Source organism: Ailuropoda melanoleuca, chromosome 4 (assembly GCF_002007445.2).
Source record: "Ailuropoda melanoleuca isolate Jingjing chromosome 4, ASM200744v2, whole genome shotgun sequence".
In the NCBI taxonomy this organism is placed as follows: domain Eukaryota; kingdom Metazoa; phylum Chordata; class Mammalia; order Carnivora; family Ursidae; genus Ailuropoda; species Ailuropoda melanoleuca.
The window spans coordinates 33,672,235-33,744,323 of record NC_048221.1 but is presented as its reverse complement, the minus strand read 5'-3'; the positions used below and the strand labels follow the sequence as shown (position 1 = coordinate 33,744,323).

Below are 72,089 nucleotides of genomic sequence, written 5' to 3'. Positions count from 1 at the left end.
AGCACCAACTACATGGGAAGCAGTGAAGGTCTTTGATGAAAAGGGTTGGGCCTGATTAGCAATCCAACATCGCTTTATTTACAGAAAATAGCTGGTAGTCAACCATATGTCTCTGCATCTTGATTTAGAAATTGAAGAAGTCAGGGCACCTGGGTGGCACAGCGGTTAACCGTCTGCCTTCAGCTCAGGGCGTGATCCCAGCGTTGTGGGATCGAGCCCCACGTCAGACTCTTCCACTATGAGCCTGCTTCTTCCTCTCCCACTCCCCTGCTTGTGTTCCCTCTCTCGCTGGCTGTCTCTATCTCTGTCAAATATAAATAAAATCTTTAAAAAAAAAAAAAGAAATTGAAGAAGTGAAGTTTAAAAGAAAGGAATAATATTAAATCATAGCAATTGATTTTAACTCTTTACAGAGTACTGTACATTATGTGGCAATTTCGCAATGCTACTTTTGAGTTACTCTTGAGGAGTAAGAGGCTTACATGAACTTTAAAATGAAAGGTGAGATTTTTTAAATGCACTTTTTTGTTAGAGTGATGGCTCCAGTCAAGACTATTTCTATGATTTCAGATGGTTGCCCAAGTGACAGATTTTAATCACTTATCAGGATCTTGAATCCATGCATCCGTCACTTCAAGGAAACATTATCATTATTTTCTATTGTTAAAGATATGACATCAGAATTTCTTAAGAACAACAAATAGTGGAGCAAACATCTCAGTCTTTGCAAATTCAGTAATTTTCAAATGCTTGGTGTGTCCCCCTCCCCCCTTATCAGTAAAGCAAATCAGTGACATATTACTGGACATGCTTGAAAACCCATCCAAACACTACAAGAAAGGACAAATATTTTCTAGGGTGTATTGGGATTCCATTTGCTATGATCCTTCAAGTTAAACGTTGAACATTTGAGTGGGATATGTGATATGGTTACTATCTCCAGTACCAGACTGAGCTGTCATGGTCTCCAATGAGAAATTTCCCTGTAATGGGTCTACAGTTGGTCCAGATATCATTTCTAGAAATGATTATATATCGATTTCTAGAAATAAAAGATTTAAAAATAGATGGAGTGGGTGAGGCACCTCTCCTACAGATAATGTTACTTATTACAGAAGTGGATATGCTTACCTTAGTTTAGCTTATGATACTCATTTAGGTTGTTATTATTATTACAAAATATCTCTCTCATTGATGTTTAACTTTTAATTATCATTAAATAGTAAATTCTATTGCAGTCTTAGATATTTTAAGTTACTAAATATGGTAATGTTCTTGTCTCAGTGTCCATTCATCTCTGAATGCCATAATTTGAGGAACACTGGTCTAAGTCTTAAGGGATAGACAGAGTCTGTTTGTCCAGTGAAAAGCAGACAAAAATAAAAGTGAAGCATAAATCTATGAGAAATCCAGGGAAACACCTAACGTATCAAGTGAGCCAAACTAATATTTTAAAGAATCAGGTTCCCAAATGGTCATTCTATGAAGTGATTTTTCAATGTTTTGACCGTCCACCTCAATAAGAAATACATTTTATCTCACCAGTCCTATACACATTTGCATCTTTATTGGTCATCTTTGGTCAAATTATGCTATGGTAAGAAACAGCTCAAAATCTCTATGGCTTCAAAACAAAGGTTTTTTCCTTCGTCATTATGTTACATGAAGACTGTCGCATTCTCAGTGGCTCTGCTCTGGATGTGGCTGTCCATTCCAGGCTCTAGGGAGGCTGTGACTCTGCTCCAAGTAACTTGTTATTCCAGGGTTCAGGTGAAAGGAGCGGCCTCATCGTGATATGTGCTAATGGCAGAGGGAAACAGTAAAACCTTGAGCCAAACTGCATAATTGCTCTGAAAGCCATTGCTCGGGTTTGGCGTACAACACATGCTTACATTCCATTGACTAGCAGGTTTCACCTTCCCAAACATCAATGCAGTGTGGAGCATTCCCCTCCCCGCAAAGCCCTGCATGTCCACAGGTAAGTGGCCAGAATGAATAGTCCCTCAAAAGGGAGGTGGGAGAGGGAAGTAATACAGTCCACTACACGTGTACACGTATATGAGAACATGTGTGAGTCAACCAAAATTTCGCTAATAATTACCCTTACTATGTTTGATGTATTCTGATATTTTCTATTCTATTGTGTCTTTTTAAATTTTGTTTGAAACTCACTAAACGAAGTGTTGGCCCACTAATGGGTGACTGGTAGCATTTTGAAAAGCACTGTTCTAATAAATAGCCTAAACAATTTCTTGCAGTTTGTAGAATGTCATAGAAAGTGAACAGGTCCTTGGTAATTGCTTTCCTTAGAGTTGAGCAAGTCATTTTTCTTGATTCTAAATTTAAGGATGCATTATAGAAAGGGTAGAAAATTAGAATAAGGAGTTAGAGAGTTTAGTTCTAGTTCAGCCACTGACTGGCTGTGTGACCCACTCACTCTTTCTAAGCCACATTTCCCCTATCTGTGCCCTGGGGATGATGACCCCCGCCTCGCCTACCTTAAGTAAATGACGCTTATATAGTGCCTGGTGCTGTTCTAACCACTTTACATTTACTATCTCCTTTAACCCACACAACAACCCTCTAGATAAGTATTATTAATATTTTCATTTTATGGAAGAAGAAACTGAGGCACAGAGAGGTTTTATGATTTGTAAGTGGTGGATCCAGACTGCAAACCCATTTTGTCTGGCTTCCCAACCATTATGCTAGTTGGCCTCTAGCATGGTAAATAACATTTTTCACCGTGTGAAACTACCACCTTTAAAATTGCGCTGTATTAATCTTGTTCATTCTCTGGGAAACTAGTGGTCTGTTTTTGACTTTTCAAAGTGTCCACGGCGAAAATTGCACATCCGCTCACAGTGCAATTGGCAACCATTCTGATGAGCAGATGTCTTGGTCCCAAGTCAGAGACATGAAGCCAAATATGCAGCTTCCTGTTTAGTTCTGGCATATCCACTGGTCTGTCGGGTGTCTCTTGAGGCAGAGCAAGAACCAGGAAGTTAGGCTCAGAGAGCATGACTGTACATTTGCCTGGTAACGATAACTGCCATGGCTGCACATGGACCCCAAATGTTAGGTTATTAAAATTCCATCCCATTCAGCTTTGGTATATTAATTTTGCTGGAGCCTACACGTAAATGAGGGGCGTCATTTGTCCCGTGGGTTTATATTCCTGATCTCTGCAATGTAATCACTTTCTGGATTGTTTTATAAGAGGCTTGTTTACCGTGACATCCAATCTTGCTACAGTGAGGTCATTTCTCCAGGAAAAATGAAAGAACATGAAATATGTGTGAAATATCTTCCTCTTCTTTTTTTTTTTTAAAGAACCAATTTTGTGAGGTTCAAATGAGAGCCTTTGAGAAAGCACCCTATAATGAGAGAACATATAAAGACCCGAATAAAGGGAACTCCCTGTTTCTGGGAACTATTCTAGGAAATGAAACCCTTTGTATCCAGATATAATTTCCGCTGTATAGCTGTCACAGCTAACTAAGGGTCTTTAGCCAAAAAATGGAATATATATATTATATATATATAATATATATATTTTTTAGGATCAATTTATGACCAAATGTGTCAGTGTCTGTTTGCCTGCCTGATGGAGGAATACTTTGCAATGATACGTAAAATCTGCTTTTTTAAATTTCATTTTAATCGCAGTATAGTTAACAGTGTTTTATTAGTTTCAGGTGTGCAATACAGTGATTCAACAATTCTATACATTACTCAGTGCTCATCAAGTGAAGTGTACTCTTAATTCCCATCACCTATAACCCCCGTCCTCCCACCTACCTCCCCTCTGGTAACCATCAGTTTGTTCTGTAGTTGAAAGAGTCTGTTTTTTGGTTTGTCTCTTCTTTCTTTGTTCATTTGTTTTGTTTGTTAAATCCTACATATGAGTGAGATCATATGGTATTTGTCTTTCTCTGACTTATTTCACTTAGCATTACACCCTCTAGATTCTTCCCTGTTGTTGCAAATAGCAAGATTTTGTTCTTTTATAAAATCTGTTCTTTAAAAGAAACAGATATTTAGTGTTTAGCAAGGCGATCAAAATGTTTGTGCCATCACTTTGCATTGATATTTTATGTAGGAGAATTAGGGCCTAGAAAAAAACTTAAATTGCTTGGTGTTTCTTTTTTTAACATATCTTTTGAAAGTCAGCTTTGCAGTATAATTTACATACGTTAAAAGTCTTCCATTTTTAAAAGTACAAATGATAAGTTTTAACAAATGTATGCAATAACGTACCACCACACAACCATGATATCGAACATTTCCATCACCTCAGACATTCCTCTTGGGCCCCTTTGCAACCTCTCTCCCCACTCCTGGTCTTTTATGGTAACTGAACCTGTTGTTATTACAATTTTGCCTTTTCCAGAATTTCGTATAAATGGAAATACACACTTTAAAAGATTCTGACAGCTTCATTGAGCTATAATTTACATACCATAGAATTCACTCATATAAAGTATACGGGGTTGTTGCATGGGGGTTTTTTTAGTATGTTCAATACGTGCAGCAATCACCATCGTCAACTTTAGCAACTTTTCATCACTTCAGAAAGAAAGCCCATGCCCGTTAGATACCATTCTTCTACCTCTGTTTCCTGAGAGGAAAATGCCAACCAAGTGGTAATCTACTTTCTGCCTGCATAGGTTTCCCCGTTCTGGACATGTCACAGGAACGGAATCATGTAAGATGTGATCCTTTGTGACTGGTTTCTTTCTCATAGCATGTTTGCAAGGATCAGACATGCTGTAGAAGGTATCAGTACTCCATTCCATAGCAGTCTCTGGATGATGTCCCATTGTATTAATGTACCACATTTTGTTCATCCATTTGCCTGTTAGTTGATGGATATTTGGGTTATGTCCTCCTTTTGGCTATTATGAATATACAAGTTTTTGTGTGAACACATTTTCATTTCTCCTGGGTGGAGTGGAATTGCTGGGTCATATGGTAACCCGTGTTTAACCATTTAAGAAAAAAAAAAAAACAGACTGGTTTCCAGCACACGTGTAGCATTTTACATTCCAGCCTGCAGTATATGAGGATTCTAATGTCTTCACATTCTTCCCAACACCTGTTACTATCTGAATTTTTTATTTTAGCTGTTCGAATAGATGTGAAGTGGCATCTCATTGTGGTTTTGATTTGCATTTTTCTGATAACTAATGATATTAAGCAACTGTCCATGTGCTTATTGGTTATTTGTGTATTTTCCTTGGAGAAATGTATTTTTAGATCTTTCACCCATCTTTAACTTGGGTTGTCTTCATTATTGAGCAGTAAGTGTTCTTTATGAACACTGGATTTGGTCGTGGTATATTCTTTTAGATGTTGCTGGGTTCAGTTTGTTAGTATTTTGTTCAAGATTTTTACATTCGTATGCATCAAAGATATTGGACTGTAGTTTTCCTGTGATGTCTTTATCTGGTTTCAGTATCAGGGTAATAGCAGCCTCATACAGTGAGTTGAGATGTGTTCCCTGCTCTTCAGTTTTTTGGAAGAGTTTGTGAAGAACTGATCTTCATTAAATGTTTGGCAGAATTCACCAGTGAAATCATCCTGGCCTCCTTCTTTGTGATCAGTCTTTGGTTACTAATTCAACCTTCTCCCTTGTTATATGTAGTCCATTTAAATGGTTATTTCACCTTGAGTCGGTTTCAGTAGTTTGTGTCTTTCTAGGAATGTATCCACCTCACCTCAATTATCTAATTTCTTGTCACGTAATTATTTGTAGCATTCTTTTATATTCATTTTTATTTCTGTAAGGTCAGGGGTGATATCCCTCTTATTCTCTGACTCTAGTAATTTGGGACTTTTTCCTTTTTCTCTTGGTTAATCTAACTGAAGGTTTGTAAATTTTGTTCATCTTTTCATAGAACTGGGTTTCAGTTTTATTTGTTTGCTCTATTACTTTACTGTTCTCTATTTTATCAATTTCTGCTCTACTCTTTATTGTGTCCTTCTCCCTGCTTTAGATGTAGTTTGCTCTTCTTTTTCAAGTGTTTTAAGGTAATAGGTTAGGTTACTGATATGAGATCATTCTTCGTTCTTAATATAGGAATTTTCAGCTAATAATTTTTTCTCTAAGCATTGCTTTAGCAGCGTCACATATGTTTTGGCAAATTGTGCCTTTATTTTCCCTCATCTCAAAATATTTTTTTGTTTCTCTTTTGATTTCTTCTTTGACCCACTGGTTATTTAGGAGTGTGTTGTTTAAGTTCTCCATATTTAGAAAATGTTCCTGTTACTGATTTCTAATTTCATTTTGTTATGGTCAGAGAACATACTAGATATTATTTCTGTCCTTTTGAGTTTGCTGAGGTTTGTTATAGCACCTAGCATAGGATCTGTATTGGAAGGAAGTACTGTTTTTTTCTGGCCTTGTTAGCACCGTGCTTCAGGATTCATTCATGTGTTGCATGGATCAGTAAATCAGTTTTTAATACTAAATAATACTCCATTGCATAGGTATGCCACAATTTGTTTACCTGTTACCTATTTAATGGAGATTTGGTTTACATCTAGTTATTGAATATTATAATAAATGTGGTATGATCATTTGCATACAAGACTTTGTGTGGAAATATATTTTCATTTCTCTTGGGAAAATACCCAAAAGAGGGACTCCTGGATCATAGGATAAGTGTATATTTAACTTTATGAGATACTGTCAAACTTTTTCCGAAGTGTCTGTATCATTTGCATTCCCACTAGTAAATCAATGGGATTCCATCTGCTCAGCATCCTTGCCAACACTTGGTGTTGTTAATCATTTTAATTTAACTTTCTAGTGGATGTAATGGTATCTAATTGTGGTTTTAATTTGCATTTCTCAAATGAATAATGATGTTGATTATTATTTCATGTACTTATTTGCCTTAGTGTTTCTTCTTTGGGTAAGTGTTAAAATATTTCCCCATTTTTTAAAGTCATATTTTTCATAATGTTATTAAAGTTATTATTTTTTTTGTATATCCTAGATAAATTTTTTTTTACCAGATGCACTTCTTGCAAGTATTTTTTTCCAGTCTGTGTTTTTCTTTTCATCTTCATAAACTGTCCTTTAATATTTTAATTTTGATGCTATCCAGTTTATCAAAATTCTCTTTTATGGTTTATGCTTTCTGTGTCCTGGGAAATCTTGACCTAACCTGATTTACAAAGATTTTTCTCATTTTTTTTTTCTAGAAGTTTCTCATTTATTTGTTCTTGTAACATTTTTGTAGATCCTTTAGGATTTTCTATGAAGACAGTCATGTCATCTGCAAATAAAGAGAGTTTACTTTTCCTTTTCCAATCTGTATGCTTTTATCTTTTTTTTCCCTTATAGTGTTAGCTACAATAAAATATGATATAATGTTAGACAAAAACATTGAGGGGACATCCCTGAATTGTTCTCAGTTTCAGTGGAAATAAAATGTATATGAATATTAGCTAAAGACTATTTTTTGATGTCCTTTATCAAGTTTAGGAAAATTCTTCTTTACTCTTCCAGATTTATAGTGTTTTTATCCTGATTGGATGGTGAATTTTGTCAAGTGCTTTCTCTGCGTCTATCGAGGTGACCATATGACATTTTCTTAGTCTATAAATAAGATAAAGTACAGTTTTTTTTAAAAAAAGTTAAACCATTCTTGCCTAACTAAGATGAATTTCACTAGGACACAATGTATTATTATTTTTATAAATAACTAGATTCAGTTCACTGATGTTTTGTTAAGGATTTTTGTGTCTCTGCTCATAAGGGATGTTCATCTGGATTTATCTTTTCTTGTCATGTCTTTGCTTTTAATATCAAGGGTATGAGGGTCTTGTGAAATGAATTCAAATGTGTTTCCTTCTTTTGTATTTCCTCCCTGAGCTTATCTGGATTAATATTGTCATTTCCTTTAAATGTTTGGTAGAATTCACTGGTGAGTACAGTAGTTTTCTTTGTGGGAAGGTTTTTAACTACAAATTAAAATAGTCAATTTTTTTGTTTTGAAATTGAAAATTACTGCTCTTATAATACTGAAGAATAAATGTAGATATGTTTCTCAAAAAATGCTTGCTTTGTTCCTAAATTAAGGTTTAAAAGCTGCATTTGAATATCAGTAGGTTATAGGACATTTTTTCTTTATACCTTTCATTCTCTACAAATATAAAGATTCATGTTTTCTTCTAGGAATGCTTTTTTAAATCACTCTTTGTATATGAGTAATTATTCCTATAACTGTGTGGATTACCTATTACTGAAATGTGAGCTCTAGTTTCCATTTACTTTTAATATAGTTTAATTTTCTATTCAGCTAATTTAGGAAATGTGTTTAGTTTAATTGGAACAGAGTATGTGGTTGAAGACCTCTTTCAGTTTGTATATTGAGTCCTGCTAAATACTTGGTGTGTTATCTTGAGGATTGTTTTATCAATCACATTTTTTTTCTCTCCGGAATAAGTTCTGGGCTTATCATTATGCCTTTCGACTCTATAAAGAGTCTTTCAGTACCGCTGTTTCTAAAGCACAAGCTGATAATGGAATGGTGTCTTCAGCATATGCGCACAGACACACACACACCCACACACACATTTATGTTTATATTCCTCTTTATCTATCTCAAGCAAATACTTGTTTCTTGGAAACTAGTACCCTGACCGTTGTGGCTTAGAGACCTTGGCCAAAGCAGCCTCCCTGAGAACTGTAGGCTGAAGTTGTTGCAGGTGTGTCCATGGGATGCTTACTCATAAGCACATTGATGTTAAGACTAGTCTAAATTTTTCTTAGGCTTCTTTCCCCCAGCTTTATGGAGATATAATCGATATAACATTGTGCATGTTTAAGGTTTACAGTGTGTTGATTTGACACACTTCTGTATGTAATATGTCAGGTCACACCTGTTAGAATTACTGTCACCAAAAAGAAAACAGACCACCTTACACCAGTTAGAATGGCAAAAATTGACAAGGCAAGAAACAACAAATGTTGGAGAGGATGTGGAGAAAGGATCCCTCTTACACTGTTGGTGGGAATGCAAGTTGGTACAGCCACTCTGGAAAACAGTGTGGAGGTCCCTTAAAAAGTTAAAAATGGAGCCACCCTATGATCCACCAATTGCACTACTGGGTATTTACCCCAAAGATACAAATGTAGTGAAGAGAAGGGTCATATGCACCCCAGTGTTCATAGCAGCATTGTCCACAATAGCCAAACTGTGGAAGGAGCTGAGATGCCCTTCAACAGACTAATGGATAAAGAAGATGTAGTCCATATATACAATGGAATACTACTCAGCCATCAAAAAGAATGATTTTTCTCAACGTTTGCTGCAACACGGACGGGACTAGAGGAGATAATGCTAAGCGAAATAAGTCAAGCAGATAAAGACAATTATCATATGGTTTCACTCATTTATGGAACATAAGAAGTAGGAAGATTGGTAGGAGAAGAAAGGGAAGAAGAAAGGGGGGATAAACAGAAGGGGGAATGAACCATGAGAGACTGTGGACTCTGGGAAACAAACTGAGGGTTTCAGAGGGGAGGGGTGTGGGGGAATGGGATAGGCTGGTGATGGGTAGTAAGGAGGGCACATACTGCATGGAGCACTGGGTGTTATATGCGAATAAATGAATCATGGAACTTTACATCAAAAACTAGGGATGTACTGTATGGTGACTAACATAACATAATAAAAAATTATTATTGATAAATAAATACCAAAAAAAAAGACAACAGATACCTGTTGGTAAGGATGTGGAAAAAAGTGAACCTTTGTGCGCTGCTGGGAAGAATAAAAACTGGTACAACCACTGGGGGAAACAGTGTGGAGGTGGTTCTTAGGCCTTAGAAGCTACAGCTAGAAAGGGAGAGAGACATGACATACAATGGTTTTGTCTAAGCAGATAATCAGAAAAACTGAAATTAGAAAGGGTTTCTAGCTTCTGTGTTTCTGCCTATAACTATTGCTAATATTTCTAGATTCTTCATGCTAGACCTTTTAGACCTTTATTCGTTCTAACTTATGCCGTTGCCCCCTTTCTTCATCACTTTTGTATATTGTTCCCATTTTTTTAGTTGACTTCTCCTAACGATACCTAGTCGGCAAGAAAATCAAGGTAATTTGCTATTAACTTTCTCAACTTCGTGTATTCATACTGCATATTCACTTCTTTTCTTCTTTCTATTCAGTGAGAATGATATTTATTGCTCTCCCCTGGGTGTGCTCATTGGTGTAACTGTGAACTGTGTATTAATAATACTAGAAGAAAGTAAACTTCTAAAATATACTTACCTAGAAAGAACTAACTATATCCTTAGAGCTCAGATAAAAGTGAAAAGAGAAGAAACTCTCAAGAATGTTTTTGGTGCTTGCTACCTAACCTCTTTTAAAATGTAATTTATGTAGAATGAAATGGAATCATTTTTATTGTGAAATTCAGTGGGTTTTGACAAACAAATATAGGGCTGCTGTCCTTTTATAATCAAGACATAGAACAGTTATAGCATTCCTCAATTCCTCCTTCCCCACCTCTAGCCACAGAAAATCACTAATCTATTTTCTGTCTCTATTGTTTGCTTTGGTAATAATGTCATATAAGTGGAATCATATGTACATAGCCTTTTGAGTCTGGCTTATTTCGCTTGGCGTAATTCATCTGATAGTCATCTGTGCCGTATCTATCAGCAGTTCATTCTTGCTTTTACTGCTGAATGATATTTAATTGTATGGATGGGCCACAATTTTTTAATTCATTCATCAACTGAAAGATATTTGAGTCAAGTGGATTGTTGGGTTATATGGTAAATGTGTGTTAACCTTTATGAGAAACTGCCAGACTGCTTTCCAAAGCAGCTGTACCATTTTGCATTTCCAGCAGTAACATTACAATTACTGTGCACCCTTGCTAACACTTGGTATTCTCAGAATTCTTTTTATTATTATTTTAGCCATTCTACTAGATGTCTAGTGAAATTCAATAGATTTGAATTTCCCTAATGACTTATGATTTTGAACATGTTTTTATCTGCTTGTTTGCCAACTCAGCAGGGTGCACAGGACTATGCTGAATAATAAATAAAAAAATTAGAACTACTTTCTGAGGAGGCTGGAACTGGTCTCATAGATCTAGGTTTTTGTGGCCATGGTACCTGTTATGTATTTATGTGTTTAATTTTAGCCAGGGATGAGTGGATATGGACGCAGTCTCAGCTAACTTTTGTCTAAATGATACTTAAGTTAGATTTCCCCCCCCCCAAAAAATCAGTGTTTGAGAAGGGCTTGCATATAATCATTAATTTCTGGAAATTATCCCAAGGGAGAGGGTTGTAGGTGGGGGAAGATAAAACAAAGATCCAGCAGTGTTATTGAGCTTATTCTGGAATAGCTGGAGCCCAGTTCTGGATCAAGATTTGGCTTCACTTCAGGAGCTGTAATGAGGTTGATTTGCTTTTCTTCTCTCTCTTCTTCCTTCCTCCCCCCATCCTTTCTAAATTCCTTTCCATTCCCACACTGTAACTGTCATGAGAAATGCGCAATCACGTGTCAAGAAATATCTATTGTCCAGAAAAGAGAAAGAGGACCCACTTCTCTGAACATCATGATTCTCAAGTCTGTGAACACTTTGAGGGCAAAAAAATTATGCCTTATTCTTTTAATTAATTAATCTTCATTAATTTAATTTTAATTATTTTACTATTGAGCCTATGCACAGAACTCAGAATATAGTAGATGCTTGGAGATTGTATTTTTTATGAATTAATGAACGATTGAGGATATGGGCCATTCCTAAATCAGAAAGTTTTGGGTTTTGGGGGTTTTGGGGTTTGGGGGGCTTTTTCAGTCTAGAGGTAGACAAAACTATGGAGTTAACGTATGCTTAAAAATTTTAAACACTCCCTAGGGTTCCTGAAAAATCATCTATGAGATTTTCTCATTCTTGGTATCATATGAAGGGCAGACCTTACAACTTCATGCATTGCCTCCTCAAAGGCTATCAAAAAACATCTCTTTTTAAATCAGAACAGAATCTGTGGAGATTTCTGTGTTGCATTTGCATTTGAAGTCTGCTTAGAAACCAGTGTTCCTCTCCCTATAATTCAGGCTCTAAGACACTGGTTTTTCTCACCCAGGCCTGTGAACAATGATCTACCCACCCAAGTTAGTAACATTAACTTAAATTTATGCAGGCAGGTTTTCAGCATATTTTCCCTTTGGAGCTGCCTCCTTCTTCCATGGCCTGCATGTGAACACCAGCTTTAGTTATAAATGCTTCCCAGCGAACCAGCACTCCAGATGACAGAAATGAAACGTATTGTATTTCTTATAAAACTGACATGAATCCCCCCAATCACCATGGCACACGACTGAGAAATGCACTTGGCTTTGAGACTAGTGTTTTATCACTCGACAGTGAACTGGCAGGGCTTGAAAGTCCTCTGATCAGGTAAATTTTCTTAAGAGAATGGGTGGAATGTTGTCAAGTGAACATATTCTTGACTGACAGGGAGCATGGGGAACAGTTGTATCAAGAGAATGTAGAAATGATGACACTCTACCTTGAGTGATGTAATTATCAATACGGTTTTTAGAAAGGAAAAAGGGGCAGCAGAGAGCACGTTCTGTATTTTATTTTATTTTATTTTATTTTATTTTATTTTATTTTATTTTATTTTATTTTATTTTTAAAAAGTTTTTATTTAAATTTCAGTTCACATAAAGAGTGCTTTATGTGAATCAAAGTTCACATAATAATTAGCTTCAGGTGCACAATTTAGCAGCTCGGCACTTCCATACAACACACCTGGTGCTCATCACAAGTGCCCTCCTTCATCCCCATCACCTATTTCCCCCGTCCCCCCACATAGCTCCCCTCTGGTAGCCCTTAGTGTGTTCTCTATAGTTAAGAGTGTTTCTTGGGGCCACCTGGGTGGCTCAGTTGGTTGAGAGTCTGCTTTCAGCTCGGGTCATGATCCTGGGGTCCCGAGATCAGACCCCATTTCAGGCTCCTTGTTCAGCAGAGAGTCTGTTTCTCCCTCTCCCTCTACTCCTCGTCCCTACTTGGGCACGCTCTCTTTCTCTCTTAAATAAATAAATAAAATCTTAAAAAATAAAAAAAAGAGTCTGTTTCTTGGTTTGTCTCTCTTTTTTTCCCATGCTCATTTGTTTTGTTTCTTACATCCCACATATGGGTGAAATCATATGGTATTTGTCTTTCTCTGACTGACCTATTTTGCTTAGCATAATGTTCTCTAAAATGCGTTTCAACTGTCTTCTTTCTGATGCCCCACTTTTTTCTTCCTAATGGCATATGATCATCTTGTTCATGTCAAATGAATTATTTGAAATAGAAAATGTGAATCCTGTGTCCCTGTTGGTCATGGATAAAATGATGGTGCAGTTTGCTAATCTGTTGAATACCAATTCTCTCTCCCTTTCCCCAACACACACAATCCCTCACTCATTCACACCCACGTAAACCACACTGATCATCATTTGTAATGTTGGCATGACAACTTACCTTGGAAAGCATTTCCCTAAGCTTGTTGTATCTCCTTTAATCCCCACCGCACGTCTGTAGGCAGCCGTCATGCCCATTTTCAGCTGCAGAAGCTGCTGCCCAGGGTGGGTCAGCGACTGGAACCCACAGTGACATACGTTTGGCTCGGTGCTCCTCTACCACACTTGTAGGGATAATGAAATCATCTACCTCGAATGGTTGCTTTAAGAATTACATAGGACAGGGGCGCCTGGGTGGCGCAGTCGTTAGGCGTCTTCCTTCAGCTCAGGGCGTGATTCCAGCGTTCTGGGCTCGAGCCCCACATCAGGCTCCTCTGCTCGAGCCTGCTTCTTCCTCTCCCACTCCCCCTGCTTGTGTTCCCTCTCTCGCTGGCTGTCTCTCTCTCTGTGTCAAATAAATAAATAAAATCTTTAAAAAAAAAAAAAAGAATTACATAGGACAATGCACATGGGGCATTTAGCATGGTGCCTGATATGGAATAAGAGCTGATAAAACAGTGGCTCAACTTACAAATATCCTGGGGAAATACATACCATACCAGACACTTTTGTCTGCCCCTTTCCACAGCCTACTGAGGTAGGTAGAGCTCCATGGAGCACATTTCTCAAGAAGTCATTTAATCAGCCTTAAAATCATACTACTTTCCGAAACCAAATGCATGGTGTTCTTCTAACACAGGATTGGTGTGTCAGTAACCTCCGTATAAAGACAAGCGGCTGCCTCTAGTTCCTGGCATAGAAAGCAATATTAAAACGATCAACATTGTGTGAATGTTTATAAAACTCACTCTATTTTTTTATTATCATACCTCAACTTACAATTTTGATATTTGAAGTTTTGACATCTGTGTTAGAAAATGGTTCATAATACCTGTCTTCAGTCAGCTTGCTCCGCAAGCAGTCTGTGAAAGAGAGGTGAGCGTAGAAAATTTCCTGGGGGAGTGTCCCTGGGATCAGCCCCTGGGCAGAGAGGGTGCTGTGACTGCCATGGAATGCTAGCCTGAAGCGGGGCTGCCCCTTCCAAGTTGACTTCCTTGGACCTTTCTAGGCCATCAGTCAGTCATTGTATGCAGGCTTTCTTTGAGGAAAGGCGTGGCTTGGAGTGCAGCTCCCCTGAGAGCCATCAGCCCAGGACACTGCTGGCAGCTGAGAAGGAGGAAGGAGGCGGAGGCCCGAAGAGGGTTTCTGTGCAACTCACCACAGCACCCGCTACAAAACAACAGCTTCTGCTATAATTCCCTTTCCACATGTCTCCCATGTGCTTATGTGTTCTTGACACTTTCTTGACCTCATTACAGGAGAGAGGGCAGGCAGAATGATGCATCTTAAATGCTTTTCTTTTGGATTTGTCATTGTGATTGTATTATCATTTCTTTTGTCTCTTTACTTTTAAAGATACTAGGATTAGGAGGTTTTTTTCTTTTTTAAGATTTTATTTATTCATTTGACAGCGAGAACAAGCAGGAGGAACTGCAGGGGGAGAGGCAGAAGCAGGATTCCCACTGAGCAGGGAGCCCGATGCAGGGCTCAATTCTAGGACCCTGGGATCATGACCCCAGCCCAGGACGGTGGAGCTTAACCAACTGAACCACCGAGGCGCCCCTTAGGTTTAGGAATTTTAAAAAACACCTAGCTGGACCGGTTTCCAACTAATGCTCATAATTTGGGTTAAGGCCAAGGATCCTGGCAGGAAACAAATGGCACAATCAAATGGGGGTAACCTAGGAGAGTTTAAATGAAGGGACTGAAGAGGTGCCAGGGTAGCTCAATTGGTTAAGCAGTTAAGTGTCTGACTCGGTTTCTGCTGGCCTCGTGATCTCAGGGTTCTGGGATCAAGCCCCATGTTGAGTACATGCTCAGTGGCAGCAAGTCTGCTTGGAATTTTTCTCCTTCTGCCCCTCTCCCTGCACTCGTGCACCACCACCCCCCTTCCTCTAAAATAAATAAAATAAATCTTTATATGAAGGGACTATTTAGAAATGTATGGACAGAAGTTAAGGGAAACTCACAATGAGTGATAGAATTCTTATTTGGGCAACAACGGTGGAAAGCCATCACCACCCCTAAGTTTGAAGGGCAAAGAAAGGGAGAGATTAAGGAAAGCAGAAAGTAGAATCCAACAAGAGCCAGGCCCTTTGGAAGAAGAACACAACCATGAACAATCCAGTAGGGAGGGAGCTGGGTAATCAATGCCCTGACCTCTCTCAGGCTACCCTTTGATCTCATGCTGATAGAACCCGGCTTCTGAATATAATTGGAATGTAGCAGGTGAGGGAGCCTGCGGATGAAGTCCATGTGGGTCAGCCTCCTGGGTGCACAGCAGGGGAAAGCAGTCTGGAGCAGCACATCAGGTCTCTCTCCATGGTCTGGTGCCATTTCCAATGTCGTTCAGGTTTTCAACATTCAGGTCAATTTATAAAGCCTTTTCTATAAGGTCAACTCTGGTGCATATCATCCTCAGTTGCGTCCACACTTGCCCCCTACTAACCCTTTTCCACCCGGTAATCAGAGTGTTATTTTTAAAACAGTGCTCCTGCTACCTACTTGCGGAAAAAATCTTCAGTGTCCACCCACTGCTCTTAAAGACAAAGGCCAAAGATGTTAACATGACCCCCCAAGATTCTTGGTCTGATCCTGTATACACCCACTTCACCCTTCCTGTGCCAAGCAATTCCTTCTTAGGTCCTTGAACAGTCTGCCCTCTCTTCACCTCCCTTCCTCCTGTTCCCTCTCCCTAGAACACACTGGTCCTAGATAACCCCTCCTGGTCTTCCACATCTCAGCTTGGAGATACACTTCTTCAGGAAACCTCTGATCCTTTTTCCTCTACCCCCAGAACCCTTCAGGACCCTCCGGCAAATGGTCATAGCACCCCCTACATTTTAACTCATAGCATTCTTTTAAATTTGTAATTTTATGTAACCCTTTACTATCCATTTCCCCTTTGGCTGTACATTCTAGGAGCACAGGATCTAGCAAAATGTCTTCTGGCACGTGGTAGATCCTCAGAAAATATTTACTGAAAGCATGTGTGAATGAATATTTGAATGAATGGGTGAATTGGGCTGGGTAGGAAACTTTCTGAACTAGATTGCTCACACCTGCTTAAAGGGGTAGTTACGACAAGTCCCTGCAGATCACAGGCTCAGTGTTGCCAAAATGTGACATGAGACTAATATTGCAGGAACTTTCCATGTTTTACCATAAATCAGTGATGGCTTTGATCTAATGTAAAATCTCTTGTTTTTCAAATGTTAGTCACTAATTCCAGTTTGTTTAAAAATGGTATACAGTCCAAAGAAAACACTCAGATAGGCTGAATTCAACCCAGGAGCTACCTCATTTAATTCCTGGTGTACTTGGCTTCAAAGAAGGTAAAACTTCATATCAGAGTTTCTCTGTTTAGCATGTAGACCCAAGACTTTTTTTTTCTACTGTTCTTATTAATATCTGGGTTTACTCAAACTTCTTTGTAATCAATTAATGGTCCACCCTAGCTTTCACTTAATCATAATAAATCAAAATATTAGAAAGGATCAATTAGGCAGCAGACAAGATCTATGGAGTAGTCAAACACCCTTACTAAAAATATGAATTTATAAACACTGGATCATCTGGCCCTTTTAATGATTACCTAGAGAAAATGCGTCAATTAAAATGAGTAGTGTTGTTTTCTTATTGGTATTTTTTTTTCATGGACATAAAGCTTTGCTTCAAGACAAGTCACACCGGGAGAAACCGTGTCTCTGTTTCTGTGGAATTCATCAGTCATTTCAGCTCCTCCTATTAGGACTGGGGCACGTGCAGTTACTACCGAGCCAGTTTGGACAAGTGCTGAAGACGAGGAATGGCAGGGATGTGGGGAGTGATTATGTCATGGGACAAATATGGCTACCATGGTAGCTCTCTGAACAGTGGGTAGCATACTTTCAGAAACATTGCGTAGATTTTTGTTTTGCTTTTGTTTGTTTATTTTTAAGATTTCATTTATTTATTTTGCGAGAGAGGGTGGGGAGGGGCAGAGGGAAAAACAGACTCCCCGCTGAGCAGGGAGCCTGATGTGGGACTCAATCCCGGGACCCTGAGATCATGACCTGAGCCAATGCTAAGGAGACACTTGACTGACTAAGCTACCCAGTCGCCCTGCATAGATTTTTGAATGCCCTCATGCGAAGGGGTAGATCTGATCTCTTTGCCTTTAATCCAGTGAGTGTTTTCTTGGGAAGGAAAATAGCATTACCATTCCAAACCAGTTTTCCAAAGAGAGGTGTATGTCTTAGGCCTCTTTTGCCTTTATATTTTCAAAAGCTATATATTCTGTCCCCCCTCCCCATTCTGCCATTGCCTGGAATGAAAAAAATATATGTATCTATACTACTGATGTCAAATACCATCAACATCAAGTGTCTTTCATCCAGGGTTAGGTTTCCTGGTGGCTTTCACGCTCCTTCCCTTGGAAAGCCTGTGGAGCTTGTCACAAGTGATATTTTCCAGGTGAAGAGGTAAGCAGCATATCAAGGTCCTACATTAGGAGGCATATTTTTCAGTAATCTTTGTGAGGATCTAAACATCTTTGCCAGGCTCCAGACGTGAAGCTGCACAGGAATTAGATCATCACAAAATTCACACCATTCGGACTCTGCTGGTCCCATTAAGGAATCATTTCCAAACCCTCATTGCGTTTTCCCAGATGAGGAGGTTTCACCCTGAAGCTGAAAGTGGATTCTGTCTTTTCAATCTTGGAAGCAGATTTTGAGGGGAAAATTTATTTTTTCCCTACAAACGGAATCTGTGATTGCGAAGAAGACTTTTATAAACAAACTTGATTTCATAGCGTCCTGGCCAAACTTCATACACGTCACCGTTTGTGTATCTTTTTTTGATGTAATAGTCTGTAATGGGGACCAGTGCTTTCTAAGTATTTTCATGTCCAGACATCCAAGACTATGTGTACAAGATGCCAGAGGCACCTCCCAACCCACGGCCCTGAAGTTTGTAGGGATGCATATCCCTGCATACTTTCAGTGCCTCCAGGGCACACAGGTTGGGAAGCTCTCCCTGGAACCACCTACCTCTATTAACATTGTATTTTACGTCACTTTCACATAGCAGAGAGCGATGATGAAAATACTTTAATATTTTTAGTTTATTTCCAATAAGCGTCTTTTCTGTTAGCTCATCAAACATAACCTGTGATATTAAAAGATTATTCTCATTATCATCCCCGACACTGATATTTACTGTGTGGGTAGAAGTTTTTTTAAGTAAATATTTATTTTTCATGTTGAGTGTGGGAATCTCAGAGACCCCTTCAAAATGCAGAGAGAGGTCCCAAACCATTTGGTGTTTGTCACTTCATGTAGATTCCCCTTTGGTAAGTGGATAAGGTTTTCTTTTTTTAGATAAGTAGGTCTGTGACATTTTGGGTAAAGTAAATAACAGATGCTTGTGAGTCAGTATTTTTTAATTTTATTTTAATAATCCATAGAGTATTCACTGACGATGGGTGAGGGCAGCGAAAAGAAAAAGAAGACCCTGCATAAAGCTCTCGTATTGACTCTATTATTCATGTTCCAGTGGTAAGGAAAGCCCCTAATTGGTTTGTTTGATACTTTACCTGAATCTTCTACGGCCACTTATTAGAGGAACTGCACACACATGGGAAACCATAAAACCTTCAAGAATGTCCTTTGCTATGTCTCATTAAAAATACATATTTTTCAAAAAAATATGTATTTTTCACTATAAAAACATGTAGTAGTGTACTTTATCCACCAATAAAAAGACAAATTAGGCTTATACCCGATATCAGAACAATTGAATCTGTGAGTGAACTACCATCTATCTTTTCTTACTTAAGACAGTTTTTCTAATGAGAAGAATTTAACATTAGAAATGAAATAATTTCACCAGGGTTAATTACTGACAAAGTTGATTTGGTATGCTACGGTATGGTCTCACTAAAAATATCAGTAGTTTCTTTATCCTCCTCAGTAAAGTAAAAATTGTCTCACAATCAGTACTTTCTGGTAGCTAACTACATTTTCTCAATAGTTGGCTTAATACTCTTCTGAAAGATCGCTCCGTTTCTCTGCTTCCTCTCCATTGTCACCGTGCTGACAGCTGGTACTGAATGGCATCGTCCCGACACTCTGTTCTCTGGAAGTTCTGTTTCCTCTAATGTCAGTGCCCTGGGTTGTTTTTCTCCCCATTGCCCTCCCGCCTTTCCCCTCTGGAACGCATTATCTCGTGAAGTATGTTGACTTTGGTGTATCCTCTAAGAAGACGGAGGTTCTATAGTCTCTTGCCTTTCTTTGTAATCACAAATCCATCTTTGTTTCCCATTTCCTATTTTCTCAGTGTCCTTCTATTCCATGGGAAGATATTGGCATTAATATCAGTCATGGACCTGGGGTTTGAGATGCTTCCTGTATCTCATAGCTTGTGGTAATTGTGTTAGTATCTGAAAAATTGTATTGAATACTAAAGATGCAGTCATGCTGCTTTTATTTTTTATTTTTTTCTTTTGAGAGAGAGAGAGAGCAAGCATAAATGGTGGGGGGGCAGAGGGGGAGGGAGAGAGAGAATCTTAGGCCAGGCTTCACCCTCAGTGCAGAGCCTGGCGTGGGGCTTGATCTCATGATCCTGAGATCATGACCTGAGCTGAAATCAAGAGTCAGGCATTTTAACCATCTGAGTCACCCCAAAACACCTAGTCATTCTGCTTTTAAAGGAGATTCCATACTTCTAGGAACTCAAGGAAGCTGAAAATAAAAAGTTTCCCAATTGTGCACTCTATTAGGGGATTAAAAATATTATAGTGTTAATGCTGGAGAATGCATATACTCAATTACTCAGCTGAAATTGGTGAGAAAGTAGGAATACAAAAACAGTCACGTGCTACCTCCTTCACCTTTTTTTTCCAGCCTCTTATATATTATGAGTGAGTATGAGATAGGCCTTAGGTGCCCAAAAGCATGGCAGAAGCTGGGGATGAGAAACCGGAAGATAGTAAAAGCTATTCAATAGTTTCTGTCTGACAATTATCATCACCTTCTCAAGTAAATTTATCTGAGAGTAACATGAAACCCTGTGCCTTGGTTACCTCATCATAGGGACGCTAGATAAAAGCTATCATGAGTATTTCATATGCATTAACTTTTGTACAAATTATGATTTTCTAAGTATTTAAATTGGTAATACTGGTCTGAGTATTTTATAGGACTCAAGAATTGATTCTCCAATATTCTCTCAGCATCCTGTCTATCCAATCTGCTCTTATTTCTGCCTAGATACTAACAAACAAACCACCCAGGCTGAATACCTTCCTTTGCCCTTCCAGATCCCTCGTGTACCTTTTTTTTACCTGGCTTTCTGTCCCAACAGACTGACGTCAGCTTCCTTGTCCTCTGGCTTCCTTTTGAGTTCAACCATTGGGAACCCTGAGAGGAGCTTGGAAGGAAAAGAGAGATCTGGATAATTATTCCTCCTCCCTCTGAGGTTGCCTTGGCCTGCATTCTCTAAATTGCTCTCAAAACAGACTTCTCTGCATGACTTTCCCCTCCCAGGTGGTGGTAACTACTCTCTCTGTCCTTGCAGGCCTAAGTATGGTGACAGTTATGTTGCCACTAACACTTTATTCTTGCAATATCATTTTTGTAAGTAGTTTTCTGCAAATAGTTTTTTTTTTCTTGTAAATAGTTTCTATAATTACCCTCTAATTATCTTAATTTGAGTATGCTTTCTTTTTCCTATGATAACCTATGGATATACCAACTCACCAATCATAGACTTGTACTTACTATGGGGTGTTGTATATGGCTTATATTTAATATTAATAAATGAGGTTATTTTAGCAATGTAAGTTTTATATGAGACTAGCATAGTTTTGCTACTCTGAAAATCTTAAATAATAGACCGACTATAAAATACTCAAGATTAAACTGAGAGATAAGCAAAATTTGAAAGAATTTAAGAACAAAAAACCGAAACTTTCAAAAAGTTTGTAATTGGCTCCTAATTTTGGCAAGAATCCCTAGGCAAAGGCTGGTTGGATCTCCACAAAAGAGATGAACATTTCTTACTATGAGACATTATAGTAAAATGACTATAACTATGGCAGAAGACGAATTTAGAGCAAGAGAAGTGACTCTCTAATGAGATCATAGAAAAATCATTAGTACCACTCAAATCTGGCCAGTGTGGATTTGAATAACAGGGCTTAAAAACTTTTCTGTGTGAGAACTCCAGCTTCCAGAGAGATTTTATATATATATAGAGAGAGAGAGAGTTTGTTTCCTATTCTCACCAGTAACCACAGCTAAAAACTCTGGACGTTATAAGTTAAGCAAATATAAGAAAACTCTGAAAATTGGAGAAAAAAGGAAAACCAACTATGGATCTTGGAACTCAGGAATGATGTGATGATTTTCCAGAGTTTTCTTTTGGCCTCATTTTGAAAATGAAGAATCCAGCAACCCAGATATGCCAGCAGGTAAAACAAAACAAGCCCCAACAAAACCTTGCTTTCTCTAGCTGAAGAACCAGGAAAAGGGAAGCCATACAAGATGATACAAGCTTTTAGAAAATAACTGCTCTATTTTAGCCACACACCATAAAGAAAAAACTGTATCTTCACCCTTATTTTATGATAAGGAAATGACTCTTCCTTTCCCCACTGAGATGATGAGGAACCCGCCAGAAGGCTATTCAAGAGCCTGAACTTCTTCCCTTACCAGGTAGCAATGAGGTGGTATCTCATTCCTCTGCCAGAACAGTACCATAGGAGCCCTACCAAAACAGAACAGTTAAGTAAGTTGCAGATCTTACAACGTAATATTCAAAAATGTCAGTTTCAGTTAAAAAAAAAATCACATCATACTAAGAACCAGGAAGATTATAACTTCAATGAGAAAAGATAATAGAAACTGACACCAAGATGACAAAGATTTGAACATTATGACAAAGATTTTCAAGCAGTCATCATAAAAATGCTTCACTGAGCACATATAAATTCACTTGAAATACATAAAAAAATAAAAAGTCTTAGCAAAGAAATAGAACAAAATAGAGATTCTAGAACAGGAATAAAAAAAACTAAATGAATGGGCTCAACAAAAAAATGCAGAGGACAGTGGAAGGAATCAGTGAACTTGAAAATAGAATAATAGAAACACCCAATTTGAACAACACAGATATATAGATTTAGATATAGGTAGATATAGATACAGATATGAAACTCAGGGACCCGAGGAACTATAAAGAAAGATCTAATGCCCATGTCCTTAGAGTCCAGATGGAATGTGAAAGAGGATGATAGCGGGGGTTGAGGAGACAGGTATTTAGAAGAAAAAACACCTGAAGTTTTCCAAAATTTATCAAAAGATATACACCTACAGATCCAAGAAGCTGAACAAATCCCAAACATGATAAACCCCAAGATATCCAAGCCAAAATACATCATCATCAAAACCTTTGAAAAATAAAAACAAAGAAAAAATCTTGAAAGCAGTGAGGAAAAAATGATGTATTAACTATAGAAAAAAAATCAAATGACAGCAGATTTTTTAATCAGAAATCATGGAAGCCAAAAGGAAGTGGCACACACTTTTAAGGTGCTGAAATATCAATCCAGAATCCTATATCCAATGAAAATACACTTCAACAATGAAAAGAAAATCAAAACTTATCAAATAAAGAGAAACTAAGGGAATTTGGTGCTGGCAGACCAGAATGGCTGAACGAAATTTTATAAAGATACAGAGAAGGATAAAAGAAGGAATCCTGAAACACCAGAAAGGAAGAAAGAACAATGGAAAGGGCAAAACATAATAGATTTTCCTTCCCATTTTCCCTTCCCTTATTAAAATTATGCTTGACAATTGAAGCAAAAGCTATGACAACATCATATGTGGATCTCAGTGTATGTAGAGCTCATATATTGAAGACAGTTATATTCTGAATGGGAGAGAGTGATGCAATGTAAAGGGAGGTAAGACTTCTACTCTTCAATCACATTGATAAAATGATGACACCAGTAGACTGTGATAAGATATACAATAATTTACATATAATTCCTAACAATCACTAAAAGAACTGTACATATAAAGAGGTACACTAAAAAACAGGGTAGATAAATCAGAATGGAATTCTAATACAATGTTCAAGTAACCCATAGGATTATTAGGGACAAAACAACATACATACATACACACATACATACATACATAAAACCCAGGAAACAGAACAAGAAATGGCAGGCTTAACCTGTAATATATCAATAATTACATTAAATATAAATGCTCTAAAGTGCACCAATTACAAGAGAGTTTGGCAGAGTGGATTACAAGAATATGACCCAATTGTATTCTTTCTACAAGAAACTCACTTCAATTAGTATGATATGGGTAGGTTGGAAATAAAAGACTGAATAGAGGTTTACCATGCAAACAGTAGTCTTACCATATAAAAATTACCTCAAAATGAATCTTAGCTCTAAATGAAAAAGACAAAACTACAGAACTCTTAGAAGACAACATAGGAGTAAATTTCTGTGACCTAGGTAATGGTTTCTTAAGTATGATACTAAAAGCAAAAGCAGCAAAAGAAAAAAATAGATAAATTAGAAAATAGTTGGGCAGTTTTTCAAAATGTTAAATGTGGAGTTACCAAATGACCCACCAGTTATAAAGCTAGGTATATTCCCAAGAGAAATGAAAACATGTCTACACAAAACTTATACAGTAATAGTCACAGTAGTATTATTCATAATAACCAAAGGGACAAACAATCCAAATGTCCAACAACTGGTGAATGGAAAATATAAGGCAGTATATCCATATAACAGAGTATTCAGCCACAGAAAGGAATGAAGTACTGATGCATGCTACAACACGGAGGAACTTTGAACACATCATGATAAGTGAAAAAAAGTCAGTTACAATAGGCTATATATTATATGATTCCATTTATATGAAATGTCCAGAAGAGGCAAATCCATAGAGCCAGAAAATAAGTTAGTGTTTGCCAGGAGCTGGGGGGAGGAAGGAATGCTTATGGCGCTTCTCTCTGGTGGTAAAAATGTACTAAAATTAGATAGTGGTGATGGTTGTACAACTCTGTCACTGTACTATAAACCACTGAATTGTACACTATTTTTTTTTAAGATTTTATTTTTATTTATTTGTCAGAGAGGGAGAGAAAAAGAACACAAGCAAGGGGAATGGCAGGCAGAGGGAGAAGCAGGCTTCATGCTCAGTAGGGAGCCCGATGCTGGGCTCGATCCCAGAACCCTGGGATCATGACCTGAGCTGAAGGCAGACACTTAACCAACTGAGCCACCCAGGCTTCCCAGAATTGTACACTTTAAAAGCATGAATTTTATGATATCTGAATTATATATCAATAAAGCTATTATTTATAAAATTAAAAGAAGAAAAATGAAAAACAAAATAAAGCATGAGTGCTTATATTAATAGCAGATAGAGTTTGGATTAAGTAAAATGACCAGGGACAGAGAAGGACAGTATATATGATAAAAGTCAACCCACCAAGAATACATAGTTACCCTAAACATGTATGCACCAAATACTACAGTTGTAAAATATGTAAAGCTAAAATTGATAGAACTGAAAGGAGAAATAGGCAAATCACAATTATAGCTGGAGACTTCAATATCTGCTTCTCAACAGTTGATAAAACAGCTGAACAAAAAATTAGCAAGGGTATATCATCGACACCATCCACCAACAGGATCTAGTCAATACACATAAAACACTCCTCCCAGCTACAGCAGAATACACATTCTGTTCAAGCATTCATGGGACAGCACTGACATAGACCATAATCTGGGCCATAAAACAAACCTCAACAAATTTAAAAGAATTAAAACCATTCAAAGTATTTTCTTCATGCTAGAAATGAAAAACAGAAAGATAACAAGGAAATCTTCAAACACTTGGAGACTCAACAACATACTTCTAAATAACCCATGGGATTAGAAAAGATGAAAAGTTTCAAATCAATAGTCTTACACCATAGGAAATCAGAAAAATAAGAGTAAATTCAACCCAAAGTGAGCACAAGGAAAGAAATGACAAATATAAGGAGAGAAATTAATAAAATTGAAAACAAAACAATAGATAAAATTAATGAAACTAAAATATCCTTTAGTAGGTGAATAAACAAAATGTTGAATATCCACATCATGGAACACCACTCAGGAATAAAATGGAATGGACTAGTGATAAATATATCACCTTGGATAGAACTCAAGGACATTATGCTAAGCAATAAAAGCCCATCTCAGTAGGTCACATAGTGTATGATTCCATTTCTGTAAGATTCACAAAATGACAAAATTATAGAGACAGAAAAAAAGATTTGTATTTACTAAGTGTTCAGCTAGGTGGAAAGTGTTTCTTCATTGTGGCAGTGGTTACCTTAATCTACAGATATGATAAAATGAGATAGAACTAGAACATACACATTTTAGCCATTTCCTTATTTTGCTATTATACTGTAATCATGTGAAGTGTAACCATTGGGGAAGAAAGATGGAGGGGACATGTCTCTTTACAACTTCCTGTGAATCCAACATTTCCAAATTTATTAATTTTAAAGAAAATTTACTAGATGAATTTTTCTTTTATGTTTCTAGGACCATGCATGTTTATTATTTATAAATGCCCCCTTAGGCACACTTTGGTTTGAATACTTATTCAAATATAAAGGAAGTATCAGAAAACCTGTTTTTAAGTTCTGACTTATCCACATTTCAACTTTGTGACTTCGGGAAAGCAAATTAACCTCTATGAAGGCTCTCGATTTTTAATGGAATATTTGGTAGACTTTTGTTTCCCCCTTATAACACTCATGATAGTTTATTAAACCATTTACTTTTTTTAATAATAATATTTTTTATTATATTGTTAGTCACCATACAGTATATCCCTATTTTTTGATGTAAACTTCCATGATTCATTACTTGCGTATGACACCCAGTGCACCAGGCAATAATACATGCCCTCCTTAATACCCATCACCAGCCTATACCACTCCCCCACCCCCCTCCCCTCTGAAGCCCTCAGTTTGTTTCCCAGAGTCCACAGTCTCTCATGGTTCATTCCGTCTGTTTACCCCCCCTTTCTTCCTCCCTTTCTTCTCCTACCAATCTTCCTACTTCTTATGTTCCATAAATGAGTGAAACCATATGATAATTGACTTTCTTTGCTTGACTTATTTAGCTTAGCATTATCTCCTCCAGTCCCGTCCATGTTGCAGCAAATGTTGAGAAATCGTTCTTTCTGATGGCTGAGTAATATTCCATTGTATATATGGACCACATCTTCTTAATCCAGTCATCTGTTGAAGGACATCTTAGCTCCTTCCACGATTTAGCTATTGTGAACAGTGCTGCTATGAACATTGGGGTGCATATGGCCCTTCTCTTCACTACGTCTGTATCTTTGGGGTAAATACCCAGTAGTGCAATGGCTGGATCATAGAGTAGCTCAATTTTTAACTTTTTAAGGGACCTCCACACTGTTTTCCAGAGTGGCTGTACCAACTTGCATTCCCACCAACAGTGTAAGAGGGATCCCCTTTCTCCACATCCTCTCCAACAATTGTTGTTTCCTGCCTTGTCAATTTTTGCCATTCTAACTGGCGTAAGGTGGTATCTCAGTGTGGTTTTGATTTGAATTTCCCTGATGGCTAATGATTTTGAACATTTTTTCATGTGTCTGTTAGCCATTTGTATGTCTTCATTGGAAAAGTGTCTGTTCATATCTTCTGCCCATTTTATGATTTGTTTATTTGTTTCTCGTGTATTGAGTTTGAGAAGTTCTTTGTAGATCTTGGATACCAGTCCTTTATCTGTGGTGTCCTTTGCAAATATATTCTCCCATTCCGTGGGCTGTCTCTTAGTTTTTTTGACTGTTTCCTTGGCTGTGCAGAAGCTCTTTATCCTGATAAAGTCCCATAAGTTCATTTTATCTTTTATTTCTCTTGCCTTTGGAGATGTGTCGTGAAAAAGGTTGCTCTGGCCGATGTCATAGAAGTTGTTGCCTATGTTCTCCTCTAGAATTTTGATGGATTCCTGTCTCACATTGAGGTCTTTCATCCATTTGGAGTTTATTTTTGTGTATGGTGTGAGAGAGTGGTCAAGTTTCATTCTTTTGCATGTAGCTGTCCAATTTTCCCAGCACCATTTATTGAAGAGACTTTTTTCCACTGGATGTTTTTCCCTGCTTTATCAAAGATTAGTTGCACAAAGGGCCAAGAGTCCATTTCTGGGTTCTCTATTCTGTTCTATTGGTCTATGTGTCTGTTTTTGTGCCAATACCATGCTGTCTTTGTGATCACAGCTTTGTAATACAGCTCGAAATCTGGCATTGTGATGCCCCCAGCTTTGTTTTTCCTTTTCAACACTTCCTTGGCGATTCGTGGCCTTTTCTGGTTCCACACAAATTTAAGGGCTGTTTGTTCCAGTTCTTTGAAAAATGTCATTGGTATTTTGATTGGGATAGCATTGAAAGTGTAGATTGCTCTGGGTAGCATGGACATTTTACCTATGTTAATTCTTCCGATCCATGAGCATGGAATATTTTTCCATCTTTTTATGTCTTCTTTCAATGTCTTTCAAGAGTGATTTGTAGTTTCTAGAATATAGATCCTTTACGTCTCTGGTTAAGTTAATTCCGAGATAACGGTAGGCTTTGTGTTCTCTAATATGTTATGCATGAAGCTAAGGAGCCCTACCTGCTTATGCCACAGAGTGCTTGAGAAGAAAACCAAGGGTTATGTTGTCATGATTTGCACACAGTAAGTGCTCAGTAACTGCTTGCTGGATATAATTAGACTGGATCACAGAAAAAGGTCATATATGTGCTATAACGAAAGGTATGATGTTAGGTATTACCATTGCTATGTTTGTGATACGTAGTGCATCCAAACAGAGTAGGTCTTGCAAAGGCAGATTTCAGTAACTGATGCTGCCTTTTTAGAACATCAAAGTCATGAGTCAATTTTGAATACGGAAGGATGGTCCATGTAGTCCAGCTGGCTACCTATAACTAGGATATCTGTAGTTGATGTTAATGCCAGGATCCTCTTTACCAGGACGGTCCCCTCATCTCCTGCCTGCTGTGAGTGTTGTTGCTGATGGCCGACATTTACCTTCCTCACCAGAGAATTCTCAGTGAAGCAGCTTAGTCTTAACTGGAAGGTTATTCCCAGCTCTGGGAGCTGCTCACAGTAAATGCCTGTGCAGGTTACAAAAGGCCACACTCCCTTGCTTCAAAGTGGCACCAACCATGTGGTCCAGTTTGTGCTTTGGAGCTTTCCTTGGGATTAGGCTAAAGCTACGGTCCAGCTGAGAATATGGCCTTGCTTAGCTCTCTCCCCTGCCCATTCTGCCCCTCTCCCTCGCTCCCTTTCTCTGTGAGCCTTCTCAATCGATCATGTGCTCCCAAATCCCTGCTTTAGGATCTGCTGAATTTAAATTCCTACAGGGGTCAGCAAAGTGGACTAGAATTCAAAAACAGATTAGATATGGAGGTAGAAATGCCAGAGAAAATATAGGATGTCCAGTTAAATTTAAATTCCAGACAAACAATTGTTTTTGATATTAAGTATATCCCAATTATTGCGTGGGACATACTTACAGTTTAAAAAAAGATTTCATATTCCTGAAATTCATATCTAACTGGGTGGCCTGTGTTTTCTACACCTGGCAAAGGGGTGGGACTGTGGTTGATTAGGACCTCAGCGTGTGGTCCTTAGAGAAGCAGCAGCAGCAGTGTTTGAAAGTTTCTTAGAAATGCAGATTTACAGCAGCATTATTTACAACAGCCAAATTATGGAAATAGCTTGTGTCCATCAACTGATGAATGGATAAAGAAGATGTGGTATTTATACAATGGAATATTACTCAGCCATAAAAAATGAAATCTCACCATTTGCAGCAACATGGATGGAGCTAGAGACTATTATGCTAAGTGAAATAAGTCAATCAGAGAAAGATGAATAGCACATGATTTCACTCATGTGGAATTTAAGAAACAAAACAAATGAGCAAAAGGGTTTTAAAAAGAGAGAGAGAGAGGCAAACCAAGAAACAGATTCTTAGCTATAGAGAACACACTGATGGTCACCAGCAGGAAGGTGGGTGGGGGGATGGGGAAATGGGTAATAGGGATGAAGGAGAGCACTTGTGATGAGCACCGGGTGATGTGTGGAAGTGTGAATCACTATACTGTACACCTGAAACTAATATGACACTGTATGTTAACTAACTGGAATTTAAATAAAAAGTTTAAAAAAAAAAGAAATACAGAATATCAGGCCTCACCTTGGACCTTCTGAATCAGGATGTACATTTTCACAAGATTCTCCAGGTCATGCACACATACATTACCATTTGAAAAGCGACAGACTAAATGAGGTGGATGCTCTGCGCACCTGGAGAACACCGGTGCAGGCTGAAGGGGCCGCTGGGCCAGCTCTGGCCAGTTGTCAGTGCAGGACTGTGAGCCCGGTGCTGCCAGACCTCTTCCTTTTTCAAAAGAATAAGAGAGTCTGGATTTTTCTATAAAACTTCTTGATTTACAAATGTTGGCAACCAACTCAGTGTGTCTTAATGACTTTGTGAACCGAATTAAACAAGTCTATGGAGTGAACTCAATTTGTAGACCATCTATTTTGTTACTACTGATCTAAAATGATTCCTACAGAGGTTCTTGTATGTAAAATTTTATAGAGGCAGCAAGATGAATGAAAATGTCTGAACCCTCACTGCAATAATGAGCAGTAGTAGTTAAGAGTAAATACGAGTGTGAAATGCATGTGTCTTTGAGTGCATACATCCAGGTATGTGTGCATGTGAGCTTGTGAACGTGTGAAGTATCTCTGTGTGTGCATGCATGCCTCTGTCTGTGTGTGTGTGCATTTTGTGGGTGTGTGCAGGGGTGTGGACATGTATTTATGCGTGTGTTTTGCACATGCATGTAGGTGTGTATATGTGGTTACAATGAGGCTCTAGTATTTCATTTTTCCTCTCTTAGCAGCTGCTGAAGATCTTTGGTCAGTAGTTCTAATCTTCTCCTTTAAGTGTCTGTCATTCTTGTCCCACCCTGGGATGTGCAAGAGTAGCCAATTCCTCATAACAGTACTCTTGTTAACTTCACCAGAAGAGCTCGAGGGGTGCCTGAGTGGCTCAGCTGGTTGAGCATCTGACTCTTGATATCCACTCAGGTCATGATCTCAGGGTCTTGGAATGGAGCCCAGAGTTGGGATCCCTCCTCAGCAGGGAGTCTGCTTGAGATTCTCCCTCTGCTCCTCCCCTTGCTTGCTCATGTGCTCTCTTTCTCTCTGAAATAAATAAATAAATCTTAAAAAAAAGAAAAAAAAAGAGCTCTGGCTTCAGATGCAGATTAACTTTGGTAGGGGCATTTTCCCCCTAACATTTAAAGGAAGGTGCTTTTGCTACTCTGCAGAAGGACATCTCTTTCTGACTGCATAGTCCTGTAGTTTCCTGTCTCTCTCCCACAGATCTTTTCATCTGTTCCGCCTGAGCTGCAGACTCAGGATGACTTTGAAACCCCTTTCCTTGATGGGGGACAAGCTCGTTAAGTCCAACCAGTAAGGATCTTTTTGATTCTAGAAAGAGACTTGGTGATACTCTACCCCTACGTGCTAGTAAAGCCCAGAATTTTGCATTACTCTGTTCCTCCTTCTGACACCTTGGTTACAGCAAAATGTGTGCACATGCATGTATGGACCCACAAATTCACTGGTTCATGTGTGTGCCTAAATAACCACATCAAAGCCAGGGAAGCACCAGTCGATGACCCTGGAGGCCCTATCAATGCCTCTGTGTCCACCTGTGCTCCGTTGCATCTGGTGGGTCAGAATCCCTTCATGTGGGGTGAGCAATGTTTTGGGGAGGTATGTTCCCTTCTACCTGATGAGTTTGGACTATCCCTAGTGCCTTAATCTTGACTGAATAGACTGTTATATTTGACTGGATAAAATTATATATGACAGTATCTGCCCCTGGTTTACAAGAAAGAACATTCCACTCACTTATATTTGAGCCATGGTTACAAAAATTGCTATTAAATTATCCTTAATTGCAGAAAAGAATGTGCTTACAACAATTGGTGTTAGACATATTTCTTCAGAATCAACCATTTTTTATTTAAAATTAACATGAAGTTTCCAATATGTCCTTTAATATGTCCATGTTAGCAACATTTTTAAGTTTTGAATTACATCAAATAAAATTTATAGCTTTGGCGATTCTGCCAGCTTAATAAATATAGTGGTAGTTTGTCAATTAACTGTTTTTTACTTGTTTTCCAATTTTCCTTTGAGCACTGAATAATAGTAAGAAAATAGTACTCAAGTTAAAAGAGGACAATGTAAAATATTTTGTCCCCTTCAAACGTTTGTCCACAAAATCCTTTTTCCTTATTCATTGTTACAAAATGCTTTCTTCAGCTCTCTTATTGTAGCTTGACATGTAAAAGATTTCAGTAATGTCAAGCAAGAACTTTTTCACAAGCCTGTTATAGTCGTTTTGTAGAGTGAATACACACAAGTGGGTATAATCAGCTTACATATTCTTTGCCAATAAATGTGACACTCTGGGACCGTTAACAACTGTAGTATCTTCCTGTTACTTAAGTGGCCCAAAAGAGACAGAAAACTTCCAAAAGGGGTTAGCTCACTTCCAGAGAAAAAATCTGGCTCATCCACTCATGAATAAAAAAATATATAGACACTTTGAGTAAGCTTTATGATTGTGATATGTGAGAATATCTACTCCTTTTACTTTCCCCTTGTGGAAATTAGGTAGAATTGAACATTTATGTTACAGTAGGGAAACAAGAAAACCTGTGCTCCCTGAACATGAACCAAACGAAGGACAGTTTTTTCCCCTGGAATTTATCTGTATCTCTGCATTTTTGCAGCCTCTATCTATAAAAGCAGATTTGTAATAAGTTCATATATTCATTCAACAAATGCTGAGGGACGGCTTAGTATGTAAATGCAACTGTAACCAAGAGAGACATTGTCCCTGCCTTCACAACACTGACATTTTCTGGGGAGATGGACTAAGAAAAAATATCAACAAACAAAATCATTGCAGATTTTGAAAACTACAACAAAAGAAATTGCTGAACGGGACAAGATTTCCTCCAGATATAGCAATGAAGAAAGGTCTCTCCAAGGAGAGGTTATTTTAGCGGAGGTATGAGGAAATGAGAAGGATGGAGTGTAATCCAAGCAGAGAGAACAGCAGGTCTTGAAATAGGAAAGGATTTGAGGAAAGGACTGAGAGGTATGCGTACACAGTCTTTGGCTCTGTGGGAAACAAGGTTAGACAGAGAAGCAGAGCTTCTGAATTTAGTACATTTGGATTTGTTCTAAATGCAAGGGAAAGACATTAAAGATTTTAAGGCAGGTCAACGTAATCTGATTCTTCTCTCCACTTCATGGAAGATGGCTTAAAGGGGGCAAGGGATAGAGAGACAACTTCGAAACAAAACAAAATGCAACAAAACAGAACAAAGACTTTTTCTGAAGAAACCAAGTAACCACAGATGATTGTCTGGGCCAGAATGGAGCCAGAAGGATTGGCCACTTCATGATACAGATTGGAATGGTGAATTGACAGAACTTGTTGGTGGCTTAAGTAGAAGAAAAGGTAAAAGGAGGAAGCAAGGATGACTCCTCTGTTCCCGGCTTGAGCATTTGAGTGGAACTTAGTGTCTTTTACTAATGGAAGGAGGCCAGACTACTTTCATGACTCATATCTGCAGGAGGAATATCACAGTTATTCTTACTTGTTAGCGTTTCAAATGACGTTAACCACACAACATGATACATTTGCTTTCTTATCTGATGCTTAGCTACTTTTTTATTGCATCCTAAGTAGTAGGTAGATTTCTGCAGTTATCTAATATATTACATGGATAATGTTGATATCAGTGATTTTTAAAAGCAAGGAAAAGACTTCTACCCTTAAAAGCAATTTCTTGCATATATCCAGTGGATTGACACTAACCCTTATCATGGAAAAATAAGCCCAAGACTTGATGTAAAGCTTTCTTTCAAGTATCCATTGTGTGGTCTATAATTCACCCTGAAAAGCTGGTAGTAAGATAACAGGAGACCTCTCAAATATATTCATAACAATATACAGCCGCAGATTTCTGTTTTATACAGGTCAGTGGAGAACCATCACCGCTGAATCAATGTCTCTAACTTCTTGAATGTCTAAATTTAAAAAGAATACATTCCTGCTAAGATTCCTATCAACTCTTGCTGATTATGTTTCATAAAGGCAAATTCTCGTACAGTGGGCTTTTAAAAGGACCAATTTTCTGCTTCTCTTGACTCTATGAGACACTCAGGAATTAATGAAAAAAGCAATGCCTGTCTGGCTTGTAAGCATCACATTCTTATTTCTGCATAAATTCTCACAGGTCAACTCAAAAAACAGTTCAGGGTCAAAATCTCATCTGGTCACCTAGATTAAAAACTAATTTCTCTAAAGTATATCCTATATTGAGGCTTTTTCATGCAAATAAATAGGAAGGGCCTTATCCTCCCTTCCTTTATTAGTTGGGCATGTCATGAATTTGTACAGAACGTTTTGCTCTGTACTCTAATTACATGCGTTATCAGGAAAAATCTATTCCTCGCATACATATCATTAGAAGCAGTTCTAAGAGTGTGGTTCTATCACAGGGCTCGTCACGGCAGTTCATCGTAATATTGACAGTTTAATCTTTTTGTTTCATACAAGATTAAAAGTGGCTTGATATCCATCTCTTCTTAGCTCTGACGGTGAATCCAATTGGACTCAATCCGTATCTAAGTACCGTCTCTATCACGAAGATGGACTCCATTTTCCCAATATACTAGCTAATTAGCTACCGTTATGGGGAAAATACTTCGTTGATGAGAAAACCCAAGAAAACTGATTTTCCAAAAAATAATGTTTACTCACAACTACGTGGCTAAACAAGAGGAATGAACACTCTCCTTTCCCTTTAGACGAAGTGACAAACCGGAATCATCACTCACTCACCTCCTCTTTCCTCTTAGGCAGTTTGAAGACATTGTTCTGTTTGGTCATTTGTTTTATTGGCTGTTGAAGCATCATGGCTACCATTGAAATGAAATGACTTTTCAAAGCCCTTTATTGGATCTCAGGATGTGTCAGTAAAAAGAAAGAAAAAAATAAACAGATGGAATTTGAACACAAAGAAAAATGACCTTCACTCAAACTATTTATTAAAATGATAGTACAATGCACTTCGTCTGTGAGGTGGCAAGTCACAAATAAGAAATATGGGAACCCGTAGAGCTGTTGAAATTTAAATTATGTGGCAGCTTTCCATCAGAAATGCAACAGTAATTTGAGTTAGGCTTTCCTGACAGATTTATGTTTCAGTAAACAAACAAAAGGACTTTCTTGACTACAGTGCCAGGTGCAGGGAAAGATCCATGAGAATTGGAAAGAATGTGGGGGAATTGATGTGGTTTTCCCCTCGCATTCAATATACTTACATATTTCACCCATATTTATATTCATATTGAGGGCCAAACCTCTCTGAATGGGATTCAGCACATCCTGTTAGAATGCACTGAAACATCATTCCTTCGAATAGCTGGCAAGTGGGGCCTGGGGAAGAGGAAGTCCTCTTCAGTTCTTTGTAGTCCTGCAGAATTTCACGTTTGATCTCTGAACCATGTCATGGGTGTTAGTTCATAACTGAAATGATTTTGCAACAAGTGCCTGCTACTGTGCAAATGAGGACGTGTTTTGTATCTCAATAAAAATGAGTAGTGTGGGTTTAAATAAAATGAGAGTTTTGAAGAGCACGTTTGAATATTGGGGAAGGTGTCCTGTGTACTTTGAAAGGAGAAGCAGACAGTCTCTGTTTGATGGGAGCGTCCCCTCTTCCCTTGTCTCCCCTGAGATGAGCGTGGACATTGTCGCTTCCTTGTTTTTAGCAACACCACAGCAGTCACTTGGGAAAGCACGAGGTGCTGGGAAGCTTTTCCTGGCATCCCACACAGACCTTTTTACCCAAAAGCCTTAGAGGCAGATAATGAGGTTATAATATCAGGCTATGGAAGGATTGGTCATCCTGTTCTCCTTACCCAAGTGATCCTGAAGAATGGATGGTGGTAGGCAATGAGGCCACTAGCCCTTACCAATAGAGGTGATCTAACGGAGCTACGGGCTGACATTGCATGGCCAAGGAGTGATGTTTTAGTGACTTTTTGTTGCCCTAAACCTGTACACGATTCTAGGGTGTATAGCCAAGCAGTGAAACCCAGAAGTTTTCTGAAAGGTTCTTTTTTTAAAGATTTTATTTATTCATTTGAGACGGAGAGAGAGAGAGAGAGAATGAGCAGGGGGGAGAGGCAGAGGGAGAGGGAGAAGCAGACTCCCCACTGAGCCGGGAGCCTGAAGCTGGGCTCGATCCAAGGACCCAGAGACCACAACCTGACCCGAAGGCAGACACTTAACCATCCGAGCGACCCAGGCACCCCCTTTCTGAGAGGTTCTTAAGGATCCTTTCTCATCAGCTTTTCTTTACTCTATCAGGGGTAAGGCCAGTCCATTCTAATAGAGGCACTTTGGGAAAGTGTTGCGCTTTGACTGTTTTATGTAGTAAGCTCAAAGCCCAACTTGTTGGAAGCCTTTGTTTGAATTCCAAAGACTTGCTCTGGGAGAAATGTGTTAATCAATGACCACTTTCATCTCTTCTCTCCTGTGTGATGTCAGGCAACAGTGGCCACAGGGCCATTGTGCACACGGAAACACTCTGTCCTATGTAGTCCTCAAATTTAAGGCATAAGACAAATGAGTTGTGATGGAATCATTATCAGGTGGTAAGTATACTTTTCAGGAAAGAATATTTCTTGACCTTTTCTAAAGGGCAAGCTCCTGTTCAACCTTAGAGTGAGAGGTATGGTTTGCTTTATAAAGTGTGAATGTATCTGAGGACATTAAGAAGAACTTAAACACACCTAGAGGGAATATGAGAATAGATTAAGATTCCAATTTGAATTATCCCTTAAAGGATGAAGACTTTCTTTCCTTATGAATTATAAAAAGCCCATTCGATTCAAGCTCAGCAACTACCTTCAAGATAACAAAGAGGAATATTTGTAATGTAGTGACTGTGTAATTTATGAAAAATGTCTAGTTATACATGAACAGTTGCTATGTTGGGCTTTTTGCACTTAATCAGGCAAATTATTTTTTGTATGTTTTATAGCTATGTTTTTATATAAATATAAATAACAAATACATATATTAATTTTGGATAAATATATATACATCTATATGTAAATATAAATGTTATATCTTTTGTATATGAATATACACTTATATTTATATATACACATAATTAATGAAAGCATGTTGTTTGTTTATTTCTTGCCTTTTGTGGGTGCTATTCTTTTGGCAAATATTGTTAAATGGCAGTTTCTAGACCGTGAATAATATATGTGGCCAATTGCCTCTTCCCATAAATGTAATTAAGCAGGAGAGTGAGTCAGAGATAAGCTCCAGCTTCTAGTTCATTTTTGTAGACATTTGGTAATGATGAACTGAGCAATCAAGTGTCTGTGTAAACTGATGTAACTTTTCATACCATGAGCCTAATTATAGCTCTGCTTAAACACAAGCTAAATTGAGAGCGAGTATACTTCTAACCTGAAACGTAGTCTCAATAGTGCTTATAAAATTGCAGAGGGTTTTTTTGGAGGGAGGGGTCTACGGAGGGGCATGTGAATTATTGCAAATGTTCTTCTCTTCAATATCATCGTAGAGAGAAGCCTTGTCTTTGTAATCTATGCCACTCAAACCCAGGTAAGCATATTTCCATCGTTCGATTCCCCGGGAGGTCTGGGAGTAATAGCCCAAGCACAAGACAAGGAAATATTTGGCAAGTTTAGTGCAAACTAGATAACTAAACTACTTCTCATGGAGCTTATTTTCAAGCAAGAGAAAATGTAAGCAAATAAGCAAAATAGTTAATTTTTTACAATTAACATTTTTTTAATCACACAACTAAATAATTGTGCTAAGTATCAGGATGGAAACCAACAGATAACAATAACTGACCACCTATGGTAGGCATCAGGTTAGGCTCCGCAGAGGAACTGACCTTCCAACAGAGACTTGAAGGGAGATAAGAAGCCAGCCTTGCTGAGAGCCTTAGAAGAAGGAAGAGCAAGTGAATGTTCCTGAGGCAGGACGCAGTGTGGCTGTTATAGGTATTCGTAGAAGGCTTGCGAGCTTGCAGCTTAGTGAGTGAGGAGAGCAGGATGAACAGACCCTTTGGATTTGAGGGGGGGAAAAAGAGAGGGGGGAAAAGAAATGGAAAGAGAGGGGTCTCTTTCATTAGCTGATTTGATCCAATTTATGCTGTTAATCTGATGGCTCTCTAACCTAGCACTTTACTTCTGTTGCCTCCAAGTTAAAATATATATATGGAAGTTTATTATGTTTCATACTCAGAGACTCAGAGACTATCATCCCTAATATCATCTCACCACCATTGACATAGACTCCATCAAAGAATAAAGGTCTTATAAAAAAAAAATCCAAATGGTCTAAACACTGTGCTTATAGGAAGGTTGGTGGCAGTGTCTTATATAAAGGGCAAATAATCTAAGACACATGCTGGCATCCTCAGTAACCTTAGATCATATAAAACTGATAAATTACAAACTGGTTCACAACTCTTTGGCACCATGAAAATAACCCTTCACTGAGATGTGCTTAATATTAATTCCTTGTCTCTTACAAGGAAATTATAAAACACAGCTAATCCCAATGCAAATGGCCAATAAGCATATGATAAATCACCTACCTAACACAAATGAAAGAAATACAAATTTCAGGAATTAATAAACAATATGAAAAGATATTCAACCCAGCTCATAATTAAAACCTAACTTACAACATCACTTTTTTTTTCTTCTATCAGATTAATAGGAATTTAAGAATTGTTATTATCCAGTGCTGGTAAAAAAGTGAGTGAAGAGTATTTTCTTTCAAATACTGTTGGAAGGAATGTATGTTGGTATGACGTTTTAAAAATTGAGATGTAATTGATAGATAGCATTATATTAGTTTCAGATGTACAACATATTGATTTGATTGATACATGTACATACTGCAAAATGATCTCCACAGTGACTCTGGTTAACATCCATCACCACACATAGTTACAGGTTTTTTTTTCTTGTCATGAGAACTTTCAAGATCTACTCTCTTATCAACTTTCAAGTTACAGTACAGTATTATTAACTACAGTCACCAGTCCCCAGGATTTATGTATAACTAGAAGTTTGTACTTTTTGACCCCTCTTTACCCATTTCCTCCCACTCCCATCTCTGACAGCCACCAATGTGCTCTGTATCCAGGAGTTTTTGTGTGTTTTTTTAAATTCCATATGTAAGTGAGATCATATGATACTTGCCCTTCTCTGCCTGACTAATTTCACTTAGCACAGTACCCTCAGTGTCCACCCATGTTATCAAAAAAGGCAGAATTTCATTCTTTTTATGGCTGAAAAATGTTTAATTGCATATAGTACCCTACATTTTCTTTATTTATCCATTCATGGATAAAGTTGCTTGCATGTCTTGGCTATTGTAAATAATACTGCAATAAACACAAAGGTGCAGATATCTTTACAATTTAGTGGTTTTGTGCTTTTTTTTCCGTGCCGATAGCGCTCTTGCAAATGTGGTGAATGTTCCTAAAATCCACCGGACTTTCTGGAAGAAGTGTGGCAAGCACCAAGCCCACAAAGTGACACAGTACAAGAAAGGCAAAGATTCTCTTTATGCCCAGGGAAAGCGGTGTTATGACAGGAAGCAGCGTGGCTATGGTGGGCAGACTAAGCTGATTTTCCAGAAAAAGGCTAAAACTACAAAGAATATTGTGCTGAGGCTTGAATGTGTCAAGACCAACTGCAGATCTAAGAGAATGCTGGCTATTAAGAGATGCAAGCATTTTGAACTGGGAGGAGATAAGAGAAAGGGCCAAGTGATCCAGTTCTAAGCTTTGTATTTTGTTACATTATGAAGACAGTAAAATCTTGAGGTTATGTTCACTTCATTTGGTTGCAGTTGGTCTTGTAAGAGGGAAATAAACTAGTGCCATCAATTAAAAAAAAATAGTGGTTTAGTTTCCTTCTGATAAATACCTAGAAGTGGAATTGCTGAATCACATGGTAATTCTATTTTAATTTTTTGAGTACCCTCCATGCTGTTTTCCGTCATGGCTGCACTAATTTATATTCCCACCAACAATGCACAAGTATTCTCTCTCCTCCACACTCTCACCAACACCTGTTCTTTCATGCCTTTAGCTAATACCCAATCTAACAGATACGGGGTGGTATCTCATTGTGGTTTTGGTTTGCATTTCCCTAATGACTGAGCACTTTTTCAAACACCTTTTGGCCATCTTTTTGTCTTCTTTGGAAATATGTTTGTTGATTCAGATCTTCTGCTCATTTTTTAATTATACTATTTGGTTCTTCTGCTGTTGAGTTGTATGAGTTTTTTATGTATTTTGCATATTAACCCCTTATCAGATACATGACTTGAAAATACTTTCTCCCATTTTCGTAACATAGGTTGCCTTTTCATTTGTTGATGGTTTCCCATGCAACGCATAAGCTTTTTGCTTTGTCGTAGTCCTATTCATTTACTTTTGTTTTTATCGTCTTTGTTTTTGGTGTCAAATAAAAAAAAAATCATCACCAAGACCAATGTCTAGGATCTTACCACCTGTGTTCTTTTAGAAGTTCAAGTCTTTAACACATTTTGAGTTGATAGTGGTCCAGTTTCATTGTTTCAGTGTTTCAGTTCATTGCATGTGGCTCTCCAGTTTTATCAACACCATTTACTGACCTTTCCCCATTGCATATTCTTGGCTTCTGTATTGTAAATTAATTGAGCATATATGCATGGGTTTATTTCCGGGATCTTTATTCTGCTCCATTTATTATGTGCCTGTGTTTGTGCCAATACTGTACTGTTTTGATTACTATAGCTTTGTAATGTAATTTGAAATCAGAAAGTGTGATACCTCCAGCTTTGTTCTTTGTCAAAATTGCTTTGGCTATTTGAAGTATTCAGTGTTTCCAATACAAATTTTCCAGTACAGATTTTCTGTCTCCCTCCCAATACAGAAAGAAACAAAACCACTTCGGTGTTTTATTTCTGTGAAAAATGCCATTGGAATTTTCATAGGGATTGCATCTGTAGATTGCTTTGAGTAGTATGGTAATTTTAATAATATTAATTCTTTCAATCCATGACCATGGAATGTCTTCCCATTTATTAGTATCTTCAGTTTCTTTCATCAATACTTTATAGTTTTTCAGGTATGAGTCTTTCACCTCCTTGGTTAAATTTATTGCTAGGTATCTTGTTCTTTTTGATGTAGTTGTACATGGGATTGTTTTCTTGTCTTCTCTTTCTGATAGTTTATTATTAGTGTATAAAAATGCAACTGACTATTGTATATTGAGTCTGTATCCTGTAACATTACTGAATTTGTTTTTACTTCTAACAGTTTTTGGTAGAGTCTTTAGGATTTCCTGTATATAAACTATCGTGTCATCTGCACATAGAGACAGTTTTACTTTTTCCTTTTATTCATTTTTCTTGCCTGTTACTCGAGCTAGGACTCCCAATTCTGTGTTAAATAAAAGTGATGAGCATGGGCATCCTTGTATTATTCCTGACCTTAGAGGAAAAGCTTGTAGCTTTTCACCTTTGAGTATGACGTCAGCTATGGGCTTATCATATATGGCTTTTACTATGTTCAGGTACATTCCCTCTACTCCCACTTTGTTGAGAGTTTTTATCATAAACGGATGTTGAATTTTGTCAAATGCTTTTTCTGCATCTATTGAGATGACCTATGATTTTTGTGCTTCATTTTGTTAATGTGGTGTATCACATTGATTTGTGGATGCTGAACCATCCTTACGTCCTTGGACTAAATCCCACTTGATCATGGTGTGTGATCCTTTTGATGTAGTGTTAAACTCGGTTTGGTTATATTTTGTTGAGGATTTTTATGTGGATTTTCTTCAGGGATATTGGCCTATAATCTTTTCTTGTAGCGTCCTTGTCTGGTCTTGGTATCAGGGTAATGCTGGCCTTGTAAAATTCGTTTGCAAGTGTTCCCTCCTCTTCTATTTTTTTGGAGAGTTTGAGAAGGGTATTAATTCTTTGAATTTCAGTATAATTCTCCAATAAGGCCATCTGGTCCTGGCATTTTCTTTGTTGGGAGATTTTTGATTTTGATTACTGAGTCAATCCCCTTAGTAGTAATTGGTCTCTTTGGATTTTCTATTTCTTCATGATTTACCTTGTTTGGTTGAATTTCTAGGAATTTATCCATTTCTTCTAGGTTATCTAATTTGTTGGCATAAAATCATTCATAGTAGTTTCTTATGATTCATATATTTCTGTATCATCAGTCATAAAGTCTCCTCTTTCATTTCTGATTTTATTTGTTGGAGTCTTCTCACTTTTCTTCTTTGTATAGCTAAAGATTTGTCAATTTTGTTTATCTTTTCCCTCCCCCCAAAAAAATCAGCTCTTAGTTTCACTGATTTTTTTTTATTGTGTTTTCAGTCTCTATGTCATTAATTTCTGCTCTGATCCTTATTTTCTTCTTTCTACTGACTTTGGGATTGGTTTTTTTCTTACTTCTAGTTCTTTGAATTGTAAAGTTAGGCTGCTTATAGGAAACATTTCTTTTTAAAATGTAGGCAGTTTTTTATTTTTTTTATAAAAAAATTAAAAAGATGTAAAGAAAAAAATAAAATAAAAATAAAATGTAGGCAGTTACCACTATAAACTTTCTTTAGAAGTGCTTTTGCTGCATCTCATAGTTTTGGTGTGGTGTGTTTCTATTTTTATTTGTCTGAGGATATTTTTTGATTTCCCTTTTAACTTTTTTGTTTGACCTATTGGTTGCTTAGGAACATGTTATTTAATCTCCACAAAACTTGAGTTTTCCAGTTTTCTTCTTGTAGTTAATTTCTGGTTTCATACCATTATGGTTAGAAAAGATACTTGATGCTATTTCAGTACTCTTAAAGTTATTAAGACTTGTGTTGTGGTCTAACATATGATCTGTCCTGGGGAATGTGTATGCTGCTGCTGTTGGGTGTAATGTTCTATTTATGTCTTTTAGGTCCACCTGGTCTAATGTGTAGTTTAAGTCCATTGTTTTCTTATTGATTTTCTGCCTGGATGATCTGTCCTTGTTGAAAGTGGGGTACTGAGGTCCCCTATTATCATATTGCCATCTATGTCTCCCTTCAGATTTCAAATAAGCAAATATTTCAAATAAGTTCATATTTGTTTTATATATTTAGGTGCTCCAATATTTGATGCATAAATACTTATAGTTGCTACATCCTCTTGATGAATTTCCCCCTTTATATAATGAAATTTTTGTCTTATTATTGTTTTTTTGTCTTAAAAATCTATTTTGTCTGATATAAGTATATCAGACTGCTGTTTTGGTTTCCATTTGAATGGAATATCTACTTCCATTCCTTCCCTTTGAGCCTATGTGTATCTTTAAAGCTGAAATGAGTTTCTTGTAGTCAGGATATTCTGTTTTGTTGTTTTTTTTAATCCTTTTGGCCACTCTGTGTCTTTTGATTTGGAGATTTTAATCCATTTACATTGAAAGTAATTATTGATAAGTATTTACTTACTACTGTCATTTTGCTAATTGTTTTCTGACTGTTTTGTAGTTTCTTTGTTCCTTTTGTCCTCTATTGCCCTCTTCCTTTGTGATTTGATACTTTCTGTAGCAGTATGATTTGATTTTCTTTATCTTTTGTGTATCTACTATGGATTTTTGCTTTGTGATTACCATGAAGCTTATATAAAACATCTTATAGTTATAATAGTCTATTTTCAGCTAATAACTTCAAATGCATACAAACTTCTACATTTTATAACCCCCCCACATTTTATGTTTTTGATATCATAATTCACATTTTTACTGTGTCTATTTATTAAAAAACTGTAGTTATAGGTATTTTTAATGCTTTTTCCTTTTAACATTTATACTAGAGTTATAAATGACTTACCAGCCCCATTACAATATTAAGAGTATTCTGAATTTGAGTGAGTTTTGGGAGGAACCCCACCCGACATCACCTGCATATATCTTATTTGTCTGGGTTACTTATCTATCTCTAGTTGGATAGGAGTCAGAGGATATAAGTAATTTTAGCTTAGAACATAATATTGTTGCCTGCACAAAATCAAGATATTGTTAGTAAGGACAAAATAGAGAGTGGATATTGGATAGGTAAGGAACAATGTCTGCCATACTATAAAAATCCAACTCTTATTTAAATGGTTCAGTTTGGAAGAACACCATGTTGGTGCCCATGGACACATCTTTGTGGTTCTTTTCTTTTCCTTCTCTATTTTATTTTATTTTTTAAAGATTTTATTTATTTATTTATTTGAGAGAAAGCAAGAGGGAGAGACAACATAAGCAGGAGGCAGGGGCAGAGGGAGAGGGAGAAGCAGACTCCCTGATGAGCAGGGAGCCTGATACCAGACTGAATCCAGAACTCTGGGATCGTAACCTGAGCTGAAGGCAGACACTTAACGGACTGAGCCACCCAGGTGCACTCCTCTATTTTAAGCAAAGCTGAAAAGGGAATGGATATTTCATACAGGTTTCCATGGCTGCCTTCATCTGTTCTCTGCCCTATTTCCCTCATAAAACTGATGCAATTGTTTAGCGTGAAAAGGCTTTCCCAGTACACCTTACTGGAAGATAGCATTGCCATTCTACCACCTGGTAGAGTTGTATTGCAATTTCTGTCTTCCAGAGATGGAAGTACATTCCCTTTCCTCTGATAAAATAAAACTCCAACTCCTTAGCATTCATTTAATGGCCTTTGTAATTTGACTTCTTCCTACTTCATCACCAACTAGTCCTAAGCGTTGACTTTCGGCCTCAAGTAGCATAAAATTGCTTGCCCTTCCTTGTACCTATCATGCTGTTTCTCCTTAGTCTGCCTTTGTTCTTGCTGTGACCTCTTTCAGGAGTGCCCTCCCCCAGTTTCTCACCTAGGTACCTCTTATTCTTTAAGTTACTGGTTCTCACCTGTGATGGTTCCCTTCATCCCCAGCAAGGGGACATTAGGGAATGTCTGGAGACATTTATAGTTATCCCAACTGAAGAGAGGATCCTATTGCATCTAGTGGGTAGAAGTCATGGATGTTGCTGAACATCTTGCAAGTCACAGAACAGCCCCCCACAACCAAGAATTATCCAGTCCAAAACGTAAGTAGTGCCAAGTTTGAGACATACTGCTTTAGATATTGTTTCCTCTAGAAAAAAACTTTTACTGAATTTAACCAAGACTGTCTCAGTTACCTCACTTAATGTTGCCTTAATGTTGTTAAGACTTCTTAAGAACCTTCTATTTTGGTGATTAAGAGCTTCTACTCTACTACTGTGTGTCCTTTGGTAAGTTATAGAGCCTCAGTTCCCTCATCTGCAAAATCAGTATCTAATTCATGGGACTATGGTGAGTATTAAATGAGACAATGCAAGTAAAGTGCTTAGCCCAGTACTAGATACTGAGTATACAATTGTTGCTATTGTTGCTGTTATTGTTGTTCCTGTGTTTGTCATTATTTATTACTCTACTTCTAGGGTCAGAGTTAGATTTGCCAAGAAACCAGTGAAGCTTAAATTTCAGGGCTCCTCCTTTTGCTTGGGGTTCTTCCAATGCCCTGTACTGTATTCTCCATGAAAGATTTTACATTACCATCTTAAAAACTCCCCCAACTCTGCTTTCTGTTCCCATCTTACAAGCTCCAGACACTACAGAACTTAGACCCACTCCTGGTCAGGATCTAGTATAAAGCCCTGCTATTCACCAGCAGCAATAAGCTACCCAGGACTATAGCCTCTTCAGCAAGTCACCAGCCAGCCTGAAGATAAATGTACTTTTCCATTATTGTCTGGTTTTTTTAAAAACCCTTCAGCCTTAAACTCACATTGCTTCCTCTCCTCCTTGTTGGTAGGGTCCTCTAAAAAGCATTTCACCTATCATTCAGGAATCAATAGCATCCCTCCCCTTTTGTTCTCTCTTTCCAGTTGACGATTCAGCATTGTTGCAAGGACAATGAGAAAAAGAAAATATGTGTTATCACTGATTATTTACTGAAGAGAATTTTGATATAACTGCAACAGCAGAGCCCTGTTTCCATGGGGACTGTGTGGGTCTCAGAAGTCTGTTAGCACAAACTTCCAGTTATGGTATTTGCTATGTAGTTATCTGACTTATGTGGCTCCTCCTTCTTCAGCCTCAGCTGACTCCAACATCCCTCCCTGTGTTTCCAGTAATAAATACTTGTGTATATGTCTGTGACTGGCTTCCAGCCTTCCAGTGTCAAGGTTGACGTGACAGGACCAAAAGAGCTGGACAGGTCAATAAGAAAGAAAACAAAAACAAAAAACCATGGTAGTGGAGTAATTCCAAAGACCAAACTGCTATTGAAAATTATATGAGGCATTGAAATTCCCACCACAGAGAATCCCCAGTGACAGACACCTAATAAAAATGGAAAGATAATAATAGAAAAAGGATTGCAAGAAAATTAAACTCTTGGGCTAGCCAGACTCACATAAGAATGAGAAATAATAATACAAATATCAAACTTTTCCCAGTGTATTGTTGATTGTTCAGGGAAGATGACTTGTAGCTTTTCTTCCCTTGATTTTGATCTCTTCTCATTATCTGATAGCACCCATCCCCCAAAATAGAAATCACCCAGGTCTTTATTGAGAAATCACAGGCAAAATCTCCTCCTTGATTTTCAGCAGTGACTGCTATTTTATCCATGGTTCTTCTGAGTAGAATATAGGCTGGGGAGGGAACAGGCACATTTAATCATTTTGACCTAAGAAAAACTAGAGGATAAAGGAAGAAAGGAATGTTTCATCAAAGGAGAGGATCTTGTAAATCAGGTTAATAATATTCACACATGGGGTCTTGGCAGTTATAAATGACTTGAGACATGCAAGAGATCTCTATGGTACTTTCTCCATAGAGACTCTTTTTCTGTGGATACATTGTTTTAATTAACCAGAAGGACACACCAGTGGCTTCCACCTTGATGTCTCTTTACAGACCCTTTTAGTAAGCTTTCACCTCATATATTCTGTATTCCCAGAATATCTCCATTTAGCCTTCTCTAGGGCATCTTAAATGCACACAAACCTGCTGGACTCATCGTCTTTCCCCAAAAATCTGGTCCTTTCCTAATATTCTCCAGCTCATAAATGGCATCACCATTTATCTGAAAAAAAACCCCAAAGCCTGAATGTCAATTTTCCAATCTTTCGTGACTACATTCTTCTTAGTACAGAGTTCTAAGCATTCTGAACATAGTCCCATGTTTCCTTACATCTATGAAGACAGGAATGTAAAAGAAAAGCAGAGATTATTTTTATGGAATACAGATTCTCTAATAAAGTGCTTTGTATCTGAACCTGTGAAGCACATGGAGTTAACAAATAAGTATACACTTCCCTGAACTGCTAACCTGCCAGGACAGATCCAGTACATTGACAGAGTCCTGTGAGAAGGAGATGCTGTGTGTGGGTTAGAAATGATTGTGTTCATTTTAACTTCTCTAAAAAGGCAATAGAAATCCAATAGGCTTTAGAAGAAAAAAGGAAGAAAGAAAGCAGTTGAAATGCCATTTTCTTGCCTCCAAACACACATTACATTTATCAAAGGAAATAATATGACTTGTAAGAATGTTTGTTATTGCCTTTTAATTTCTATTCAATAGCATCACTCAAATAATACCAGGTAGGCTGTTGGAGAATTTGAAACTAGCTTGGGAGAATATTCAATATTGTTTGCAACTTGATTTTAGTTCTCATATGAATATATTTCAGTCTCCACAATTGCTGCTGATCTCTGATTTAGAATTTCTTTTGGAATTCTAATGCATTAACTTTTTTTTGAAAAGTCACATAGTGAATCACACAATTGCAGGTTCAAAGGGATACTTGGAATTATCTAGTTTGTCACCTTTATTTGCAGAAGAAACTGGGATAGAGCAAGTTTAAGACTTGTCCAGATCTCTGTAGATAATGTCAGCACTAAGTCTGGAAACTGGACTTCGTGAATCTCTATGTAGTTCCTTTTGTCCGGTACTGGCATTTTCTACCTAGTCTATTTTAAACATTTTTGTTTTAAAGAAAATTTCCCTCACCAAAATCCACTAAAAATATTTGTTTTGTTAAATTCTTCTTACATGCTGCATGACAGTCTAATCACAATAAAGATAGAATAAAACTTGGACACAAAACCAAGGGAAATAAATGTTGTATCTTGACCATTTCATTCCCACATTATTCTCTTCCCATTTTCCCTCACTCCTGGCATCTACCATTCTGAATCTTCCCTTGACCTTGACTATTTTATCAGTTGCTGCAAATTTATTATTAACGATCTTTTGAATTCATTACCAAAATAATCTAAACCTATTATTAAAACATTTATATCCTCACTCGTCGACATCCAAACATTAAACTTTCATTTAAAGTTGAATCCAAAAAAATAGCTATTTTTTTTAAATCTCTTGGGAACTGGCTTCTTACCCATCGTTTTTTAGGAGTTGAATTAATTATTAAAATAACAGATTATTTGCCTTGAGATTAACTGCTTGGTTTTTAAAGCCAATTTGTATGGGTAGACAGCCTGCTGTTCCCAGCATATTAAAATTCAGAAAACACAAAGTAGATTTCAGCTTTGTTTAGCTTCTTTGCAGATCCCACATGATATTACAGTAGCATCAAATGGGGTGTACGCATATGAAAAACCCTTAGCATTCACTTGTGAGATATATTTCTCTACACATATCACAGAGCAACACAAGATCTCACAAATTAGAGATGCTCTCTCCATCAAGAAACATCATTGATCAAACATTGATCAATATAATAAGGACAAAGTCACATTTTTTCAGGTTAAGTAGCATTTTTACCTCCTCCTTCCTCCCAAATATAAGCATTATACAAAAAAAATAGGAGAAAAAAATAGGCATGTGGGCAGGCATATCTTAGAGCAAGCCTGGGAATGCCGGTATAAGGTCACACTAATACAGTTTCTGACTTGACTGAAGTTTCTTTAAGTGGTCAGGAACTTAATGGTCTCCAATTGCAAAAGGAGCACTTAGCCCCTGACCACATGGTTGGTTCAGAAGCAGACATTTATCCCAAGCAGAGCTTCTGAGGATCAGTACTCTTGTCAGTATTGTTGGGAAGGGAGGTGCTTTCTCAGTGTGATGAGAATATAATTTTTCTTTAGTATGCAAGCATACAATCTGCATTCTTCTTAATTTATAATTATGCAGTTCTTACAAAGAAGTTTAAATGAAGTATCCCATTCTGTGATTGATCAGACATGGAACTAATAAAATACTATGTTGATTAAGATGTTTCAGTGCTAACAGTCGTAAGTTCTAAGTCTCTCTCCTTATTTTTGTTTCCTTAGAGAGATCAAGTCTGTAATTGCTTTGGCCTTTATATTGCAAAATATAGAATAGAGAGTCTTTTATATGGACCACTGTAAGCTACCCATCAACTAATGCAATCATTTCCTGAAACCGCTCTGCTCTTCTCTGGTATGAAAGAACAATAGGCTGATGTTTGCCTCTCTGATTTATTTCCTGACCCCTTGTACCTGAATTTCTTTTTTGTAGGATCTCTCAATCTATACAGTCAAACCCTAGGGCAGAAAGAAATTATGTCAAGTGAAGGGTTAGATAAAATTACGACACCCCCCATTGACATTTAAGAGATTCAGATAGCCATGTGTTCCAAATGAGTTCACACTCATGGCTGCGTGGCAATGAGAAGGCTGTATTTGTATTGCAATATTTATAACATCACTGCATCACCTTTTCTTGGATGTATTTTTTCTGTCCTATATCCATTCTTCCCCACTTGTGATATACCACTACCTGAGTTTCTTAGAGGAATCATTGTTTCCTTCTTCTCTTATTCCTACATTTTATTAGACTGGTGTCACATAGCCCAAGCTTGACCACAGAGGCTACAAATGTTTTGTTTCAGGACTTATGTTGGAATTATTAAATTTACTAAGAAGAGAGAGTCTTCTTTCATCCATTAGACTTGAAGATAGGCTGATGTCAGCCTGGAGCAGCTGGCTCTTGAAGCAGATGTTGTTGACCTACTCATAGGCCCTAAGCTCTCAACATTTCCATGTTAACAGACCCAACAGCTCCCAACTGTAAGCTACTACGTCTCTGCCTAAGAGCTTTCTCTGGCCGTAGCAGCCAGCCCATTCACCTGGCATATTCATAGGACAGGCTGTAAGTGCCAGAGAATTCAAGCTCCCAGAGAGCAGCTTTCCACCAGTGACTGGAGGGAGTTGGTGGATCAAAACCCCAGTCCTCTCTCCCTTTAGATGACAAATCTCTGAAGTGTGGACTTGAATTTTCTGTCAAATTTTTTATTTACCTTTGGATGGATATATAGGTGTGTGTACACATATAAATACATTTATTTATATGTGATCTTATGAATATATATACATATGTGTGGATATATACCTAAATATTCATACAGATATAGAATTCATATTATTTATATATCATTCATAATATTTTTATATGGCTTTATATTGTTATATGTCTCTGACTTAGGTAGGGGTAGTATCTTTTAAGCATCTTTCTTGGCTCAATCATAGAACACTGTTCTAATTAGTTCATTAAAATCACTCAATATTTATTCAGTTTCAGAGCTAATATTCATCCATATTTATCAGTACAACCATATCATTTCTATGGCTAGCCCTTATTTTATGGGTGTCCAATCTGGTTTAGCATTCATGCCATAATCTGTTAAGGCTGGCATCAGCATCATGGCTGTCAGTTCACACTCACCACCAAAACCATGTCCTCTTCTCCCCATGGCTGAGAATGTAGATCTATAAGCTCATAGAACATTCTTGAATCTCCAGGCCAACATCCGAGATAACCAAAATTGAGAAGAAGACACCCAGGAAAGGAAAGGTGAAGAATGAGATTCTCATCTCCTTCCATCTGTAACAGACTGAAGGCAGGGTAAATTTTTAGAGATATTTGCATGTTTGTGTTCTCTTGCCTTTTCCTCCATTCCAAACAGAGAGCCAGACCCTTGGATTTTTTAATAACTCAAAACAAAATCTTCTTGGGATCTCTGCTCCTAGTACCTTGAGTAAATACCTGAATTTATCGAATCTATTTCTGCTCGGAAGGGTCAGATAACTAGTAAATAGATCTCAGAAGGGAATGGGTGCACAGCAGTGTGTCTCTTGGCAGAGAAGGAGAAGGATGCTTAACTTCACAAGCCTATAGTGGTTGATGTCAGCAAGCCCTGGCCGTATTTTCTATCAGATAAAGCTCTCAGATTCCACATTGCAACTAGTTTCTTAAAGCTGGAGGAATAAAGTGGGTGCATTAACCTGATTTAGGGAAATGAATATTTTTATTTAAAATATATTTTTTTCAGATAAGCAGATATCCTTTGTTGGGATAGCAATAAATAGGGAAAAGTAGGAAATGGATATTTCTTACCCACTTGAATTTTGTGATTGAAGAACGATACCCTTTAATAACCATATAGACAGATATATGGGAAACAAGCTGTTCTCTTGTAGTGAGAACATGGGCCCTGGACCAAGGGCTTATCATCTTATGAGGAATCTTATAGCAATCATATGTGGGATTGTGGCAAGTGTTACCTTGCATTTCCCCTATGAACAGGGTAGGGAGACTGTGCAGGACTCTACAGAGAATGCTTAGGTCAAGGTCTGCTGGCTTAAGGTGGTATAGCGTTTTTCCTAACTGTTTGATATGAGGGGCAACCAGGCACAGCTTTCCATGCCCTGGGATTGAGCACTTTTTGTTGTGTTTGCAAATACCTCAACCAGGATTCTAATCTATCTGAGAATTTTTGCACCATATGAATAAGGCCCCAAAAGCTTTAAAAGAGAAAAATACGCACACTCTGACATAAAGATTTATGGGTTTCAGTGCACAACATTTCAGTGGGGAGACTTAAAAATTAATTTGTATTCGAGGCAGCACAACATGGAGTATTTGAGGCATTTAAGAATTTTAAATATAAAGGAATGTGCAGAATAGGGAGGCGATTCATTTGACATAGTGTATCAGAGTTTAGAACAGGTGGGGAAACGCGACTTTTTTTTTAATGGAAGAAAATGTTGCAAAATCGAGTTTTGCTTTGCCCACATAGGAGTACTCAGAAACCAAAGCACCAGGCTTCGTCTCTGCTAAAGAGCTCTGGATATGGAATATTGCAGTTACTTCTGTACCTTCAGCGTAAGCCTCCATGTGTGTTTGTAAACAGCTAAAAGACCCAGCTAATCTTGAGCAATACACAAATGAGCCATCTTTGAGAATGCCAGTCGCCTGCTAATAACTTTCTAAAACTGCTCTCCAGCACTAATTGAAACCATAAATCCTCATCACATTCGAAGCCTAACCATTAGCTCACTTCAGGTCTTAATCTTTGCTGTATCCATCTGCCCCTAGGAGCAGCCACATTTATTATTACAGTTCAAGTACCCTGAGATAGCCCTGTTGGAGAGCTACATCCCATCTCGCTAAACCTGTCAGGACTAGGGTATGCTTAATGGGAATACCTCCGTACCCCATTCCCATTAGAACAAGGTCAAAAAATGTCGGGGAATTATACTTTTACTAATTTTTTTCCTAGATGCCTGTAGATAACACAGATCGAAAGAATATTTAAATTCTGTTTTGCTAAGACAGGCTACTTCTGTTATATAGTGGAGCAGGTAGGAGGTTATGGTTGCCTCCAGACAATTTGCCAGACAAGAAAAATGGCTTCACGGACCATCTGACAGCTTTATTCTTGTGGCTCTGGCAGAAAAATAGGCAAAAAAGATTGCAGAGGCGGCTGAGTGGAATATAACACAAAAGTTCAGAAAAATATTAACTGGTTGTAAAATGAGTGGGAAGATGTAATAAAGGAACTGGCATTTCAGTTATATAAAATCACTTATTACAACATTTTTATAGCCAAATTACGCTCCCTTTCTGTGCTGTCTCTTTGGGTCTGTTGCCCGGAATAGGTGGTAAAGAATCCTTCCACGAGGCCCGGAATGTTTATATGGAAGAAGAGAGGAGCGGCGGCCGTGAATCACTTTATGGCTGAATCATGCTCCTGATCCCAGTGAAGACCAGCCCCCCACCCCCGGCAGTTTGGGTCTGATTTATATTAGGCCCTGTGCTTGTACAGATCTGTCCTGGCCTGTTTATTTACAGACACAGCCACTCCCGGCTGGGCCTTCTGATGGACCCTTGTAATTAATGTGGAAAGCTCTGATACTTGTATCGAGACAAGTCCATTTGGGGCCCTCAAATAGCTGAGACAACAGTGAATACTGCCTGATTTTCTGTTCCTTGAAGCAGAAAAGACTGACCAATAAAGTATTTTCTTCAGTGACGGTCCACACAGTAGAGTCATCCTGGATTCCATCCCTTTTAGACAAACTGGCTCATGAAACGTAGAGAAATGGGCCTCTCAACCCTTCTCTAAGGGGTTATAAGGATGTGGATGTTCCCTTAGGAAAGCTCTTCTTTAGCCTAAAAATGGAAGACTAGAGACCACGCATCCCTTGCAGTGATACATCCCAAAGTTGCAGGAAATATTAACATATCGTTGTTCAAAGAAAAAAATCAGTAATGAAATACTTGGGAAAACACTGGGTGAAACACTTAAATAGGTTTTCCTACTACAGGACATCCCAGTGCCTCTCCTAGCCTCACAGGCGCTTCAGATCTCCCCCAGAGGAATATATGCATTTCTGATGCGTTTCACCACAGGACTCTTTATTTTATGGACACTTTCATGTGCCCAGTATTCCTTAGACTAAGATACACAACGCCCTTCTTTATCTAGGACTGTGTTATATAAAGAGAAATGATGTTTCTTTAAACGTCTGGCAAATTTAAATACTTGCTTTTTGAAAAAAAATTTAGAATTCCCCATTCTATAGAATAATGATCAAGTACTTTTATTGTATTGTATTGTATTTTGTCATTCAAATTCCTAGTTGAACTGGCCCCAGCTTATTTTTCCCCGTTTTGACCTGTTACTTCACTTGCCTTGCCCCTCACACTCAAGTCTAATTTATTTCTTGCTGCTTTGTGTATACCCTTCATATCTCTCATCTCTCTATCCTTGAACACAATGCTTCCTCTTTCTGAAACAACCTTTCGCCCTACTTTTACTTATTTGGGACTTAACCACTTCTCTAGAATCATTTTCCCAGCTTTAGCTTTCCTATTGCATTCATTGTGGACCTCTGTTCAAGCTTACATCAACCTTCCCATATTCTGGTTATTTGCTGATTTCTGTGAGTTCTTGCTCGAATATGAGTTCCTTAAAGGCGGGCTCCTGTGTCTTGTTCACCTTTGGGCACATAGACTGTTACATTATCAGAACAAATCTAGGTCAAGGTAAATTGAGATATGTGGTCCCTCGACCCAATTTCCACCTGACTCTCTCCCTTCAGCTTTCCTCAATGTTTCTGAAATGGCCAGGCCATAGGATGCTGGCAGGTTCCCCCTGAGAGCTGATCTAAGCCCACCCTAGCAAGTCCAAGTGCGCTGTCCTGTGCTCGGTGTTACTCTGTTTATAACACCACAACTGACAGGGTGCTCCTAGCAGAGAGACAGGTTTCCACAGGCGTGTCTACTTTACCTGCAGAGTTGCTCTAGACTTGTACCCATAAGGCTTAGCCTGCCAGGTTGGAGGAGGTGGCTGAGTTTACAAAAAGTCTAACACAACGGTTTTCTCAGATCTAGCAACTACCAATGTGTACGTCCCTGCTGAGGATGCTGCCACCAGGTTCCTCCCTCACACAGTCATCGAGGTCCCCTTCCCAGAGCCCTTGGGATGACACTTTGCTCAGACTCAATGTCTTCTTCCCTGAGTACTGTCTTAGCTCTATGCTCTGTAATCTGAGAGACAGTTTTCACCCTCATGTGTAGTCTCTTGGCTCCGCTTCAGCTCTGGGAACCCCAGCTCAGGTCAGAGGCCTGAGCCTTTCCCTTTTATCAGGACACACCTGCAGTTACATTGCATCATCCCAGGATGCAATATAATGCACATTTAAGAGTAAGTATGAGCTCTGGAATCAAGCTGTCTGGGTTCATATCTTGGTTCCAACACTGAGTAGCTCTAAGTTTGGGCAAATTAACCTTTGTGACCTCAGTCACTTAGCTATAAAGTAATAGTAGTACCTATTGCACATGGTTTTTTTTGGTGTTTTTTTTGTTTTTGTTTTTGTTTTAGAATTAAAGGGAATGATGCCCATGAAATACTTGGCATGATGCCTGGCATGCTCTAAGTACTCAAAAATGGCTTTGTTTTAGAATAGAAAGGAGGGCCAGCTTAAAGCCTCGGGAGCCCCTGTGCAGCATGTTTAACATCCTCACTGCCCTCGCCTGTCAAACAGATGTGTTCATCATCTCTTGTTGCATAACAGAGTATCACGAACTTAGTGGCTTCAAACAACACACATTTATGATCTCACAGTTTCCAGGGGTCCAGAGTCTGGGCACAGCTTAGCTGGGTCCCCTGCAAGGCTGCAATCAAGAAGTCAGCCATGCTGGGTTCTTCTCTAGAGGCTCGACCGGGGAGAGTTCACTCCCAAGCTTCCTTAGGTTATTGGCAGAGTTCGTTTCCTATGGCTGTGGGGCTCGGAGCAGCTCGCTTCTTCACAGCCAGCAGTGGAGAACCTCCAGCAAGATGGCCCTATGGTGTGATCACCACATCCCATCCCTTTGCCGTGTAACATTGGTTAGAACCAAGTCAATGATCCCACCCACAGTCGAGGGGAAGGGGTCACACAAAGTCATGAATATGGGGGCCATCTTAGTGCCTATCCTCCACAAGGGGGAAGATACTAATAGTAATGATCTCATTGGTGGTTGACAAGATTAAATGAATTAACGTATATAAAGCTTTTGGAATAGTGCCCAGTGCATAGTAAGTGCTCAGTAAGGGCGCTCCGTTTATAACCAGGCCTGTGAGTGGGGGAGGAGGTTGGGTTGGGATAAATGACTGAGTCTACATTCGGGATTTGTAACTGGGTAGATCCTTCCCAACCAGGCTTTACGTGGGGCTGATTTCCCCAGTGGTTTTAGATTAGCAGCTGCGAGCTCTGCTGTGGGTGGTATTGAATGTCAACTGTAGGTGGGTATTACTTGCCTTAGTCATGTGTAACTAATTTAGAGTATACTGTACATTCAGGCAAGTGTCTGTGATTGCCATTTTTGTTAATGGTGAGAATGACTTGTTTGCCATCTTCCCTTAGGAATCGAGTAGTGGCCTGAATGTATTGGCTTCCTCCTGTGTATGGTACCTAGGTGTTAGTTTGTTGCAACACGGTGGCCTGTAGGCAAAGTTCAAATAATCATAAAACCAGGAATCAACTCAGAAAACCTGTGACCAAGCACAGGCTTCCTGGCACACAAAGAGTGGAAAGAATGACATTTCCTCATTCAAGCCTGTGACTCTTCTGTGCCAGGACTTGTGCTAGATGTTCACAGGATAAAAGAAAAGAAACTTAGACAAAAAATCATGCTTATGGAACTTTTAACGTGTGGCCCCAAATTCTTTGCTCTTCTCATTGAGGGGGAGGGAGAATTTATGTCTCCTCTCCTTGAATCTGGGCTCTGTGATTGTTCACCAGCAGAAATTATGCTGTGTCTGTCACCTTCTAGTCTCAAACCTTAAGAAATTTGCAACCTCCACTCCCTGTCTCTTGGGAGGTTAACTCTTAAAACTCAGCCACCATGCCATATGAAGAGGCCCGATGCAGGTAGAACGATAGCCATCATCACCTGCCAGCCATGTGAGTGAGCCATCTCAGAAATGTATCCTTCAGTGCCAGCAGAGCTGATGGCCTGTGGAACAGAGAGATGAGCTGCCCTCATCAACTCCTGTCCAATTTGCAGATTCATGCACAAAACCATGGCAGTTGCTGTTTTAAGCTACTAAATTTTGTTATGCAGTAATAAGTGTCTGGAAGAGGAGACGGACACTAATCAAAGACTAACACTGGCAACAGTATATCTGTATGCTGCCTTCCCTGCCCTGCACAGTAAGAACATGGTGCTATGAGGCCGTCGAACAAGGAGCCTCACTCTTAGGTTATGCAACCAGGGAGGGCTTCCTTGAAGAAGAGAAGCTTGAGCTGAGAGTGAAAGACGTTAACATAGAGAAGGGGAGGTAAGAAACAGCTGTGCAGAGGCTCCTGGGGTACAAGCACATGAGCTATTTGAAGACGGGGCAGCAGGAGAAAATTGGAGTGATATAATGAGCACTCAGGTAGGCAGCGTTCAGATTTAGAGTGGGCCTGTCCCCATGCAGGACACCATCCTGAGTTCTGAAAGAATCTTTTGAGACTGTGGGGCACACACACGTATGTCCAGTGCGTGGGAGTGGAAGGGCTAAAGCTTGACTGGAAATCTGGTGTAACCCACCTATCTTAGCTGTAAATGCAACCTATAGTGAGCGTCCACAGTGCTGGCATGGGGTTGGGGTCTTGATTCAGTTAGAATTAATTGCTTCCTGGCAGAAGAAAGGTTGGAAGACTTTTTCTTAACAGTTTTCACTTCCTTTTCCAAACTGCATTTCTCAGCTGACCTAATTCAGCAGCGATGTCTATAGGAGTTTTTAATAGATTCACAGGGGCTAGTGTTTCACAGACTGCTCTCTATTTTTACATCTTTACAGTGAAGAAACTATTCCTCATAGTGAAGCATGCTTGCTGTAATTTTGGCCTGCTTTCTCTCCCCTTGCCTCTGTGTAGATGGGAAAGCAGAGAGCAGAAGCCTTCATATATATTCCTTTCACGTGTGTGAGAATAGCTGCTCCCACCCTCCTCCATACCCCCAACTTTTCCAATTGTCCCTTATTTTCTGGGCAGCATCTTCTGCTCTAAACCCTCAGATTCACTCTTCCTTCTTTCCACATACACATCATGTCCACATCACTTCAAACCTCAGTCTTGGCTTCCTGTAAGCAACAGTTTTTTGGTTTTTTTTTTTTTTTTTTTTTTTTTTTTTTACTACCTCTTGTGTACTAGGTTCTAGGCCCTGGGGATTTAGGAGTGAAGGTGACCATCATCAGACCAGAGCAGTGGTTCCCACCCCTAGCAGCAGCATGTTAGATCACTGGACGGCTGGAGGCAGTGGACATGGAAGCTTGACAATATGTCGGTGCCTTGGATCACTTCCCAGAGTTTCTGATTTTATTGGTTTTTCACTATTGGAGCAAAAGGTTACAAATAAACCAGAGGAGGAAACTAGAATGATCCATGTGGTAGTTGATCAGACTCTGAAACATCACTAGGAGCTCATGTTCTGCTTAGTAGAGATACAAATGGTTACATGTCGAAATATTTACAGAAATATATAGGTATGTATATAAATATGGTTTAGTATGTTCGCATATATCTCCTTGCTCAGTCAGCTGAGAGGACTTAGAAGCAATGATATGCCAGGAGCAAGGAGCACACCAGAGCCCCGATCTTGGTTTCTAATACCATTCTCCAATAAAAGAAACCAGAAATCCTTGCAGAAATGTCTGATTTTAGCACTGAGGCAGGAAATATGCCAGATGAGCCTGGAGCATCTCATTGTGCCAGAAAGTATGGAAGTGCACAGAAAACGAACACATGAAAACCCTCCATATTAATGGCGGCATGGTAAAGTGGCACTTGGAGCTCCCAGGGGTCAAAGCTATGAAAATGTGAGCAAGAAGAAAAATAAAGCAGTACTGTATGATAGCCCAAAGTATAAAATAAATATCCATGAGCCCATACTGGCATACAGAAATGACTGAAACAACAAATTAATAGGGCAAGGAGAGAAATGAGAGAGCTCTACCACGCAGGAGTTCAAATAATTCATGCACGTACTTGGCCCTCGAGGTGGAGCGTAACTCCCCACTCCTTAAATGTGGGCTGTGCATAGGGACTTCTTTCCAAAGAGTGTTTACAACATGAACAGGAGGGAGAAGAGTAACTTTGCTATAAAGAAACCTAGCAAACAGTACTTCAGCCAACCAAGTGATCAAAGTTAACATTAACAATAAGGGGTATCTGCGTGGCTCGGTCATTAAGCGTCTGCCTTCAGCTCAGGGCCTGATCCCAGGGTCCTGGGATTGAGCCCCGCATCGGGCCCCTGCTCTGCTGGGAGCCTGCTTCTTCCTCTCCCACTCCCCCTGCTTGTGTTCCCTCTCTTTCTGGCTGTCTCTCTCTCTGTCAAATAAATAAATAAAATCTTAAAAAAAAAAAAAAACCAAACAATTAAGTCTCATTGACGGTATATACACCTGACAGGTTATAATGCAAACAGCACTTTACCGCTGTGATCTTCTTCCTTAAAAAATTGCAGCTCCAGATCAATCATGAGAAAAACGTTAGATCTCAGTTGAGGGCCATTGTGTGAAATACCTCACCAGTACTCCTTGACACTGCCAAGGGCATCAAAAACAAGGCAAGTCTGAGCAACTTGCACAGTCCAACAGAGCCTAAGGAGACATGACAGTTGAATGTAATGTGGTCTCCTGGGTGGGATTCTGGAACAGAAAAATGATGATGGTTTAAAAAAAAAGAAACCTGGGGCGCCTGGTTGGCTCAGTTGGTTAAGTGTCTGATTCTTGATTTTGGTTCAGTTCATGATCTCAGGGTTGTGGGATGGAGGCTTGTGCCAGGCTCCACACTCAGCTTGGAGTCTGCATGAGATTCTCCTCCTCTCCCTCTGCCCCTCCCCCCCTCTCTCTTGCTCTCTAAAATAAGTAAAATAAAATAAATGAAAACAAATGAAAAATAAAAGTCATTTTCATAGTATTTTAGTCACCTCCATATTGTTGGTCTTCGAGCCAACTAACTAGACTATAATTTCTTTGCAGCTAAGGAAAATTCTTTTCTTTTGTAGTTTTATTATGTACTAGAAGGTCCCACCCACAACAGGTAGGCAACTGTCTTTGTTAAATTTATTGCGGTGGGGGCGCCGGGGTGGCACAGCGGTTAAGCGTCTGCCTTCGGCTCAGGGCGTGATCCCGGCGTTATGGGATCGAACCCCACATCAGGCTCCTCTGCTATGAGCCTGCTTCTTCCTTTCCCACTCTCCCTGCTTGTGTCCCCTCTCTCGCTGGCTGTCTCTATCTCTGTTGAATAAATAAATAAAATCTTTAAAAAAATTTATTGTGGTGGCCTGATACTGTGTAACTTTTAAGTAACATATATTTCTTCTCTAAACTTGAGAAGGATTTAGTTAAGGCAAAAAAGAAGTGTATTAAAAACACTCATGGTTGCATGATGTCTGAGAAGATCACTGTTAATGTTTTGGTATTCTTCTAGATATTTTTTTTTATTTTCCACTATAAAATTGGGATCACGCACTACTTACTATTTTGAAAACGATTTTCACTTATGGTCTACTATGAACAGTTTTCCATCCCATAAATAATCTTCTTAAAGCATAAACTGAGCATTTTAATAGCTGGATAATGTTGACTTGCTAAGTTTACTCAAGAACATGGGGAAGGAAGGAAAAGGTGGATTAAGGATAGGGGAAAAATAGGAACAGTTCTGGGTGATGACAAGTGGTTCTGGCATTGCGTGTCAGGAGTGGCTGACCTGCTGGTGTGGTGGGAATTTGGCAGGCAGAGGGAAATCTAGTCCTCCTTGCTCCTCTAAATCTACTGTTCTGTAGACAGAAGAGCCTAGAGAGATCCTTTCAATGTTTTTCCTTCTCTACCACAAAGGAGGAGGAAGGACATCCACCAGCAAGCTGAGCAGCATCTTTAGTGTCCTATTACGTCTTCATCTCATTAGATGGATCTTCCAAGACTCAGAAGTTATTTAGGAGACAGTGAATAGCTCTGTTGTCTTTGTAGAGCCCCAGTCATTCCAGCTCAAAGCCACTTTCTGGCCCATTTGTACAATGGTGGAGTGTTTCTGGGAAAGGACCAGTTGAGGGGACAGTGGTTTCCCCTCTTGTCCTCAGTGTATAGAAAAACCAGAGCACCCAGCAGGATCTGGGAATTGGTCCCATGTTGCAGTCCTCCATCAATTTCCTAACTACTCCACCACCACCACCAAGGTCTAGTTCAGTAGTGCCCAAGCAGGTTCCTTCTCCATAGAACAAACTGTACCTGAGATATACTGAGTCATCTTCACCACATTTTTAGTTAAGGCAATGCTTATAGCTCTTCCTTAACCAATTATCTGGAAGCAGAAAAAGAAATCAAGTAGTCTTTATAAAAACCAGTTGCTGGGTACCAAATTCTGTGATATCCATTCCTCTTTTGGACATTTGAAAGCAAAATTGAAGGGAAACTTTATCTGAGTGGGTTGCTGTGAGTGGAGACTTATTTTTGGCTGGCATAATGAAGATATTTAGAAGACAATGAGTGTTTACATGAGGAGTGATGGAGGCAGTCACGAAAGTGTGGGACCAGTGTGGATTTGGGGTTTTGAATAGCATGTGGGTGACTGCTGACATTTGAGAACTTTTATCTGGGGTGGATTACAGATGTAGGAATTCAACGTGTAGGCATTTAATTGCCCATTTAGTAATACTAAATCAACATCTGATTCAATTTGGTGGGACAAAAAAATCCATACATTGATTAATCCTTTTAAGAAAGATACTGGAGGGTCACGGTAAGTATTTCTGGATATTAAGGAGTGTATATGGCTAATAAAAACCAACCTTTCTGAAAGAGTAGAACTTCAAAATTATGAGGGTTTTTTTCTACAGAGGTTTCAGATCATGAGTCCATCTTAAATGCCACCCCAGGAAAGTTATTTAGAGAAATAATTTAAGTCCCTTCTTAAAAGTTGCTTTAACTATGAGAGATTGGATGTCACTAGGACATGCACTGGGAAAGAGGAATCAGAGGTTTGGGTTCAAATCCCTGCTTTGTTACTACCTTGCTATGCAATGACAGCAGAATACAGAATCATGGGCAATTGTATGTCACTTTTGGTAAATGTGGGGCCAGAAAGTTTGGGTCCAGATCCTTGCTTATCACTTCTTAGCTGTTACCCACAAGCATGTCAGAGAACCTTTCTGAACTTCAGTCTCCTCTTCTACAGAATGAGGATACTGATAGTAAATACAAGATTTACAGCCTTTACCATATTGTCATAAGAATGAAATGAGGGAGATGTAAATGCCTCAGGTAGGTAATACAACTACAATATGAAATGCTGGCACAGACTCCAAGTTGGTGTTGCTATGTGGTTCTAGTTCCAATTAAGAAATCTTTAAGATCTTGAAATATATCAAGGTCTTTTTCTATTGTTGCTCATACCAAACCAGACTAACTCTGATCCTAGGCAAAAGGAAAAGCTTTGTCTGTTGCCATTTGCCCATGATGGGGGTGGTAATCCAGAGGACATGACCGCCACTTGACCCGTGAGCGGATCTGCACAGAGTCTCCTCAGCCCCTCCCCGTCCTTGGAATGTACATTCTGCCCATGTTCCCACAGTGAGAACTGTTCCAAGCTCATAGCCTTGAGAGAGTAAACTGTTGTTGAAACCATCTGGACCAAATATGTGGGTGAACCCAATTAAGGCCTCTTTATGAATTTCTAAGATTTGGCAGGTAGATGTGGTAGATGTGGAGATCGACTTGTCTCACAGGCACCCAAGACAAGCCTTGTAAGTAAGTTTTCTTGCTTATTAAAACTGCCACCCACCAATCTGGAGTGATCTGCCTTCTGTCTTTAGTCTCTCTTTACCCTCCATATAATGGGGCCAGTTTGTGAACCAAAACTGCACCAGAGTGCCTTGAAATTTTTCAAAAGGGGAAAGGATTTCTAATGAAGGAGACTTGACGGATGCAGGCACTAGGTATCAGTAGAAGTTATTCGTGATCGTATCAACTAGCTCTTGAATTCCAAAGTGGTACAGTGAATAATGCCAGGACCAGTTTTCCAGTTAGCGTAAGGGCTAGGGAAAGGGAATCTTCCTCATAACTCTCTCCACAGATAACTGTGATGTCTTTAACCATAAAGACAGCACCAACTGCACCAGATCCACAGCCTTAAATCTTTTTAATGTATATACTCTTGCCTTGTCTCTCCCTCTGCTAAAGTGTAAGCTCCTTGAAGACAGGCACGTGACTTACTCCTTAGCAAGAAAGCATGTGGCAAATGAGGATAAAATCCTTGATTTGGAGCTGGAAAAACCAAGTTCAAACCTCATCTCCAAAATTCATTAGTTGTAAGAGACAAGGCACAAAGGTTTTAAACCCCCTTTGAGCCTTATTCCCTGCTTTCGTATAATGGGAGTCTCCAACAGCATGGTTTTGTTTAAATCTACTTAGTATTGGTACCATGTGCTGGGATATATATGCTTGGTGCTTTGTATTTTTTCATAAAGTCTCACAACTCAGCGAGATATAATATTATTATGTCCATTTTGCAGGGATAATTATTTGCCATTTAACAGAAACACTAAAATGCCTTGGAGATTCTGTTGTTAGTTCTCTACTCTTTTCTATTTTGACTTATTCCGTGGGCATGTCATCTGTCCTCATGGCTTTACATACCAACTAGATGCCAGGACTTCCAACTTAATATATTAAGCCAAGGAATGCCTGGGTGGCTGTTGGTTAAGCATCCAACTCTTGTTTTTACTCAGGTTATGATTTCAGGGTCATGGGATTGAGCCCCAAGCTGGGCTCTGTGCTCAGCACAGAGCTTGCTTGTTCCTCTCCCTCTGCTCCTCCCCCACTCATGTGCTCACTCTCTCTCTAAAATAAATAAGTAAATAAAGTTCTTTAAAAAATATATACATATATATATATCAAGCCAAGGCTACTCCCTTGAACTTCAGACCCATATACCCAACCACCCACTCAGTATCTAATAGGCATCTGAACATGACCAAAACCAAGCTCTTGATATTTCCCCTAAATGTGCTTGTTTTCCAGTTTTCCAGTTACTCCTTGGGACTTGCTAATACTATTCTTTCAGTTGCTAAGGGCAGAGAACCTCGAAGTCATCCTCCAATGACCTCTTAGTCTGACCTACCACATTCAGTCCACAAAAAAAATAATTTTAGCTCTTCCTATGGCCCCTCTCTTCTGGGCTTCTACTGCTGCATGCTAGTCCAAGGCATCACCTCCTACCTGGATTATCACAAGAGCCTCCTGACCGAACTCCTTACTTATGACCTTGCCCCATGATAGTCTTCTCAACACAGCAGCCAGGGAAATGCCGTTGGAAGGTTAGGGTAGATGATGTGTCCCTTTGCTCTGTGCTCTTAATGGCTGCCCATCTTTTCAGAGGGAAATCCAGGTCCTCATGTGGTCTATGAGGGCTGACATGATCTGCTGCCTCCTCATGGCCCCTCTGACCTCTTCTACCAACCTTGCTGTCCTTGGTCCTTCTCCAGCTTCCTTACATCCTGGCTGATTCTCCAACATACCATCACATTTGCTTCTCAAAACCTCTGTGCTTTGTGCTCTCTCTGGGTGGAATTTTCTGCTCTTACGTATCCTCATGGCTCCTTCCCTTGCTTCCTTCAGGCTTGTCTCAGACATTCTCATTGAGTTCTCTCTTGTCCTCTCTTCCTAGAGAACCAACCCTAAAACACCCTTCTCTATCACTTCCAACCCCTTCCCTGATTTATCCTCCTCCTTAGCACACAGCATTGCCTAAAACATTGCATATTTCCTTTGTATGCAGTCTGTCTTTCCCTCTAGAAGGAGAATGCCACAAGGGCAAATATGTCTTTTTTTGTTCATGGCTGTGTCCCCAGTGTCCAGAGCAGTGCCTGACACTTAGTAGGTGCTCAGTACATATTTCTGGAATCAATGAATAAAGGAAACCAAATCTCCTAGAGATTAAGAAATTGCTTGTGCTCCAAAAGGTTGAAACAGGCAGTAGTATCTGCAGTCTGAGACTTAAGGTCTCTCTGAGATGGGGACAGGCAGGATTCAGGCTCTTCTGGCTTGGGTCCATGTATTTCTGAAAGCCACGGAAGTGCTGTTCTTGCCAAAAAGTGTTTTTTAGAACTCTCTGCAAGGGTGCCCCAGTGAGTAAGACTTGCTGGGGTGCCTGGCACATAATAAGCTGACACTGCTAACTCCTGGGGTTCTGTGTAAAACCCAAATTCATAGCCCTTGACATGGCCTGTCAGCTTCCACTGCCTTCCGTTCTAAATTTGTATGATCTTAGCATAATTAGCCCAGTTTTTGTCATTCCACAACTGCTAAGTATGCAGTGGCTGTGGCGTGTTATGGCTCCTCTTGGAAGCAGATGACATATCATGAAATATTTATTAAAAAAACAAGTGCAGGCATTCTTAATTATTACCACTGACTGCTTTCCTCTCAAAGTCCAGGAGAGTCGAGTCTACAAAAGAACTGCTTGAATATGATAATTTCCTTTTGATCTTTAATTTTCCTCCTATGCATTTGGGTACATTTTATGGTTACTTTGAAAAGCTCCACCCAGCCTCACTGGCTGCTTGTTTATTGTCCCCAATCTGCAATGTCTTTTGTTTCATCATTTACATTTCTTAGCCTGTTTCAGATGAATAAATATTGCCCCAACTGCTCTAGCTTAATAAAACTATTATTGCTCATTAACTCTCTGCTAGAATTAGCTGGAAAATATGCAGTGGGGTTGTTTTCTGTTTTTGTATGTTAGTATTAAAAAAAAAAATCATTTCATTCTGGGATCTCTGAAGTTTATTCTTGGCAGTGGAGAGACCGATCTCTGGATACAAGTTGGTGACTCCAGGTCATTGCTACAGAGGAACTGCTTGTTACTCAAAGGGATCACCAGTTCTTGGTTGGACAAGTAGAATTAGAAGGCAAATGGGTGTTTCAGCTTCTCACAGACATCCTGGAGCCCACAGGAGGAAAACGGAGTCATTAAAGCTGTTTGGTTTTGCTTTGCTTTCTCCTCTTCCTGGTCCTGGATCGCGCTTCTGTTTTCTCCCTATTTCTTTCCTTCTTTTTCTCTTTCTTCACAGTTCCCTTCTCATGTGAATACCAGAAACTTCTTTAATGAATTTTCATCTGTAACTAAGCCCAGGGGCTGCCCATCTTCACAAAATGGAACCAGAGGGTGGAAATCCTATTGTGTGAGGATCATAAAATCATTAAGCATGTAACAACATTAAAACAGGAACACACCATCTCTCGGGTTTCTTTTGACCTTTTTCAACTGTTCTAAGGCTGATTTTTGGGGGCGAAGACAAGGAAATTGGAATAGAAAGAAACTTTTGCACTAAGTTCTCAAAATATTCATTTATTCTTATACTCTCCAGGGAAGGAGATAGAAGCTAGTTTTCTAATTCCCATTTCATAAATGGAAAAGCTGAGGAATGAGATGCTAAGATCTAAAAATTCAAGTGGAAACTCAGGGTTACTAGGGGGAGTATTTAATACATACAAAATAATACATATGTACTACAGTAAGGCATAAAATACAATAACAAAATGATACTGAGAATGCACTATCCAACTCACGAACCAGAATAGTACTAATACCATGGAATTCACACGTAGTAGCCCCAGAGCTAACTACTATCCTAAATTTTGTGATTCTTATTCCTCTGCTTTTTACAAAATAGTATTACTACATTTGTTTACATTTATAAACAATTTACTATTTCATTTTGGCTATTTTTAAGCCCTATAAAAGGATAATACACTGCAGGTGCTTTTGTGACTTACTTTTTTCCACTAATACAGCACAGCCCCATCATTACCAATACATGTGATCCAAAGAATTCAAGCACATTAAATGTGGGATCACACTGCTTCCAGATTAGTGAAATGATGAAAGAAAGCCCAAAAAGCTAGTTGGCTAGAATTCTGGAAGTCCAGATGCAGAGTTCACATCCATCCTAGTCCTGACTCCTGGTAGCATTTGCCTGCTCCTGCTATAACCAGTGGAGTGAGTTACACAATCGTTGTCACCATTTGGAGGGGAGCCACCAAGGAGAGTCAACTGACCTGCACTGGACTCTGACTAGAATTGTTTTAGGTCACTGAGATTTGAGTTATTTTTTAGAGTTTTAGCACCTTTGATTTTAGCCCCTTTCCACTCCAAATGACCTTTTTCAGATTTGTGCCTTCTTGGTCTCTCAATCAGCCTTAGTAGAGATACGTTGACTTTACTAGTATTTTCAAATACCTGACTTTGGCTTAACGGATCATCTCTAATTGAGTGTTGTGTTTTTATTTCACTTAAAGAATTCTTTTCCTTCCATTTTCCTTGAGTCTGTGTGGTCATTCTTTTTCTAATTCCTTTAATGTGTTTCTTAGCCCATTAATTTTCAGCCTTTCTTCTTTTCCCTTGTAAGCACCTCGAGCTACACATTTTCTTTAAGTACTGGTTTTGATCCATGCCACTAGTCTTGATTTATAGTTTTATAAGTCAGGATAGCCTAGATACGCTTCAGTAATAAACAGCTCCAAACTCTCATTTCATTGAAGCAGCGAAGGTTGTTTCTAACAAGTTCCCAGTTGGTGCTGATGATGCTGATTCATTGACCACACTTTGAATAGCACTGCTTTAAATTCACACTCTCCTCCTTACTCAACGGTACTTGAGCTCGGAACAGCTATGAAATAAGCCATGTACTGTAAGCTATGAAATAGATAACATCTTCTGCCCCTGAAGTCACTGACTCCTTTTTATTATCTCTTCAGACATCTCTGGGGACTTATCTTGATGGTATTTTTACCTTTCCAGGTAGAGAAATTAAGGGACTGGAAAAGGTTTCCTCCTAAAGCAGGTATTTAGCCCTGAATGCTGACCTCACATGATCTCATTCAACCGTCTGGACCACGCATGAAGGTAGTTCAGAGACCTTATGTAGTATATCATTCTAACATGCCCCCCTCACTTTCCCCTGAAACAGATCTCAACAGATTGAGATTGTTTTTGTATAGGCTAAATCTTATAAGACCTACCATCCCTACATTCTAATTGAATAAGGTTCCTTCCACATAAGTCAGCATTGGGGCATCTTATAACCCTACCCCACCATTGATTGGACCAGAGGTGGGTACTTGACTCAAAGGCAACCGAGTGGGAAAGCTCCACACAACAAGAATAATGAGGATTAACTGGTTTACTCAGATTCTCATTCCCATGAGCCTAGGTATATCGTAGTTCTTTTTCTTCCTGTATACCAGGTTATAAGGTTCTTCGTGTTCAAAAGGTTGAAATGTCTGTTATGGTAGGAGACAAGAGGGCTTTTTTTTCCAAACCTAGGCTCACTGGAACATAGCACTTGATTGTTCAAAAAACAGTGGCATTCCAAGGATGAGAAGTGGGGTGGTCTGCCGCTTGGCAGACGTGATTGTTTTTAAATTTACTGCTGTGAGACAAAAAAAAAAGGCAAATTTGTATGTTTTATTATTGTTTTCACATTTTTTTATAGACAAGACATCTTGTCACCTGTCCTGGGACTGAGTATACTCCAACAGCTACACTTGGTATGCAGCTGTCAAAAAGACAGGGTTCCAGAGGTTGAACGCTGAAGTCAATGAACAAGAGTTGCACTCCTCTTCTTTGGGTTGATAGGGGAGAGAGCATCCCCTCCCACATAGCCTCTAGGAGAAGCAGACTTGTGATAATGGTGGCGTTTGCATGTCTGGAGAGTGGGCACTATATGCTGTGAACTTGAGAGCTAAGATATTAAAGAGAGGTGGATGCAGGAGCAACTCTGAGTGGATTATAAGAACTTTGTTAATCCTAACTGCTACCAGCAATGGACTATGAATATTAGAGGCTCTTTCCCAAGCTTACTGGACTTCCATAGATTCCAGAGTTCTTATGCATCTATTTCTCCCAAAGGATTAAGATTATCCACCCACACATGCTGGTGGCACATGAAGAAGGTGGTACTAGATTTGTGCTGATTTAGAAAAATTAAGGAATGTGATGTTTCATGTATCTTTGTGTCAAGAAACAAAGTCTTAAATATTAAGCTGTCTTGCTTATTTCTATTTTTATTCTTATAATACCCCGCATGTCTTGAGGAAAGCTAAATGACCCTTTATTCCTTGCAGATAAAAAGGGCCCAGCTGACTCAGAAACGTATTTCAAAATGAATCTTTCCCAAACAGCTCTTTTCTGTTTCGGGTCAAAGGAGGGAAATAAATGGCTTATTTGGAAAATCATGCATTTTCCCTAGCCTGTCTGAACCTTCTGGACAGCATATTATATACCTATTTCAGTGATACATCTCTCGATGGTTGTCAGCCCAGCCTGTGTTCCCCCAAAGAAACATCAATGCCTCCCTGACCTTGAAGTCACCACCAGGTTATTGCGAGGCTCCCAGAATTCTTTAACACTAGGCTTTCAGAAGCCCCTTTTTGCTCATACCTGGTGGATGGATTTTTCTTCCAATATAGGAAAGAAGTCTCAGAGGGTAGATATTATGATCCGTGGGTGATTCAGAGTTTGTTTAAGACTCCAGTGAAAAAGATTTCAATTCTCACCCCAATGATCAAATGCTCATCTTCATTCAGAGAATTAGGATTCAGCCACAGCAATTGCTTCAATTCAGGCACTCTCTTAGACAAGGCTGAGAAGCAGTCTATTTTCTAAATGTACTCATCTTGTGGCACTTTTCCATTTCCTTGGGGCAATAAGAGAACCCCCTCCCCCATTCTAGCCTTAATTTTTTTAAAAATTCTTCCTTCCCTGAAAGCTACATTAAAGTTAGCCTGGATTCACTTACTCAGTGCTGAGACAAATTTAAAATTAGGCACTAGTGGTTGTGTTATTTATTTATTGCTGCATAAAATCAACCCAAAATCTAGTGACTTAATCAGCAATATTGATGTATTACCTCTTCTTATTTCTGTTGGTCAGATATTTGGAAAGGGATCAGAGGACTAGTTCTCCATTGAGTCTCTCATGTAGTTGCCATCTTACATTAGCTGGGTCTGCAGTCATCTGAAGGCTTGGCTAGGGCTGAAGGACTCACTTCCAAGATGCCGCATTCATATGCATGGCAATTTGGTGCTGGCTGTAGACCGAGGGCTCCAGTTTCTCTGCAGGGCTGCTTCAGTAGTCTCAATCCATGGCACCTAGCTTTCCCAGTGTGCATGATCCAAGAGAAGGGTGGAAATTGCAATGCGTTTTATGTTCTAGCCTTGGACGTCACTGCCACTTTTACCATATTCTGTTGGTTGAGACACTTTACAAAGTCTGTGCAGGTTCTAGGGGAGAGAACATCGACCCTACCTCCTGATGGAAGAATGTCAAAGTCACATTGTAAGACAAGCACATAAAATGGGACATATATTATCACAGCCAGTTTTAGAAAATTTATCTGCCGTAATGGCTAATTAAAATTTAATGCATGCACCACAGTTGTAATTGTTGGAAACAAGAGTTTCCTAAATTTCTGTGGGTACAAAGCTTTACCACAAAGGTCTGAATACACAATGTTAGAAGTGGGATTGTCCCTTGCATCGTAATCTAGGATAGCAACAAGAAACTGCCTGAGAGATTTAGAAATGAGTGGGACATAGGACCTGACTTATGAGGTCTCACAGGTGTGAAGAAAGGCAAAATATTAGCATTTACAGTTTGAGAATGTTCCCCTCTTTTCTCCTTCCTATGTTTGCTTAGATTAAAAGGTTCTAAGTGGGTTTTGCTTAGGGAAGCTATGACTTTGCAGACAGGCTCCTTGAGCTTTAAGGATACACAGTTGGGAGAACAGGGCTGGGCGGGTGGGGTTGGAGTAAAGAGGGAAATGGGAAGAAGGAAGGAAAACATAAAGGTTTAGCCTTGAAAGGGTGAGCTGATCTACTTAACCAAAGTGAGTGAGGAAAAGAAAAGGAAACACTTTGGCCTGGGATGAAGGAGGAGTTGGGAGTGTAGCTTGATGGGTCCCTGCAAGATAGTTGTTAGCTGTGAGTGTAGGAGAAGAAGGAGGATTTGGGACTATGTGATAGATTTAAGCAAAGAATGGGATTCTCTTTAAATTAATTTTGCCCACTGAGTTGTGCTTTTGGAACGGGATTCATCCCAAAGGCTGAACCACTGGGTGCTGGGGTTCAAGAACCCAGAAATTAAAATGTGTGGTGAAAGGTGTGATCTCTGAAGTCGCATGGACCTGGGTATAAAACTTGGCTTATTAAATACTAACTGTGGGTCTTGTAGTGAACTATGCACCAACTCTTCTTTAAGATTTTATTTATTTGTTTTGACAGAGAGAGAGGCAGCAAGAGAGGGAACACAAGCAGGGGGAGTGGGAGAGGGAGAAGCAGGCTTCCCGCTGAGCAGGGAGCCCGATGTGGGGCTCGATTCCAGGACCCTGGGATCACGCCCTGAGCCAAAGGCAGACGCTTAACGACTGAGCCACCCAGGCGCCCCTGTGCACCAACTCTTGGCCTCAGCTTTCTCCCTAGTCAAATGAGGTAATGCGTTTCTAAGTCTTCTCTATTAAAATGCTAAGTCTTCGCTGGCATTTTAAATACTAGGCCTGATGCAGCCCAAGATCTTATGACTTCCTGCAGTTTGGCATCTAGGCAAAATCAGGGCTTTGAAGAAGAGTCCCTGAAACAGAATAATAAGAGGAGTCGCTTAAAATAGAGGTTCTCCAGCAAATCCAGGGCACAGGACTCTTCATTTAAGACAATTAAAGCTTTCAGCCCTTGCTGTGGAAACTGGGGCATTCCACCTGGCTCCTCGGCTCCTATTTGGCATATCATTCGGATCAGGGAGGAAAATAAACTGTAGAAGAATCAAGTAGAATTCTTAAAAATAAATAAATAAATAAAAAACCATGTAAACTATGATATGTCCTCATTAGATTTGAACTCTTCTTTAGGGATATTTAAAGTGAATGTAAAGGTGGAAACTGAGGCAAAATATCAGCTTGCTCCTAAAAAACTTATTTCAGTTGGAAAATACTCAGAGGTTTATTTTTCTTTTTACTTAAGTCTTCGTTAAGTGGATTTTTCCCCTCTCTGCTATGCAGGGGAAGAATTTCAATATGATTCATACACAATTTGAAATTATTTTTAAAGATTCTACATTTTTCCTATCATTTTCCTCACCCATAGAGTTATACTTGAATTCAGAGTCTTACGTTGCTGACAGTTAAGTAATGATCATAATTGAATATGAAAAACCTGCGATATTCCTCTTTTACCCTCAAGTCAGTTATTTCTTCCTTCTCTTCTTCCTATCCTTCTTTCTCTGGGCACCATCTTCATGACCATCATCTCCACCACTTTTTAAGCCCATCACAATGCTTAGAAGTTTTCATATATTCTCTCATCTGATTTTCATGGCAACTCTCTGAGTCTTCTGTTATTAGCTCCAATTTAGAAGCAGGAAATATAAACCCAGCACTAT

The 72,089-nt window shown here is 38.9% G+C and overlaps 1 protein-coding gene across 1 annotated transcript; it reads left to right on the top strand.

Annotated features, from left to right (window-relative positions):
• Window positions 1-19,016: 19,016 nt before the first annotated feature.
• On the top strand, window positions 19,017-39,669 carry LOC100481032 (60S ribosomal protein L36a). Its single transcript, XM_019808755.2, has 2 exons — window positions 19,017-19,093; window positions 39,238-39,669. The coding sequence occupies exons 1-2, from the start codon at window positions 19,017-19,019 to the stop codon at window positions 39,620-39,622; spliced, it is 462 nt and encodes a 153-aa protein (XP_019664314.2). The 3' UTR covers window positions 39,623-39,669.
• The last annotated feature ends 32,420 nt before the right edge of the window (window positions 39,670-72,089 follow it).

What these genes read in the sequence shown, in the direction of transcription:
- LOC100481032 (XM_019808755.2), top strand. Translation starts at nt 19,017, where the DNA reads ATGGGTGAGGGCAGCGAAAAGAAAAAGAAGACCCTGCATAAAGCTCTC. An exon ending in CTATTATTCATGTTCCAGTG is followed by an intron (nt 19,094 to 39,237) that starts GTAAGGAAAGCC and finishes ATAAACACAAAG; the next exon opens with GTGCAGATATCTTTACAATT.